The 72,089-nt window shown below is 39.5% G+C and overlaps 1 protein-coding gene across 1 annotated transcript; it reads right to left on the reverse strand.

Moving 5' to 3' along the window:
* Positions 1 to 10,215: 10,215 nt before the first annotated feature.
* LOC119902128 (gamma-aminobutyric acid receptor subunit gamma-3-like) lies at positions 10,216 to 51,849 on the reverse strand. The gene is made up of 7 exons (XM_038718076.1): positions 51,613 to 51,849; positions 51,027 to 51,158; positions 47,841 to 47,923; positions 40,763 to 40,900; positions 31,804 to 31,956; positions 17,377 to 17,573; positions 10,216 to 14,081 (listed from the first exon to the last, which is right to left on the reverse strand). Exons 1-7 carry the CDS (start codon positions 51,633 to 51,635, stop codon positions 13,800 to 13,802), a joined length of 1,008 nt encoding a protein of 335 aa, XP_038574004.1. The 5' UTR covers positions 51,636 to 51,849; the 3' UTR covers positions 10,216 to 13,799.
* Positions 51,850 to 72,089: the final 20,240 nt, after the last annotated feature.

Below are 72,089 nucleotides of genomic sequence, written 5' to 3' on the forward strand. Positions count from 1 at the left end.
CTGTAGCACACAGAGCACAGAGGCAAACAGTGTATGTTTGTGGCATTAGTGGTGGTGGTGGAGGGGGGAATGCGTGCGCACGCGTGTGTGCATGTGTGTGTGTGTGTGTGTGTGATGGAGATATAGAAAGACAGCAAAAGAGAAAGGCAGAGTGTGCATTCAGAAAAATTCCATCCGGAGTGTCTCCAGCTTGCAGGGATGAAGCCTGAATATTTTATTTGCATGCTCAAAAGAAAAAAAAAAAAAGAAGAGGCTCCAGCTTCTAAACGAGTTGGTGTGTCTAAAGGTTCTCCACTTCACATGATTGCACCCTTCACGTCTTATATATGGGTTTTATGGCGTCAGTTATGCAATCATTTGCCTGGAATTGAGGCTTTAAAAGAGCACTTCAATCAATACGGTGGGCATTTTAGCCCAAGGCCCCAATGCAGGAGTAGCGTGTCTCCAAGATCATTTACAAAATAATGATCTTATATTTATATACAGCCCTACATAACGTCTGGTGTGAGATTTTTGAGATTTTCCAGTGAACAAAAGGTGTAGCCTACAGGGTAGGTGTGCTGGATAAGTGTCTACTTACGTTAATAATAGCCTGTTTAACATCCAGTCTCTAGTTCTTGCTGTGTGGAGTTCAGTATTTTGACCCCCTGCCCATATAAAGACATCTAAGTCCAGTGTGTCTGTATTGACTGATTGTTTGCTAAACCCCTCCCCTGGACAGCGACTGTTACTAGACAGCTTGTCAGGCACTGTATTTCTCCACATGTCTAAGTGGTTTCCATTAAAGTAATGACATAGATACTTTGTATATAAAGAGCTTAGTGTGTTTTGTTGTTTTAGAATGAACAAAAACTCAAGAGCAAAATTGTAAGAAATGGATTAAATGGTGTGTTTATCTGCTCTGTGTTATCTGTCTTTATGTGAGATGCAAACGTTAGCATGTCTGGCTAACTAGTGTTCTACTTACAATATTGACCTGACATTACTTTCACGGACAAGTAGCATATCATTAGCTAACTACAATAATTTGTAGGATAACCAGTTATGTTACAGCCAAACTCTTCACCTCAGCTAATGTTAAACCTGCAGTTTACCTTGCTGGTTGGCATAATACACATCACTACCGGTGCGATCTCGGGAATGCCATCACAGACAGATTTAAAAACTCCAGTATACTGCGAATACAGAGAGATTTACCTGGTGGCGATAGGCTTAATCAGCATTGTGTGAGCTTGCTTGAGAAGGGCTTAAATATAATGGCTGTTCATCTATACGTAAAAGTCCCACACTCAGGGTGTTAGCATTAACTCATCCACTAACACTAGCTAACAGCTGATAAAATCTCCTAGGGACTCCTGTCATCCAAAAATATAGATGGTTGTTAGTGAGACATGAGAGGCCTGCTTATATTAGAGTGTTTTCGAGCGGCAAATCTGCAACCATTATTGTTGTACTCTGTGTATGTCGAGCTTGAATGGTGTAGCAACAGTAACTTGGAATTGCCAAAAGTATATATTTGGACCCCTATAGCCACGAATGAAGCTCTCTTAGCTGCCAAGCTACAACAGTAAGCTAGCTACCATTTCTCTGGTGCAATTCCTTGTTCTGTTTATTTTGTCTGTCTGCCATTGTCCCCATTGGACTGGAAAAGGGCCCCACAACCCTGAAAATGATGATCTGGCCAATTAAAATTTCACAATCTCAGATTCTCCTTCTGTCTAATTACAACCTGCAATCACATTCCAAAACCTGAAAATACATTTCTTCTAAATTAAGATACATATCATGTGCAGAGAATTTAAATATCATGTCAGAAGGGGATAATTCAGGTGCGTTTTACAAAATGCCACCATCTAGCCCAGTTGCTGCTCCTCTGAACATTGTACCTTTCTGTGCGCTGAGCGTTTTTGTCTTGGCTTCTTTTCTGGCATCTGGCCTTGTCCTCGTCCTCTCTTGAATCCAGGGAGAGCACTCTGCAAGGTAGCAGCTGCCAGAAGATTGGTGTTGTTGATTCTGCCTCAGGTTTGTTTTTTTGCCATTCACTCTTTCAAATGCAAATATAAACCTCAACGGGGCGAGAAACATCATAGTGTAGATCGGCATTCCACTTGACCAGGTACGCTAAATTTCTAAAGGCATTTATGTGAAGGCATGGCAGAGACAGGGGATGGCATGTAACAGAAGTCGGATGCAAAGACTGAAAACGTTTTGTTCTTTGCCTCACACTGTTTATCCATTAAGACACCCACATGATTAGCTTGTATGTTGTTTCTTCAAGGTCGGTGATATGATTCAGATAAAAACAACATGTGCACTTAAAATCCTTACATTCCAGTGCCATAAAGAACATGCAATGAGTGAGTAACTGGCAATCCAAACTAGGACCCTGATTGCAGCATGTGTTTTGGCTGGACTGATTTTTAATCCGCCTTGCAAGCCAATTGGGACGTCTTGTTTTAAATCCTGACTTTCTAAATAGGATTGTGTTGCTATTATCCTACAAGATGGTTGCAATCCTGCCAACTTGGGCTTGAATTTAGCAAAGGGTATCTGTGCTTTAAAGGTAAAAAGTCTAAAATTTGTCAAAAGTCTGAGGTGTTTCTTTGAACTTAGGGTGCAGACCTATATCAAAAATATCACACAAGCTAACCTCAAGAGTGTGCGTGCCCGCTGGTGACAGCTGGTGGACGGGATGAATTTGACTCAGGTTCCCCCTCACAGGATCCAAAACGGCTAACAGAGCTGTCACAGATGTTTGGACGACGGCTGCTCATTTCTCTTAATCACTCCCCAGTAATGACTGTGATGGTCAAAGGATTTCCCCTGAGCCGCAGTTGTGTGCACACAATGAAACGGGAGCTCTAACTGAGGAAATGCCAATGTGATATATAAAGTATCTGGGCATTTTTTTTATTTGGGATGTTTACCGTGTCAGTTAGTATTATGGTACAGTTAGTAATATGTTAGCATTTTTTTGTTTTCTCACATTTTATATATATATTTATATAACCGTAAGCCTGCTCCATCAGGTGGCAAATGCAATAAATGCAACTTCAATTTCACGTTTGTTTAAGTATTACATACAATTGTGTGAAAAGTTTTGAAGATTTTGCCAAACATAAATGGAATAAACATGTCCATTTTTACAGACTTTGTTTCTATATGATGTTTAAGTGTATCTATTATTGTAATAGCAGCAGTGAGTTAGCAGATTCAGATTTCTGTTTTGTTCTGAAACATGAAGAATTATCTTTACGAAACTGAGCTATTTTGCTCAGATTTCCCCTGAGCTGCTATTTGTTTCTTTAGGCACCCAGACAGAAAGGATGCATCTTTAATGAAGTTGTCAGTTGTGGGCATTGTGAGATGAAGCCCAATACTCCTGCCCCCTCTCCCTCTGCTGCTGCTAAACATTCCCGCATATGGCTGAAAGTCAGACGAACCTAGCCAACGAGCAGATTTCCCTTGAGTTGCCATTGATGAAAACCCTCAGATGAGGCTTAAATGTTTTGCGGGTTGCAAGTTGGCGGAGATATGTTTGTGCATGCGACACATGCCTTTATTCCACTATCCAATTTGCAGCTGTAATGAAACCGACATACTCAGTTTTCATTTTTAAACTCCTTGGAATATCAGATTGCTTTATTTAGACTAGCAGGGCGTGTTGATCCCTGAATCAAATACATGAGACATGTTCAACATGATGATAATATTGTACTACCACTGAGCAGCGAGGGGTTAACATAGTGTCTTTTACTTTGACTTTCACATTTACCCTCTATTAACAATTAAATATTCTCTGCCGAGTCTTTGAAGCAACAATTTTCTGCCGTCTGTAGCCCTGAGGCTGTTGCCACCCAACCACCCCGCTTTGATTGTTTTTTTAAGGACTATTTTAGCACCAGACAGCGTAGACGATTCACAATAACTAGGCCAGGTACCTGTGCCCATACAGAGAAGTGAGTTTAATAACTGACAATATTCCTGATGCTGTCATCTGAATCCTTTTAATGATGTTAACCCTACTCAACCATCTTGTGCTTCAAGTCGTTTCAGAACACTGAGATTCATTCTTGAAAAGCCATTTGTTGAATGTCAGGCCTCATATTGTTGTAAAATTGCTGTGAAGTGTCCATTAACACTGGCAGACATAAAAGAGTGTGACAACAACCATTCATGCGGCAAACTACGCAGACATGCAGCAATTATGGATATAGATGAGTATATTAAAGCGCAGATGTTTTTCAGTAACAGAAAATGCTGGAATGGTTGTTTCATTGTGTTGGAAATGTTTGGTTTTATTTGTTTACTTTCCAATCCTTTTGGCTTTCCAATCCTTTTGGCTTCGTGTGGTGAAACACATACAGTGCTTCTTCATCCCAGCAAATTGATTCCTGCACTGATATAGTATAGAATCACTCAGGAAAAATGCAGCAACATATTGCAATCGCACAAACTTATGTCAGAGGAAGCAACTTGTTGCTAATAAATAATTAAAGCTGAAGATGGATGCACCACCAGTTAAGTTATAGGAGTTTTTGGGGGGTGCAATGATTATAGGATATTTAAACCAGTATTTATTTTTATTATCATATTGCATTTTGAGTCCCAGAGTCTTGTTTCAAAGACTCCTCTTTACTAATCAGGAATTTCAGTGAATGGGGATATACTGATGCATTTTTATTTATTTATTAGCCTTAATGTAGCCAAATATAAAAATGAATGTAAATAAAATCCTGAATGTGTGGGTTAGTTTTGAAAGTTGTAGAATGTAACACCCCTCAGGTTAACAAAATCCACCTGCTAGCACCTCTAAAGCTCACTGCTTATCATGTTATATCTTGTTTGTTTAATCTGAACAAAAACCGAAGTGTAAAAATGACATGGTGACGACAAGACACGATACCTGTTGATATGTGATCTTTTTAGAGGCGTCAGTACGCCAGATTTTGCTTGTGAGCATATTGATGTTAGCATATAGCTCAAAGCAGTTTACGTTGCGAAGCTGGTTTGGGTTGTTCTGCCTGTATTTCGGGATCAGACTCGGCCCCCGAACACATACTGCTGAACAAAACCGTTTTGGATCACACTACCTTGCTTGTTAGTACCCTCCCTCCTCTGCTTCTGATTGACTAGTCGTCCTTACCTAGGCACTGCGCATGTGCAACTCCCAACAAAGATCGAATAGAAGTGAGATGCTTCACTCGGGGAAACACATGGGAATACAGGAATTTACAATTTGAACTCATTACAATTCACCTTTCAAGTACAGATGACAGACTGCCCTCTTTACTGTGTAAGTCTTATTTCTGTTCTGCTGAGCAGGTCTTTGTGCAGCCTGCACTACAGCCTTTTCCTTGTTACAGCTGATGAATGAATATCTAGCTGAATTCATTTGATACTGACACTGATCAAGAGTCAATCACAATGTGTTCTCAGTGTTGCATGACTGTAATGATTAAATCCTTCCAGAGACTGACAAAGGAGGTTGCTAACCCAGATTTGCTATTCCCTTTCCTTTGATCATAAATCATCTGGATGTTGAAACACACTGATTTATATTATTTATCATATTGGAAAGGAGCATCAGTAGCCTATTACTGACCACATGAATTTCACATACAGTTCCCTCAAATCAGTTAATAGCATCATCTGTATTAACATGAAAAAAAAACTGCTGGGGAAGTAAAATCTGATGCTTAAGAGAGAGTGAAAAACGATAATGACCCCTGCCCAATTTTTTCCATTATCATGCGGAAGCATCATATCACCCCATCATGATTTTGGGCAGCCAACATCGATTTGGTAGTGACATGCAGCAGTACTATCTCACCCAATTCTTTCTCTTATCCCAATTTTTGTACTTCCTTATCAGAAAATAATGATAAGAAACTAATGTGACTTTAATTAACATTACGAACAAAAACACAGTATTTACATTCTGACCATGCACTCTTAAAAAAAAGAGACTCAAAAAAGAGACTCAATTAAAATAATAATAAATGCATACATACTGTACAGTTTTCATTTACTTTTCAGAGAAGATTATGATTTTTGAAATATATATCACTTTGACCTCAGACAGAAAATCAGTAAAACATCAGTTTACATAATGATGAAAAGTCATTACGACTTGTGTCTGGTTCGGCAAATCTGAAAAGTAAAGTCTTTGAAAGCAAAGAATAAAAATGAAAGTAGAAAAGTCAACATCAGGCTTCTAGCAGAAGCATGGATAAATAATAGTTTAGTCATCTTAAATTAATCCTCAGATCTCCAAGCTTGAGATTCATGAAAGTCAGAAATGAGGCTTTTTGAATTGAGTGCATTGTATAGATCAAACATAAGCTGCGGTACCAGCCAAGATGTGCTGTTTTACAGGTATGATACAACTACAGTGGTTTGAATAAATCTTTTCTAATTTTGACTGCTGTGTTTACAGTAATACATCCACATAGGATATCTGTTTATGTGAACAAGACAAGTTGACTGTACCTTCTGCCTTTGTTTACATACTCTCCACTCTTGGAGTGACTTAAAAGCCGTGATTGGATTTATCAGCATGTGATTGGCTCAGAGGTATCTTATTTCATCCCTGTCTTCTAGAAATTATGTTGAGTACAACTGATTTGCCACAGCAAATATGTTTTGTGAGAAATATATTGTTGCCCGGATCAAGTTTTCTGTCAACATAATGAAGAAATGTTGTTGATTAATGCAAAGGCATAGATTTGGTTTCAGGCATACATTTAAATCAATCTAGCAAATTATAAACTGATAACAACAGTTGTGCTTTACAGTCTTATCTTTGACTAATTCGAGCAGGAATATTCACTGTAAATCATGAGACAAATCAAGAAATTTTTGTTGGTGGTACTGTTGGTGGTACTGTCTTTAAGTATTCCTTTGAGACTGCATACACACCCAATGACATTACCTTGACCAATAAGATCGGGGTGAAACCCAGGGCAAAGAAAGTCTGTAAAGAACTTACCTCTCCACAATAACGACAGTTAGAGGACATAAAAAAAGATTATGAAAATTGAGGGGAAATTGAGGGGAACATGTTCTTTCGACAGATGTGTGCTAACAAGTTAGCCATGTCAATCTTTTCATTGCTAAATATATGCTAGTCAGATGCTAAGTGACACAGCCCCAATAGCTCCTATTTGCCTCTCGTGCATCAGCACATGTTTGGCTGTACAGGTCTCTTATCTTGAATCCACATATTATCACAACAATTATATAAGATGGACAGAAAGCAGCAATTTAGCAGCTTGCTGTCGAATGTTCGGGAATCAGCTTTTCACAGACAGTATTTCCCGAGACGTGACGCTGCCTGTGGAAGCATTACTACACCTGAAAGCCCTCTATTATCAAGTGACTGTCACGCCTCAGCTGAAACAGGTACTGAATTCATACCAAGCTTAATCTCACATCTACTTGACATTGTTATGGGACAGGAACCTCCATCCAGGTTGAGAAGTCAGTTACACTCTCTGCTTTAACATGGAATAAGGGTTAGTATGCGTGGAGGCGGGTCACCGAGTCAGCTACTGACTGACAGACTTTTTTGCCTTGGGGTTTACATTTCAGGCATTATGTTGGGGCTATAAGCTGCCTGTGAGGAGGTACTCAGGGCTGAAAAACTACTGTAAGCTTTTCTTCATTTCTACAAAAAAAAATTGAAATACTGTACATTTATTTCATGAACATGTTTTATGTAGGTTTTATGTGTATAGGTAAATAACTAATAACTAAGGTAATGTATCACGGGTTTTATAAGTGTGCAAAAATATGATGACAAAATGAAGTAAAACTCATCTTGATATTTACCAACATGCCATTTAGAGTGCAACTTAACATTATGCGAGCCTCTCACATGGTTTAAAAATAAATGCTGCCTGTATGTGTACATTAGAATAGTAGGTCAAGCTGTGTGAAATTATTCCATGCTGTCCAGCACAGCATAATTTTACAGTGCCGCATCTTGCACATATTGCAACGGCACATGCAGTGATCATGCAGCTGGCTGTAGCCTAATCTTCTCTTCTACTGTCCCCTTTCAGCTACACCCTTTAATGTTCCCTACATGCAAGGAAACACTTCCATTTTTCAAATTTCACCTTGTCTTGGGGGATACACTATAACAATATCAACATATTACTCAATTATTATAGCCTCACTATTATTCAAAATACAATAACATTTTTAACTGATGTAATTAAGTTGAGAGATCCTTCATTATTCATAGGACATAGTCAGTTCTTACTGAGGACCCCCATCATGCTCATTACCTTTATGAGGTGCATAAATGCAGTAAAAGCTTGACTTTTTTTTAGCTCTGCCACAAGTTTCAGCTTAATTGTCCCCGTTTCCAAACAGGGTGTAAGGATGCAAGGAGAGATCAGGTGTTGCATCCTGCACAAAGTCAGTCTCAATTTTATTTTGTCAAAATTATCTTTTAATAAACTTAACGTTATCAAGCTTTCCCAAGACATCTCTCCTCTCAGAGAATATCTTTCTCTGAACGCCATTTCCAGCAACTCATAACAGGTTAAGACACCTCTGGAGCTCTCCTAAATGTTAGCTATGATAGGACTGACAAAGTTTCATCCGTCCATCGTCAACCCCTTATCCTGTGTACAGGGTCGCGGGGAGTGACAAAGTTAAGAAAGTTAATCAATTGCTTTTATATCTAATCCTTAAAGTAGGGAGAATTATCATCCAGTTAGGAGTGATTTCCTACTCTGCTTGATAAATACAGGCCCAGGCTTTTATTTCTATTTTTAAATTTTCTCTACACTCTTGTGTGTGACCTGGATATTGCAGCAGAAAGTCATTGTACTGTGGGAAAAGTGAGTGTATACACGCACCCACACACACTAACAAAAAGAGTCCCTTCTCTGAGCCATACATGCAGTCATGAATGAATACACACACGCACACACAGAAATGCATCGATTCCAAGGTTTTCTCACAAGGGGTGTTCATTCTTCTTGCAAGCAAAGCTGTCACTTTACCTGCATGAGCAAGTCCATGTGTTAAACACACACACACACACAAAGCTCTGCACAAGTTCTCTCCATATCCACCGTGTTCGCCTTCCATCCTGCTTTTGCGTCGCGTAGGTGGCAGGAGCTTCTTCCAGTTTTGCAATTTTGGCAGCGTTGGAGCTCCGCGCTGTAACATCCACCCTTTGACTCCACTTATTTGTCTGCCTCTTGCTTGTACTCTTGTTCATGTCGCTCGCTTCAAACTAGGTCAACAAACTCAGGGTAAAACAATGATGTGCTCATGCATCTGTCACTGGATATTAGCCATATCATTGTTATTAGTCAGGCAGACTGCCTGAGGACTATTGTAACTCATTGTATAGTATATGGAGCTTAATTTGTCAACTTGCCCATCAGAACTAATACTACTGGACTAATGAAACCAATGAATGTGCAAATTCTGAACTTGGTAGTCATTTCAAGGTTACAGACGATACCGCCTGGGGTTGTAGTAGTGAAAATGAGTCAGATAATTTAAATACTTAAGTTAGTACCAGATCTCCAACAGACATATAAGTGGAGAGATATAAGTGGCAATCATTTACTATACATGTGCACACAAAAAGAAACACTTCTCCAATTAAGGCAACGATGCAGAAAAGCTGTTAACATGGTTTTGTTAAGTGGTGTCTTTGCCATAATGCAGATAATGCAGACTTATAATGGAGGTGTCAAAAACTGACAGACCAGCGTGGGATTCTAGCAATTGCAGCATATAATACTATAGTTAGCTTGTACGTTTAGTTTCTTGTGTTATTCTCTTAATCATGTATCAATCACCAACAGTATTTGCATTTAAACAGTGGCTTTGAGAGAGAGATGTTTGTTGGGTCTTTTCTTCAGGAGTCTCAATATCAAATCCTGTTGAAATCGGTGATGATTTACAGGGATCAGAGCTAAGGAGGGACTGGCACTAAAGTTGAAAGAAAGATATTACGAAGGATATCGACTAGATACACTTGTGGACAGAAGTGTAAAACCCCAAATGATGGAATTTCACCATAGAATAATAGTGTCGCCTCACACACACGACCCAGATACTTTCACATTTACTTATTTATTTTACTTCACGCCTGTGCCTGTAAACAACATGGGCAGTAACACTCTTAGAGACCTTCATTCTCACAGAAAAAGACTTCCACAGTACCACTTGACCAAAACGTTATTTATTAATATAAGCAATGTACCACGCACTAGAAAAAAGATACCTATTTTCACTCTAGATCCTGTTTTCATAAAATATTTCCCCCTGGAGTGCTGATCCAAGATCAGAGTGGCTTTTTTTAAACAGCCCCGCCCTCCAGAGACCTCATTGACAATCAAAACAAAATTGGTTTCGCAGTAGGAGTAATACATGATTTTCTGACACGTCGGTGCGACCGATGCTCCGCTTTTCAGAGAAGCTGCGGGAAACTTTAATGGGGGTGATGAGGAGGTCTCCGGAATTGGCTCTTGAGTAAGTTCATTATGCTCGCCAGTGCTGATCCTGAGTTGGTACTCTGACTCTAAAGAGGCTTTATAAATACAGGTCCCAGTCAGTTGAAACACACAGGTGATTTTCGTTAAGATGTAGAAAATAGTGATTTTGTTTTTATTGAAGTATCTCAATGGACTAAGACACTTATAAAGTGTAGTAGAAATATCAGAGGTGAGGAGAGTTTACTGCGGTGTGGGCCAAGCTCTGTTCAATTCAGTCAGTTCATAGATAGAGAGATAGATCTAAGTTCGCAATACTAATAAAATTTCACTGTCTCATATGAGCTAATGCATCAGCAGGTAACAGCCCTTCTGCTGTTTCTCTAGCATCACTCGATCCGATTTCATTTGTTATTACAAACCTCTGGACAGGACACAAATGAATATGCAGGACCCCCTAAATATAAACTCATTTAGGCTGCTTGAACTGACTGAACTGGAACCAGATTGACTCAGGCCTCACTACTGGCCTAACTTACATTCCAAATATAACTGTATGAAAATAGAAACATTAATTAGATACATCTTACATAAAAGCTTTTCTCTGAACATACAAATACTGGGGAAAAAGTGAGTGTGTGTGTGAGTGTGTGTGTGTTGGGGGAGGAGGAGGGAAAAGAGGGTTTTGATTGTTCTACAAAGCCAAACGACTGCAAAAAACACCATAGAACAGCAAACAAAACCAAAATGTGTCTAACACCACCGGTACCGTCCATCACTGTGTTGTTCTTTTATGCACTCATGTGTCCATATGCCTCCAAATTTGGCATAAATTTTACATGTTTGAGCAGAGAATGTGAGACTCCATCAAGAGTCATGAAAAATCCTCCTGGATCATCCATTTTTCAATACCACTCTGTGTACAGTATGTGAGTGTATGGAGTCTGACAATATGTAGAACTTATTTTACAGCACCTGTGATCATTGCCAGCTAGGCACATGAAAATTTGCCTTTAGGTCCTACATACGGCAGGACATCAGAAAAATGTAAGCTTTCATCTGGACTCCAATCTCCTATACTCAAGCTCTACTTCTGAATCTAGATGGAATGACTCTAATTCAAAATAAATAGGCCATGTACAGTATGTGTTTGTATGTGCATTAGGCTTCTAGAGGCTTGTCGCCAAAGCTAATATTTCTGCAGCTCATTTTGTGCCAATATCTAATATACGGTATATATACTGAGCTGACTCTCTGTTAAAACTACTGCTGATGAAATGTCTCTGTGGTAAGTATTTTGAGAAATATGCTTACTCCTTTTCTTGGCAAGAGTTAGATGACAGTCATGATACCACTCTAATGTCTGTATGCTATAAAGTTAAAGCCAGCTAAATTAGCTTAGCACAAAGACCGGAAACAGCTAGCCTGGCACTGTGCATATGTAGCCTAATAGCATGTCTCAAGTTCACTAATTAACACATTATATTTCTTTTTTTAAATACAAAAACCTGAAGTGTTCCCTGTTTCTAGTCTTTTTACCAAGTTATGTTAGCCATGCCGATGACAGCTTCATCATAAGCATACAGACGTGAGAGTGGCATCAATCTTCTCGACTAACCCTTGGTAAGAAAGTAAATGTAGTAAATTCTCATTTAAAAGCTGGTATTCAAATAATGTCAATCTCAAATAATAGAGACTAGAGAATTAGAAAACACAGGCAAGTGAAAGCACTTATTCCATCAGTACAACAGAGTCATATTACTCACCACTCTGCTGCTCTTGAGTTTCTCTTTAACAGAAATAATGTTTTCATAGTTGTTTCTTCTTTTCTGTACTCCTGATCTTTCTTAAGTTACCGTCAATAAAGCTTCCTGATGTTTTTTTCACATCCTACAAGAGGAAGGCTGCAGTACTTTTAATGTGAAGATTCTGGAGGAAGCACTGAGTTTAATTTATGGCAGTTAAAATTGTTTAGGAATAAGGAAAAGTGGATTTTCTCACATATATCTCGCTGTACTGATGGAATTAGTGCCGTGGAAATGGACTTTATACTGACGTTATCATGTAAAAAGGTAAACATGGAAGAGGTTGTGAGTTTGCATCAACCAAGGAACAGGGGAAATAAGAAATAAAACCCTATCTTTAAAATAAGTCTACCAAATAAAGTTCTCTGCCACTCATGTAAAAAGGCTCTGGCCACTGTTTATTATATTAAATGTTGAACTTTTCCTTTAAGCCAGGGTATCCAACCAGCCCTATATCTATATAAATAAGAATGAAAGTATGTAAAATAAAATGGGAAACTGTGTTCATATAGCTGTTGTTAGGAAGAAAACAACACTGTTCAAACCCTAATCTGTTTATTCATGTACTGTAACATACATACAGTACAATATGCCCAAGGATGAGATTAACACTTTAGTATTAGTAGACTGGGATGTATTTATGCAGTTCTTATACATTTTATGTGTAAGAAAATAACCCGGTATTCATTATAAAACCCAGATCTTCTTGGCATCTACTGTAAACTGCATCACTTGGTCATAAAGCATCATGAACAAAAGCTCACTGACTTAATAAACAAGACTTTACCAGACAACCACTGCCCCTGACATTAACTCATATTCAACAATTAACTACTGATGTGTGAGCTAGTTGACTTGCTGTGAAAATCCAACAAATTCTAATAATAATAGGAATAATAATAAGAAAACATTACTATATTAGAAAAAAGAACTAATTCTAAGGTACAACTAAAACTAATGTGCTACAAAATGAGTGGGGAGTGTTAGTTTTAAACATCTCCAGTGGTGGTGTTCCAGGTTTGTCAAAGAATAAACAGCTCAGCATGCAGCGGTGTGGTGCATGAGGTAATAACGATAATGGATGGAACTCTGAAGCTGCGTATCTCGGTACTGCACCCTTTCTAAAGAAGGCACTATGGGTGCTTCACCATCTCAAAGACCAAGATTCAGCAATGCAACCCCGTCCCCAAACATCCCTCAAGTCGCAGCTGTCTGTTGTTTGGTTTCTCGGAGAGTCATAAAGGGGACCTATCCATTGAAGTTAATGCCAGCGTCTTGTTGTTCCACTGCTGAGCGTTTTATTCTCCTTTGAGTGCCACTGCTCAAAGTATCATGGCCTTTCCACTGTGCACCACTGCACACATGTATTTTTTAGTCATACCCCTCCACAGGCAGCATGTTTTCCACAATTCCCACAGAGCAGATCCTCCACGCTTAGTTTTGACCTTAAATCTCAATCCACGTTGCCAAGTGGCGGGGACTGCGGCTATCTTAGAAGGGCCCACGGATCACAGCCCGAGACCAACTAGAGGTAGAGGTAGCTGACCCAGTAGACTATGTTGAAGAGCAAGAAGGAGGTGGGGAAGAAAACCCGGGAGTAGGAATCCAGCTCGCGGATGTTGACGTGGATCCGTCCTTTCTTCCAGCCGCCTTCTTTACACTCCTCGTAGCAGCAGAAGAAGCTCTTGCAGTCTTTCCCGTCCAGGCACTCATACAGGCAGTTGTCATCGTAGTCGTGCCAGAACAGGGAGTTGCCCATGGGCATCATGGGCCGTGGAGTGTGACCCATGTTGAAAGATGAATAGGCCTGTACAGGAAAACAGAGAGAGAGAGTTATGGTTTAGGAATTGACCATTTGCTAAACCTTTCCCATGAACAGAGATTGTCCAAACATAGCTTAACAAACATCATGAGGCACAGCAGACTTTCCAAGCTGTGATGTAGAAGCAATGTGCATGGGGCTGTGGTAAGGGCGAGACTCAACATATGAAGAGTTTGGAGGGTGAGTCTTTTTTCTAAAACCAAAAACATAAGCTGAAAAGTGCAGCTGAACTGTGTGTCACACTTTAACATAAGCTGCAATTGTAGGTAGTTAGGCTAACTAGCTTACCACCTAAAATAGACAATGAGAGTTCATCATTAACTACATTGGTTTAGGATTAGGGTTTACAGGTTAGGTAAAAAATAAAACACTAACACTAGAATGCATAGTGTTTCCCCACTGTGTGGAACATGATCGCGGATGCTAGTAGAGTTTTGGCTAATGTTTACAACAGTGTCCTGTTCTTTATTGGATATGAGGAAGTTTAAACTCAAACAACCCAAGATGCTGGTATTTTGCCTGGGACATGTAGCTTTAGCTTCAGTGTTGTAACATGGTCGCATATGTGTAATGCTAATATTAGTTTAATTAGCAAGCTACAGCTGCTATAATCTGCCAGTGACAGTGACAGTCTGCGTTTGTCTTCCTCATCAAGGACTCATTGTTTCTCATTATTACTCAAGTATTTTGACGGTAAATCTGCATTTCTGATATAAAGCTTGTAGCTAACTAAGTTGGAAGGTGAATGGTCAATTATGGATGATTGCTGTGCAAAGGTTAATTCTGTTCTGGTGTGGATTTCTCAAGCAGAAGTACAATTTGTTTTAAAACAAAGCTAAAGAAAAAAGAAGCAAAAGAACATGACAAGTTCATGAAAGTTAGGGTAGGTTCATCATTGTGACTGCATGCCTTTCTCAAAATGCTTTTTGCTGTTATGGTTTATTGAAGCTGCAGTGGAGAAATTGCGCCACTTCTAGTGGATTACAGTCTGTGCGACTGATTGTTAGTGCAAAATGGCATGTGTATTTAGACAGCTCTGATATGTATTTATTGACGTTGTAGATTACTTAAAAACTCCATCAAACTCCACTTCTGATGTGCTGAATAGATCTCAAGATATCAAGTGTTGTAGGCCACCATTCTCTACATTTGTACATTTACCAGTTAGAATAAAAATAAAAAAACAGTACAAACAACAAAATGGGACCAACAATGCAAAAAGCATTTGTGAATCGATATATGCTTTTGTAACATCATAGTGATGTCTAGGGTTTTTAAAAAGTTGGTATTAACTTTTGGAAATGGAATTTTCAATTAAATGAAGTAAAATAGTCTACGTAGTCAACGTAAAACTACTGATTAAAAAAAACATAATAACAAGAATCATTGTAAGTCATTTTTTAAAATTATTTTTATATTCTCATAATGCAGCTCTAGCTTGAAAAAGACTGGAATGCCGAATAAGTACCTCCTGAGAAAATTCATTTTATGACTTCCTCCCTGATGTTTATAAAATCATGTGGGACAACCTAATTGGGGTAAAATCTTAACCCATTTTTCCAGTCCTCTATTCCAATCTTAGAGGAAGAGTGGGAGGCGAGAGAGGGAGAGAAAGAGAGTTAGATGTGTCTTGTGGAGTAAGAGAATTGACTGAGTAGGCGGCACAAAGGGGCCACACGGATGGGGGGAGGGAAATATGAGGCTTCCCCACAGACAGGCCAGGCCAAAATACAGCGGAGTGCCAGAAAGGCAGAGGAGGGGACTGAATATAACACAACTTAATTGTTCAGCCCAAGCTGACAGTCTTTTTAGCCCTGAGACACATTCAGCAGAACTCCACTACACTGGGAGGAAATAATGAAGAGGGAGGGGAATCTGGAGAAAGGGAAATGACAGCAGCGGTGGCTGACTCAGTCTTCGTAGATGAGTGCTGCTGCCATTAAAGCTTTCGCAGCAGGTGCAACCTTGAGAACGCCCACACATAGCATTAGGCACTCGCACAGGAGCATTTGCTAGAAAAGAAATGTTTTCAACTGCACACATGTGCTCAGATAGACACACATGTTAGACGCCTGCAAAGACATTGTGCACTGTACATATACTGTTTCTATATATATGGATTCAATCAATATGAGTTTCTGATTTTATTAGACTGAAAACACAGCCAGCATTCTGTGTGCATATGTTACTTTCAGTATTTGGAAAAAGTCTCTGAAGCAACACCTATATCATTGTATAACACAATCAACTTAAACCAGGCCTAAATACAGAGGAGCAGATTTGCATGAACAAATATATTATCACTCACACTTTCTACAAATTTTTGATTGGCTCATCAGGTGGTACAAGTGTGACTATACTCAGATTTTAAAGCGATATATCTTTTTTAATTCTTAGTTTTTCTTTGTCCAGAAAGCTACATCACGATCATTGGTACTGATCATGGGTGCCCATGGGAGTTGAGGGCCCCCAAGGTTGCTATGGCACCCATAAACCTAATGTCCTTAAACTAATGAGAACCACCTCAGTAACAAGATTATCATATTTTGTAAGCCTGTTTTGAATTATCATTATTAATACAGTTTTGATACACATGGATAGATTATGAGATAATGGAGCTCTGGGCTCAGACATGAACAAGGCCCCCCACCTCTCTAACATCAGAGCAAGACACCCACACTGAAAGACTACTTGTCCTTTTGCATCTCTTTGTTGATGTTTTGTGTCTCTTTCTGGTCCTTTCATATCTCTTTGCTCTTGTTTTATGTTTCTTTGTTGTCATTTTGTTTCTCATTGTAGTTGTTAAATGATGTGGTCTTTTTGTCTCCATGTGGTCATTTTGTGTCATGTTGTGGTCACTTTGTGTCATGTTGTGTCTTTTTGTTGTGATTTTGCTGGTCTTTGTAGTTGTTTTGTCTTTCTGTGGTTGTTTCATGTCTTTTAGTTGTTGTTTTGTATTTCTTTGTAGTAATTTTGTGCGTGTTTGTGGTCATTTTGTATGTTGTTGTAGTTTGATTGACTTCCCAGGTAAGTAATGTTAACAGTCACTTCATGTTGAGTAATACATCCACACTGATTGATTACTGAAAGCATTATATGAATGATACTAATTACAGATGCACACTGTACAGCCCAGTGTGTGACGCACGCACTGGACTGTTTCATGGATCTTTACTCTAAGAAGAACATTTGCTGCAGTGGAGGTGGACATAAAAAAAAGGCAACTGCAGTGCTGATATACAGTATCAGCCTATTACGCACACATTCACCACAGGCTTACCATTCTCTGTGTCTTGGCAGGAGGTCTGCGTACAATGTAGGAGTAGTAGTTGAGCATGGCATACTCGATCATGGCAGCGAAGACGAATAGGAAGCAGACTGTGACAAACAGGTCCATGGCCGTCACATAAGACACTCTAGGTAGCGAGTTCCTGGCGACTGTGCTCAGGGTGGTCATAGTCAGCACTGTGGTGATACCTGGGAAGGGAATGCATGTATGAGGAATTCAGGAGCAATACTTTGTAAAAAGAATTCTCTGTGACTGCATGATGAATAGCTGGTCAGCTCTGGGGTGACCCATGCAGAAATCAGTGATTATATAACATGTGAGCAGAGATTTATTAATCACCATTAATAATGCATATGGGGTATTCTGGGTAAGTGCCCCCATTCTTGCATCAATCCTGTCTTCTATTAAACAGCTGCGGTGGGGATTTCTTTTGAGTGTGGTGAAGCAGAATTGTTAAAATGATCAAAAAAATCTAATATTTCGAGATTCTTTTTCCTCTGTTTGTCTTTTCCCCATGGTCTAAAATGGATGGGTTAAGAACCTCCATTATACAGGGGAGCCATATCAGAATTATGAGGGAAATCCTGACACTTTCTCATGACTGAGACATAACTTGTCTCTGAAGTGGTTCAAGCAGTACAGCCATAATTCAACAGTCATGCTGTAAAAAGCTGGCTCTGGATTCCTGTAATAATAATCTCAACCACAGTGGAAACTTCCAGACATCCCATTGCATAGAAATGAGACTTTTTGAAATTACATGGTAAGCTGTAAGCATTTACTACATAGGCTGCCAGAGGCAAAATCCCCCAAAGATGGCAGCTTTGATCATTTTAAAATTTGAACAAAATATTGTCATCAGGGACTCATGAGCAAAATTGAGGGCAGCCATTTCTCTTAACCTTGGTATTATCATAGCATTTCGTACTATTTCACAAATTAAAAGTTATATTACGGTACTGTAACTGTAATTTTACTTTTCACAACCTGAATGACTTTAACTGTTGTTTTAGATCTTGGATACAGATCATTTATGCATAAAAACTGACACCAGTCATGCTCAAGTAGCTGGTGTCTTGAACATTAGACCCAGATGAGATGTTGCAGCCTTTAATGGTTCCACCCACAAACAAATGCAATGGAAAAAGTATTTTGGTGGTGGACGATCAAGACGATCTCATCACTACAAAGTCTGCTGCTTACCTACCACCTCAACTCGTTTTCTTTCTGTGTTTTTATGAGTGACAGAGACTAACAGCACACCCATAATCATAGTAATCATCATTCTCACTCCTGCTTGTGTGCGCACGGTACAAGAGGAGAGGGTGAGCCAATGACTGAAATTACTCTGAGCAGCATGCAGGGAAATAAATTAGCCTACAACATAATAGACTTATGTACATTTCTCGCTTTCCTACCGATGGTTGGAATAACTCACTTGATTTGTTGCTAGTTGCTTTTTATAAATGATATTGGTATTGGTCTGAAAAAGGTAGAGAGCAGACCAAACTACTGTGAGGCATATGAGGGGGGAAGACACCATTTTTTAAAAACACATTCGACTCATAGTAGAGAATAAGAGCAGGTCACACGTTTGTGTCTCTTAGCATTACTAGCCTTATCACCCTGGATTTATTTATCTCTGTATTTTCATTGAAAATATCTAAACAGTGTCAGAACAATTATACAGATGTAATTCTACAATGAAATTATGTTAAATTTAACATGACTTTGAAATAAGAGCATTTTTATTCCATGGCAATATTCAGGTTTCTTTTTTAAAAATATTGTCTGGAACTCAAACAGAGCATATGATTCCCTATTAAAACTCCACCATTAACAGGCTACAAGCTGAGAGATGGCACAGTCAAGTTAAGTACAACTAATGTTTCAACAAGATATCATCTAAAAAATGGTAGAGAAGACCATTATGTTATCAGTACAGTAACAGTTTTTCACTCATTATAGGAAATGTACCAAGAGCAAATCTTAACAGCACATGACATCTAATGAACCCCTCATATATTTTAAATGTAAAATCTTATTCTGGAAAATTACTAGCAACTAGTCATTTAATGCAAGTTTGTAGTGGAATCAAAACATCTACGTGTTCTTCTGAAATTTAGTGGACATTAATCATGAAGTCTCAAATTTATATTTTATTAAGTATTTGTGTTTTATTTAAGTACTTCTCTTAAATAAAATACAAATACTTTAGCTTAAAATGTACTAACGTGCAGTGGTGGACTAAATTTAGCTTGTTTCTCACACCTCTGGCAACAACAAAAGTCGGCAGAAAGAAAAAAAGTGCTTGCGGGAAAAAAACCTATGAGAAAATGTTAGAAATCAATTATTTGAAATGAGTTATACTAAAAGACATTTAGCATGATCTGAGTAGAGCTGTTTTAATGTGCCCCAAAAAATAAATAAATAAATACTTGTTGATTTATTTATTGGTTTGTTGGTTGAAAATATCCAGAATCAAGTCAAGAGACATGTTCTGCAGTCCTTCTTGTGAATAACCTGACCAGCCAACATCTATTCTTCTTTCTGGACTTTTTGTCTCTCTTGCTTTAACACAGACTCAAGTTCATCCAGCCTGGTTTCCGTGCTGGTCCAGTCCTCTTGTTTCTTCTTTAGAGTGTGCTGTGCAGTGAAGATTTTAGTTTTCTTGGCCTTCTCCTCCAGGTCCATGGCCTTCACCTGTTTTTTTTCTTGAAGGGCTTCATTGGTGCAGAGTTTGGCTCTAAGCTCCTCCATTTCACAGCGAAGTGTCTCTTGGTCCTTCTTCGTGTTTAGCAGCTTGTTACCTCCAGGTCTTTCTGAGCCTTTAGGAGCTGTTGCTGGAACTTCTCTGCCAGGTCTGTCTGGGAGGCCTTTGTGCTCTGGGCTGGAGCCTCCTCATACCGTTCTGCAGCAGGGTTGCTGTTTTTCTGTTGCAGTTTCTTGTTGGCCTCTTCCAGTTTGCGATTCTGGCTTGCCATGATCTTATCTGCAAGAATCAGTCTGTTAGCAGCATTGACTCTTTCAATGCCAGCCTCACTCAGCTCAAATTTCAGCTTTTGAATCACCTCCAGACAAGACCTGGTCTCATTGCTGCGGGACTGTTCCAGCTGGTCTTTGAGCTCTTTAATCGCTCGCTCAGCTTCTGCAGTAAAGTAGTTAAAACTTATTGCGAACCTCTTCCAGCTGGATCTTTAAATCCAGGGCCTTTCGCTCCGCTGCTGCAAATCTGCAGTGGAACAGGTGCTGTTGGAACTGGGAGTCTTCCAGTTGGGCTTTGAGAGCAGCGTTCTCCTCCAGCAGATCATGTCTGACTCTGTCCTTCTTGGGTTTAAAATGGGACTTGCTCTTGAAATGCCAATTCCCCGCAAAGTTTCTGGTGTTTCTTCTAGAGTCTTCCAGCTCTGCATGATGCTGATTCTCCAGGTTTCTTCTTTTCAGTTTGACAACTCTCTGGTTTTGTGTTGCTTCCATTGTGGCTGAAAAATATCGAGTGAAGAAATCCAACTTTCCATCTCCAGCTTGCTGTCTCAACATTCATCAAGGAATGTGATGTCATAAAGCATTAGGGCTTCCATTGGCTAATTCTGCTCTATTCTAGTTTTTGTTTTCAAATTGCCAAACAAAACCTAATGTAAAAAAATGGTCAGCTGCACCAAAAATCCAGTTGCAAAAGCAGCTTTGAAATCAATATTCCAAAGTATTTCCTCATGTGTAACACATTCAACCTAGTTTGTGCCTAACTGTTTAACATTTGAAACTTCTTCATCAATCCTTAAATTAGATCATATTATAATCTCTCTAATAAAGGCAGGAATCTCTGAGCGTGTGTGTGTGTGTGTGTGTGTGTGTGTGTGTGTGTGTATGTTTGTATTTCGATTATGTCGAGAACCGTTCATCCAATCGACCTCATGGGTCCGCAGGGTGTGTTGCTGTGGACCCAACGGAGTACAGTGTCGCGACACGTTCAGAATGAATACACTTTGAATAAAGTACAGTGCAGCACAAGCCGCTCCGATCTGCAACAGTGAGGGTGGCGTATGCTTGTGGGGGCGGGGCTTATACGCCCCGATGTGGTAATGAATTGCTGAAACAGAGTTATCGTCATTACGCAAGTTTGATATGAGCTAGAAACGAATGTGTTGAAAAGGAGTTTTAGGTTCTGAGGAAGCACTGAATATTTTACAGTATCTCCGCCATTGTCCTGTTGTTTCAGTGCTGTAGGTGAAACCAATGTGAGGCACACTTTTTTAACAAGCCCTGCTTTATCTACAAAGCGCAGGAAGTCATCACATCGGCCCCTGTAAACAGGTACGGCACGAGTAAAATAGATGCAGCCATCAATGGCAAAATATTAGCTCTTCTTTCCTCTTCATTTGAAGTGTAGTTGTGTACTTTCAACAATCTGCATAGGTTTATCTCCATTAAATACATTTTGTCTGGCTTTGCATTTTTCAGTAGTCATGAAAATAGTCAAATATGATCATATAAAGATGAGGGCTGGGGGCTTCTGCCCAGATTGTGTGCATAAGTTTGACATAATAAAATCAAACCAAACTAAATTTATTTAAAAACAAGTAATAAAAATAGGTGTTCAGTTTTGCAGGATATGTACTATAAATATACCAATAAGAAGGCAGACAGATAACTGCACAAAAATGTTACAAAAGCAGCTGGGAAATCAATAATCTGAGCACCAAAACCTTTCCTCTTGACAAAGATATTAAAACATCTATTGGTCTAACCAAGGAAAAGAACATTTATGGAGAAAGAAATGTCAAGTACCAGAGGCTGGACAGATTCTAAGTCTTGTTAACTTCTTCTGATACTTCCTCCTTCATTTAGACGAGGTATTTATTTAACAGTAATGTAATGAGCAGTTTGGTGTATTTTGTCAAATTAAGTTTCTAGTTTATGGAAGCCAATTTCTGCCCCCCCAAAATCTAATTTTTACTTTGAGATTCTAAGTCAAATCTATAAGGTACTCAGTAAAAACTGAGATACTAAATCATAATTTAGTAGTAGTATTTATTTTGATCATGCATAACCTTTACTCTGCTTCTCCTTCGTTCTTTTTTTCTTGGCCTCCATACTTATAGCGACACAAGACATTTAGACAATTCACAGCAGAGATTTGTTTTGGACTTCTCAGATGATGCTGACAGTTATGTCCTGAGCGACCTACAGACCGTGGTCATTAGTCAGCCTCTGGAGAGGTAAAGCGGTCCACTTGTCTTTTAATAACAGGGATGAGTGATGGAAATGAGGCTTGACCACTATAGAGAAAACTCTCAGTGAATTGAAAATGCGTAATAGCCAAGTTGGGAAAGTACCTGGTCAGCGCGACTGATGTGTGGGAGGTGAGTAGCCTTTTTCGAAAAGAGTTGTCACATTGTAAAAGGAGCTGTTATGAGTATCAATAATTGCCTGTCACGCTGGTAAACAACTATCCTGACTGGAGATAACTTCTAATTGTGTCTCATTGTGTCATCAGTGACATTGTTTGAGAAATGACTCCCTGCGGTGTCTTAAAGGAGAATACTGTGTTCGCTTGGTGAAATGAAATCAATTCTTTTCGGAGAGACGAAACCAGTGACATTAATGCCCACTGGGGGCATCGATATCTACTGCTGTGACACACACATTATTCTGGTGAGCTTGCCGCCGTTCCCTCTCATCCTCTCCTCTTTCTCTTCCTGCCGCGTCTCACCCCGCCTCTCCCTCTCCATCCCTCTCTCTCTCTCTCTCTCTCTCTCTCTCTCCTCTGTCTCTTTCATCCTCATCTCCCACATGTCTTTCATGGCAGAGTGTGCCACTGTTTTCGCCTGTGGTTTCCATAGAGACGAGTTGCTCCCGTCTATTTCAAGCTACCTCCTCTGGTCTAGTGCTCGTCTAGACTTTCTCTTTCCCCCTGCTCATTAGATTTAAGCGCCAAACTAGGTAAATGAACAACTATCTGCTTCTAATACCTTATTATCTGTTCAAATCCCAGTGTACTGTAGACTGTGTGATCTCAATGAAGCGCACTGACACCACTGATTTTTTATTTGTTTTTCTTTTCCTTTGTTTTTTTTTATATCACAAGCTACCTACCGGCTGCTCACAGTATGGGCTGCTATTTCAAATCAAGGTCATGAGTCTTCTTAGTACAGTTTAATTCATTCTGTGGGAATTGTCGCTACAGGATGCCATAGCAACCGGGTGATTCCTGTCTGCGCAGGCGATCTGAGCAACACAAAGTCTCACATCTACAGAAAACCGAGGGCCGTCACAGAGAAGTGAGAAAAGCTCCAGTACATATGCCTGCACAAAGCAAATATGCTACAGACATTCTGTGATAAATAATTTGATGGCGTGATCACAGCAACATGAAACCTCATTCTGTTTTTTTTTTACATGCAAGTAAATTTACAAAACAAGATTTGAATAAGACATAAAATAAAATAGCGTAGTGTTGATGGAGTATTGCCACAATATGTTTACAAAAATCCGACGCTGACCTTTGTTATCTGTGCAGGGGTAAACCAGGTGGAACAGACCACAGTTTGTCCACAAGGAGCATCTATAAATAGTACGGAGGAGTACCAGTGAAGGATCAGTGGCCAGGTCGCGAGACAGACTTAATCCTTCCTGAGACCAAGGTTTTTAAATTTTACATTGAATTGGACATTGAATTTTGTGTTTGTCCGTGTTAAACCTAAACTATCCGTATGATTGTACAACAAAATTGGCTAGCATTCAGTGTTTATGAAGATGTTTTTACCAGTTTCAGTCCTCTGAATTGACAAACATCGTCTCTGATTTATTCAGTTATTCATTAAAAGTCTGGAGTCATGCCCACTGAGGAGTGTTAACCTCCAGGTGACCAATCAGAGTTTCCTCTACGAGATTAAGAATGGGGATGTCATCTTCCTACATTTATAACTAGCTACCCAGCTAGATTAATCCATTACCATTTGGTTAATTAATCTATAACTATTTTTATAATTGATTAATCCATCCATCCATCGTCAACCGCTTATCCTGCATACAGGGTTGCGGGAGGGCTGGAGCCAATCCCAGCGGACATCGGGCGAAAGGCGGGGTACACTCTGGACAGGTCGCCAGTCCATCGCAGGGCCACACATAGACAAACAACCAGTCACACTCACACACCTAATGACAATTTAGGGTCACCAATCAACCTAGTCCGCATGTCTTTGGACGGTGGGAGGAAGCCGGAGCACCCGGAAGAGAACCCACGCAGACACGGGGAGAACATGCAAACTCCACACAGACAGACCGGGACGACTGGGGTTCAAACCCACTACCTTCTTGCTGTGAGGCAACAGTGCTAACCACTGAACCACCGCTCCGCCCACTAATTGATTAATCATCAAATTAATTTTGCAAATGCCCAAAAATTCGGTGGCTCCAGCTCCTCAAATGAGAATATTTGCGGGTTATCTTAGTCTTCTATCAGCTTTGTGTTAGGGTTAAAGTTATTTTTGGACTGTTGGTCGAACAAAACAAGAGGGAGAAACACTTCTTGTAAACAAAATTTTTCTGTTTACAAAAAAACTCAAAAAAAACAACCTGCTCCTGCAGCATTTGTGAGGACTGAAAATGATGTTGGCCACATGGTGTATACATCACTCGCTTGTTTTTACGCAATGAACCGGCTGTTGAATGACCAGGTGTCAACTGCACACGTGTTAAGCAACAACTAAATAGAGTCTGTAACCACAGAATATGCATCATTTGAACACACAAATGAGTTTGTGTTTGAATGCACAAACACCAAGCATGTTGTTACAAAAAATGTTTTCCTATAAACCCATTTCCTCCCTGTCATAAAAAGGGTGCCACTATTGTCTGTTTGTATCAGTGAATCAGTATGTTTGTTTTGAAGAGCAAGAATACAGATTAGAGATCACAGCAGCACCAAATAACAGTGAATATACATGACCTGACAAAGTAGGCTAATGTGAAGTTGAAATGATGCAGTTAGAAGAGTTGAAGTGGAATAAAAGTGCGTATTATTTACAAAAGTGAAGGCGTTCCCATTTTAAGCTGTGGAGCACTCCAGCAGGTTTCCCACCACATAAACGCAAAGGAAAAACCCAGTGTACATAGGAGCTGACTGTCTCCTCGGCGAGAGCCTTGTTTGTTTGTGGTAATTATGCTGATGTTTTCAAATTAATGTGCTAGTGATTGAGGTTAAAATGCTACATGTGGTAACTTTAATCTAATCTGATTAAAGGTGTTTCACACTCACGGTAGAGGGCTTGACTTGAAGGCACATCTCGCACACATGTAATCAGTCAGATGGTCCTACATGAGTCCCCTCTGACCAAGGAGACTAAACAGCCTACAGCGAGTCTACTCGCTATAATTACTCTGCCGTGTGTTTTCTGATGGTCGGATGGTTTGATCTATGGAGCATGATATATGAGGCGACTTTAAGGGCAGATAACTTCCTTGTATTGATGCTTTAATTGCAGCATATTAACAGCTTGTTGGTGTGAAAACAGCTTTACACAATAATGACCTTATTAATGATTATTATAAACGGCCTTCCTATTTTACTCTTTTTATGCTTTGTAAAGCACTTTGTGACTTTTTTCTGGGAAATGTGCTATTTTAAATAAACTTTACTTACTTACTAACTTAATTAATTGTGGCTCACTTGTTTTGTTAGAAGTATTAAGTACTACCATAAGACCATATCACTTGTCAAAAAGAAACAGCTCAGAGACAGAAACAAAGCCGAACATATAACGAGTTTCTCTCTGTGGTGAGCAGAGCATCCGATTTAGATCCCCAGATCTCTTCACAGTGCAGTCTGAGGGACTGATGTCTCTGTACTACCACCTATCTTTAACTCCCTCCCTCCTTGGTAGAGTTCTCACGAGGAACCTTGTCAGCTCTTATATCCAAGCTGACACTTTTGACAAGCATTTGTGAGAATGACAGCTCTCGCAGGGAAACCTTGGGTTTTTAAATGCTATCTCCTTTTTCCCCCTACCACACCCATATCATGAGAAATAAGCTTCTTTTGTTGCCACTGCTTGCTCTTAGCCGTGGCCCAACATTTAAAATGACTACATACAAATCAAACAGGGTGTTTTATGTATTTTGTTCAAATTAGAGCCAAAGAGTCAGCTTAGGGAGGAGGTTGGGGAGGTTGGATAGGTTCAGAGCCACTAACATTAAGCAGAGGTGAGAAGTGAGCTACAGAGATCTGCTCACTTCTTTCTAATTCAACACCCCTAGATTTCATTTGATTTCTAACATGTAGTCTTCAGACTGAATCTATGCTGAAGTGACATCACATCAAGTGACATCCCTTGTGCTGACGTAGCTCCCTCTGGAACCGCGAAAGGCTTTGTGTGATTTTTTAACATATGTAGTAGTACCTGTCAACAGACTTTGATGTGTAAAATCGGTGGAGTTCCCCTATGTTGCTGTTGAGATGGTCATTTCTGATTATTTCAAGAGCAGAACTAGGGATGCTGGGTGATGGCAGAAATCTCACAGATGGACATCTCAAAACACGGGCACATGATACCAAAAATACCAGCATTACTAGATTTTGGGGAAAATATGTTCTCTTGCAGCAGCTAGCCTGTCAAGAGATTTCAGAGGGAGAATTGTCCTTGAGCGAGACTTCTGTTTCTGGGTGTCATGGGGAGTCACTCGTAGGGATCCTTTCCACGATGTTGTCAGACTCCTGATATAACAGTCTAAACCTCCTAGTTGCAAAAAGAAGCACTTTTTGTGGATGTGATTTTGACGGCCGCAAATGCCTTGAAGGAATACGTCGGTTCACAGCTGCCGGCCGAAGCCATCTACTGCACGGATTCCAAAACTTTTTGTACCTACTAATCATTTCAACAATATGTGAAAATGAGGCCCACTTTTAAAATACTTAAATTATCCTTTACATGAACTTCTGTGACACTGTGAAATTCTGTTTCACCCTGGACAACTCTGTGTGGCATGATGATGGATGTTACTGCCCTGTTCAATTAACTCCAGTGCCACAGTTCTCTTTTACCCTCTTGAGCTGTACATTCTCAACTTGTGCCTTGGGATGGGTGTAATATCCCATCAACAACCGCCCCCTATCTCTGCCAAGATCCATCTGAGCTGCAGAGATTGAGGTCTAATGGGAATCAACCTGATCTCAGCTCTTTTACTTCCCGCCTGCTGCTATCCAAACGCCCTGCCTCTGAAGGAATAGCAGGTGAGTGACAGCTCTTTGGAAAAACCACCTGGAACATGTTAGCAGCTTGTCAAGGCACACTGCCTTGAGGAGTGGGGTTGGGGCATCACCTGCCTTTTTCTTGGGCTTCAACCTCTCTGTGGTGCGCTTGATCCTTCTCCCTCCTTGTGACATTTCTCACTGCCATTAGGTGCCAGAGGCCTTCACTTTGCTCTACACTCTTGTTTTGTTCCTCTCTTGCGCCCAGCTTTTCTGCCTCTTATCTCTCCTTTCCTCTTAGCCTCGGGAACACGTCTCAGGCTAACCTGAACACAGGGGCGATGTACTAGGGAAGAAAGGCTAAATGACTTTCTGTTGTTGAGCTGAATGTGGATGTTTATCAGGAATGAGACAGCTTGCAACCTGTTGTCTAAGGGAGATCACAAGCCTTTCACTGCCTTTGGTCATGTATCATACCACCACCCACGCACTGTGAGCCTTGACTGCCTTGGGTAGTTTTCTACGTCAGGCAGACAGACGGGTTGAGTGAATGATGGAGAGACAGACGGGCACATACACATTAAGAGAGTATTGAGGTAAATGCTGAAAGGAACAGCTGTAGCTATGACTGCGATGCAGTGACCGTACATTTTTCCTGCACTGGTAAAAAATAGAGTGGGCACGGCCTAGAAAAAATTAATATGAAGTAAAACCTCTCCAGTATATCTTTATTTAGCTATGAGACTTTTGGTAGCTGGGAAAAAAAATCACATGAATCAGCTTTTGGTAAAAAGCAAAAAAGCCATAGTATTTCAGCACATATCTGCAGCTTCTACAAACACATTTCTGAGCACATTCTGAAAATAAACTGTGTTGTTGTCTCTCTTGATCTCAATGGCTTCCCACTGTTTTGATGTTCAGCTGTCACCGTGTCAACTTTCATCAGCCTAACTGTGTAGTAACAAGTGTAGTATCTCTTATTGCAATCAGCTTTCATTACCAGCACAAAAGGAAAGGCTCCATTTGACCCAGCGCACATGTGACTAATAACACTAGCTTATTATTGAATTTCGATACAACATGAGACGACTTTATTGTGCAACTATCAGGGAAGTTTTTTCTCTGGACTTGGTAACGAATAGGGACGGACAGAACTCCAATATGACTTCTTTATTACTACAGAGCCATTCCAGATGACCTTCTGTGATATTGGCTGACTGGCAGGCTAATGAAGAGCAGGAGGGACTGAGTGGAATTAAAGTACTTCAGAGGTGTGTGTGCTGCCTCGATGCAAGTGACATCGGGGGTGAAGGGGGGCCAGAGGTTGGCGAAGTCAGCGTGGGAGGAGTTCTTGGGTCAAGTGAGAAAGTTTGGGTGGTGGAGGTTAAAGAGTTAGAGTCTAACCTCATTCAACAAGTAATGCCAAAGTGCCAGAGAGCTGCTGTGGTGGAGTTAACAGTACCACTCAATTATTCAGGGCCTTCCTGGGCTACATGTGAGGTTTTGTCTGTTTGTGAAACCTGGGGGGAGTTTTAATTTGTACTCCAATTTACGTTCTTACTTCGCAACCTCAGGGAGCGAATAAGGAACCACTCCCAAAAATGGTAGTCCTGCATTGACCTGACCTGTTGACATATAACATGTATTCTGCTGAATCTTTATAGAACAAAACGAGAAAGGAAATCAGTGAGAGCAGGATGCTGCTGAACACACTAAAACAATATATCATGCAGGTTGGCAGTGCATCTACAATGGTTAAGTTGTTAAAATGCTGAATTAATGGACATAAATCAGTCTTTACCGTTATGGTTTGGGTTTTTTTTATGTTGTTTGGTCCTGTTTTATCCTTGTTTATGCCCTCCCTCTTGTGTTTGTCACACTCTGTCTCTGTGTTGCTGTCCTTTGGCTGTGGTTATGTTTGGTTTTGTCAGCTGTACATTTGTTTTGTCATCACGCGTCTGTGCTTGCCTTCCTGTGTTATTTTGTAGTGTTCTGTCTCTTGTCTTGTCTACCTGCACTTCCTGTCCCTGTGTGATTGTCTGATGTGTTTCACCTGCTTGCCATTCGGTTCATCCTTCCTGGTGTGTTTACTTGGGCTGTTCTTTTCATTCCTTGCATGTTCAGTGTGGCTACCTCGTGTCTCGTGTCCCACCAGTATTCCTTGTGCCTTCACAGTATTTTGGACTTTCTCTGTCTTTTTGGATTCATGGTTATTCTGCTGTTCGTCTTTGGTTTCATCATGTTTTGTTTTTTGGACTGTCCTCACCTCCACTAATTTTTCCTGCCTGTGTGGATTATTGTTTGTCCACTGCCAACCTCATCTGTAAGTTGCACCTGTTTCTTCAGTAAAACCCTCACTAAATATCCCTCTGTCTCTAAGTGTCAGCATCTGGGCCCCAAATCCCTGTTTTCTGTGTTGGCATTATGGCTGAAAACAACAGTTAAATTTATTGCCATTACATTCTATCAAATAAATAAACCTATGCTATGGAATGATTAGTCATTAACCGTAATTAGGATTATAGCAAATGATCAAATGGCGTAGTGGGAGGCTTAGCCATGGAACATGAAGGTATCATTTATTGTTGTGGAGGTTATCAGAAAAGAAAATTAGCAATTAGACAGAGGTCAGGCTGCTTTTGTGAGAAATGTGTGTTATTATAATCTTTTGTCATGTTTGCAAGCTTTTGTTTTACTGCTGTTTGAATCTATTTTTAGGTAGAGGTATGGCTCAAGGGATGGTAGTGCCAGTCTGTTGGTTATTCAGTTTGGTGGATGGATGAATTGCCATAAAACTTGGTACAGATATTCATGTCACTTTTCATCTAGCAGCATCATTGGATCCAAATTTTTCTTTTGATTTATGACCAAATTCCTGCAAAACGGATGACATCCGTGACATCAGCCTCTGCTGTACTTTGTGTTTAGAGTTAATATCAGTCAGCTCAGTGATGATGAACCAAGGTGGTATTTTTTGGCTTCAGCCCCTTTTCATCTTCAATATTATTCCCATAACAGTTTAATCTTTAAAAATCCTTTTAATATCCTTTAATACCCCTGAAGTATTGAACATATTCTATTGAATATATAATACTTAAGTATTTATTAAAGTGATATGATGTTTACAGGAAGTGATATATTCAGGTTGGATTTTTAGCTTATTCTCCCTAAATCCAGACAATTATTTTTTTTTAATTCTGCAATATCCACTGAAATGTAAAATAAGGTTCTGTGGGTATAAACAGTGTTTGAACAATATTAAATCATTAGTTGCAAACTGGATAGTCTGCCTAAGGTAATATTTTAATTTGCATATTGGATAAATGCAGTATATATATTCACTCTATACAAATCATTATGGACATGAACTTGTCAGACACTTACCTTGAATTCCACCTTAAATACCGACCATCAGCACAATATCATCATCCACAGGGAAGCAAATTAACTTAATGGTAGGCATGCAGTGGGGGAGGAAAACAATTCAAAATAATGGTCAACACATGCAAAAAAAGTAAGATTAACACCACAATAAAGGATGATAAAGAATCAAACAACACTGATGGGACATACATTTCAAAGATGGCTGTATGCACAGCTTAAGTACTGTGAAACATGCATTTGTGAATGGCTGATAAAGAATAACACAAGCGCACACACAGAGTTAAAAGATATCTTGTTCTTCATTTGTTGTCTTCTCTAACTCAACAACAATGTTGAGCGATGTGCAAATGTTCCAGTAACATGATTGCTTTTGCCGGTAATAACTACAGCAACAAAGACTGAGTAATGATATTGCAGTTACCAATCAAAAAAAGAGATTATTGCTTTTGCTGTCAAGCTGTCCAAATGTCAGATTGAACAGGAATGATCAAAAAAGGTCTAAATCCTGCCACAAACTCCTGATTCATTTCCCTCATATTAGACTCACACAGCTACAGCCTGAATGAGCAGTGGCAGGGAGCAGTATATTATCTGGTGAAAGTCCCATCACTTCAATTAAAGCAAATAGATGTCAAAACACTGGACATCACTATTCCCATGCTGATCATTCAAAGGCAAGAAAGGAATTATCTGCATATTTGGTGGGTGTTAACAAAAAGCAATATAATGAAAAATCATACTGCAACAAATTACTGCTCCCAAGGAGGTTTAAGTTATACAGGTCTTTATGAAAGGAAGTAATGTTCCCCACAGTTGCCCATGCAGTCACACTGGCAGTTGTGTACCTAGGGCCGTCCTTGCAGGCGTGGCATCGCTCTTGATCCAGAAGGAGACCCAGGAGAGGACCACAGTCAGGATACAGGGGATGTAGGTCTGGATGGTGAAGTATCCCATCCTTCTGCTGAGGTCAAAGTACACTGTCATCAACACATAGTCACCTGTTGAGAGAGAGAGAGAGAAAATGGAGTATAAAAACTGCAATAAAGAGATAACCGTATAATAAATACAGCATCATTGCTCCTGGGATGCCGATCTGTTGATTCAGCACTTTGGTCCAGTCTGAAGTATCTCAACAACTACTGGACGGATTGCCATTAATTTTATCCCAGCATTCACAGCCCTATTCTACTATAGTATATTATTATACTACAGTTGAGACTATAGTATAATAGTATACTTAGTATACTAATACTAATAAAAACTAAACTGAAACTAAGCATTTTCAAAAATTAAAAACTAAACTGAACAAGCCAAATCCGTAAAGTAAACTGAAATTGAAAACAAAATAAAAACAAAATAAAAAGAAATGTAAAATGCAAACTATAATAACCTTGCTTTGTACATTCAGATTTCCTTCAGGATGAATGAATATCCTTTAACGTCACTAACTAGCATTTAGCACCGCCATTATCAGGTCTGCAAAATGGATGACACTCCCATCAGCCTCAGCTGTGTTAAGTGCTAATTTTGTTTTTAATTTTCTTCATCTTTTTTCCATTTAAAGAACATAATCTCTGGTTCTGATGAGTGCTACATAGACAAACTCTATTTTATTATTATTTATTCAGCAAATATGACCATGCTAACACACTAAACTAAGATGATGAACATGGTCAATATTGTAGCTGCTAAACATCACCACATTAACATTGTCACAGTGAGCATGTTACCATGCTGACATTAGCATTTAGCTCACAGGGCTGCTTGTGTGACTGCAGAGTCTGTTGTATTAAGTTACATCATACTTCAAGGTCAGGCTGCTATTTTGTAAGTTACACTTAGACATTAGACATCAACCCATAAACTACAGACCACCATCCCTGAGGATCTGAAGCAGCACACTGGCTCACGAGTAATTAAAAGGTCTGCTATGTAGCTGGAGGCTACATTGTGCCGTGCTTTTAACTTGGTCATCAAAACAGAGGCCAGAACCATTATCCTGCATTTTATCAGAGAAGCAGATCAGTAGATTTTATGAGAGGATAGATCTGTGTATTATGTTTGGGAAGAGAATCTAGGTGTAGCACCCAGCCGGGGAATGACCCCTGGAGAATATCCCACACACAAAGAACCATTTTCTGTTAGAGTTTAACTGAAACCATTTCAGAGAGACGTCTGTCCAGTTTTCTAATGAGATTGTCAGAAGTGTCTAACGCTGTACTAAGATCAAACTTCTTAAGTATCTTTAACTAAGACCGTTTCTGTTCACCAAAGAGCCGATAAACTCCACTGAAATGTGTCAAAGTTGTTATTATTGGTCATACAAGGCATCAGAAAAGTGTTCAGTTCCTCCTCTGATAGTTTGAAATTAGGTCTATAATTGCTTAAAGTGAGATAATCTGGATCAAACGGGAAGGCAGGCAGGCAGACAGAGGGGACAAAGACAAGGAGACAGGAAAGAGAGGAGATAGCTGGAAAAGAAATGAGGTGAATAAGATTTAAAGAGAGCAGAGGACAGTAAGAGAGAAAAAAGGGGAGAGAAACCTTAATGGAGCCCAGACTACAGAGGAAGAAACTTCTCTCTAACTTGAGCAACTGTACAATGGCACTGTCGGTGTGAGGGGAAGAAACACGAGGAGAGTGACAGAATGTATTCGGCTGCCTCTTTAATGGTCCGACTACAGTAGGATGCTTGTTATTGCGAGCGTTAATTGACAGCAGCAGGGAGATACTGAGCTACAACACTTGGCGAACAAAAGCCATTGTTCTGTAACCTTGACAAAGTTCTACGCATCCGACAAGCATTACTTTAAATATTACTGAAGAATGTCTTTTGATAATCTGCTGCCACTCAGACATTTCCATGAAAAGGAAGCCGGTTTGAATAAAACATATGCAGAGGAAGACCTTTGCCCTCTGCTCAGATGCCGAATCTCACTTCATGCTCTACATAGAATTGAAATAATTTTAATCGCCAGGTGCACCAGCGTCATTGTCACAGTGTTTATCACTTACACAATTGCAAATGTGTATCAGTGCAGTACATGTAATGGTTATCTGCACAGTTCCTCCAGTTTTTTGTTGTTGATTTAGGGCCATCATGTGCCACCAGCTGGAGGGCTGCCAAAAAAGAAGATTTTATTAGTAATATTAATTAATTTCAGGCCCTCTTTCTATTTTTAAAACTCTGTCAAACTCACACAATGCAGCCTTTTATTGTTAAATAAACCCACCTCTGACACTACACTCAGCACCTGATGCTGAGAGCAGTCTGCAGGTAGACTCTGTAGAGGGACACTCTATTGGGAGAAGACACTCGTCATTTTATTCATTGAAACTGCAGGCTACTGCTTATTTTGCTCATCATGCGAGTCACATATGCAGTGAAATGCATAACCAGCTTACTTGTGTTCTATATTAACATCATATTATAACATGATCATAACCGGAGTACTAAGAATGTTGGTGCATCCTCAACTTAAAGGATCATTTTGGTATTAAAGGATATATCTAGGCCCTATTTTCACGTATTTCGGCGGATGTACATAGGATCACTATGAGTGACTCTCGGTGACACCCTTTGTTTTTAACAGGAAACGGAAGTAGCTCAAAGACAATTCTCGCTCTGAAATCTCGCAAGATTGTTGTTGCAGGAAGATGCCCGTGGAAACGTGAGTCAAAGTTGGAGAGAGGGGTTTGTTGCATTGGAGAAACACATGTCTTGCTAGCAGTTCTTCGGCGTTTCCTGTAACAACTCGCAAGATTACAGAGTGAGAATTGTTCTAGAGCGAGACTTCTGATTCCTGTTAAAAAACAAAAGTCTGGAGTCAGTCGGTGGCAAAAAGAAGCACTTTTTGTAGACGTAATTTTGATGGCCGCAATTTCCCTGAAGGAATAAGCTGCTGCCACTGCAGTCAGTTCTTGGCTGCAGGCTGAAGTCGTCTACTACAAGGATTTCAAAACTTTTTGACTCAAGCATTAGTTAATTAGTTGAACAAAAGATCTAAACACTGAATTTAAAATATAAACACAAATTTCCCAAGGTGCTCATGTTCAAGATTGCCACATTGAGGTATGTGAAATCGATAATGCACAGTAGGCTAAGTTTGTATAATTTAGAAAAAATCTGAATTATTTAATATGGTCAGGTCATCCACAAGTGAAAGCCTGACATTGATGATAACTGCGCCTCAGTACATGAGTCATGGACAATCAGGAACCTGCATGATGTTAAAATCATATCCTGAACATGATTGAAACCAGGGTGAGACTGAGAGTGCATGTAAAGGTGCTAATTGAAAGACTATTTGTTGATGTTGATTATAATTGAGTTCTGATAATAATTATGAAATATTAGAGTGAAACAATCACCCAGAGTGGATGTCTCGCATAGGGCACCAAAATGTCTGCTGCTCATGGTCATTCACCAAAATGCCAGAATAATTTTTCTTAATTTTTTTGCTGCCCAGTGGCAAGGGTTTGGAAGAATCAGGTGACAGGTGAGCAAATTGGGGAATAACGATGTAGTGAGTGGATGTGGAAAGCTGAGATAAGATGTGTGGTGCGTTTAATTACTTTTTATTCATATAGAGTCAATTCTGTAAATCCTTGTAAATCCATACAGAAATGCTCTAAAGAAAGGAATTGTATAAATATGGCCCATTAAGGCAGAAACCATGTAATCACATATTAGTTGACTGTACTGTATAAGACTAATGCAAATTACCTGGTTAATAATCTCCAAAGCAATGTAACAACAAAGGAAATCTTAATCACAACACAGTAGCACAGAATCAAATCAGAGTACTTTGCTACTTAACAAAATAAAACTGTCCAGTTTTATGTACCCATTTATGTAGATAAAGTGTGTGTGCTTCTAAAGCAATCCAAAGCGTGTTAGAATTGGAACATAGTGGTGAGATAAAAAAACAACTTAATTTATATACCAATAGGGGTAAATAAAATAACAATTAATTGGAGCTTGAATGATTCTTCTCCTTCTCCCTCTAAATGCAAGACAGAAGCAGACCAAGATAGACATAGTTCACATCCACTCTTCTGCTGACAGAATGTTTCCTTTGACAATTTAATGCACAGAAGATAAGCATCATTATGCACAGTTTTATTTTGCAAATGTTGCAGTATTATACCAGTATTATACTGTTTCGCTTGCATTAATTACTGTATGGGGGCTGAAAAAAATGAACAATCTCAGATGGACTATCTGTGGCTGTGTGCATACACACAGCAGCGTGGTGACTTCTGTGCTCATACCGTGCATCATAGCAAACAACCCCTCTGTTTACATTCTGTTTGGAGAGTAACAACCCCTCTGTTTACACGCCCCTGCAGAATACTTATTAGTCCGAGTTGCCCGCTCTACACTTGTCGACAGACTCTGTCATGCCATACAGTCAGGTCTACTTTCTGTTTGGAAGTTGCAAAGATTTTTCTTGGGAAAACTGTTTTATTAATGAGCTCATGGCAATTCAGCTAAAATGTTGTTGCTGCTTCCTTCTTCATCTTTCTCCAACAAGAGCAAGTTATCCTCTATTACACACTCTATCTCCTAAATAATTGGTCTTCCAACCCCCAACATTTCAGACATCGATAATTAAACACAGCCATCACTCGCATGGCACTCACCATAGCACATAAACCTTGCAACCTGATCTCACAGAAATGACCACGACCTCTACCCCTCAACCTATTTTTTCACACTACTCCTATGTGAACGCAGATACAGAAAAAACCCCAACAATGTGTCAGTACAAGGTTTTGTGCATGTCTTTGTTTGCGTGTACAGGTTGTAATGATCCAATGAAGTTGGGGTCAAGGGCACCTGGACTTGGTTGAAGAAAAAAATAGAAGGTGTTTCGTCCCTCATCCAAGAGACTTCTTCAGTTCTGACTGACTGGTAGGGAAACTCAGCTATTTAACCTCTGTGGGATCGTTAGCTAGGATCGTTGATACCGCTGGTTCCTTAGTGCTCCTGACTGTTGTAACGACAGTCGTCATGGTTCGTGTTCTTGGGTTTGACGAAAATCCTCCTGAGTTTCTCTGATACTCCAGACACGTATGGAATCACAATGTTGTTGCGTTTGACCTTCTTCTCCTCATCCCCGGTAGTGTTGGTCTTCTTCCTGGATTTTGTGGCTTTTTTCTCAAAGGTCCATTTAGGGTATCCACAGGCTGTAAGTGCCCTCTTAGGGTGGTTCTGTTCCTTCTGTCTGGCTTCTGCACTTGTTGTTATGTGGTCTGCTCTGTGTGCAGGGTTCTGATGACTCATAGCTTGTGTTCCAGTGGGTGGTGGGAATCAAAAAGTAAGAATTGGTAAGTTGTGTGTGGGTTTCCTGTAAACCCCAATTTGCAGGCTCCTGTCCTCTTCAATGTGTACAGCACAGTCCAGGAAAGCTAAACTGTTGTTGTGGACATCTGCTCTTGTGAACTTGATGTTACTGTCCATGGAGTTGATGTGTTCGGTGAAGGCTTACACTTTTAATTTTGACCCAAGTGTCATCCACATACCTGTACCAGTGGCTCTGTGCTGTTCCTCTGAAGGAGTTGAGGGCTTTTCCCTCCACTTCTTCCATGTAGATGTTTGCCACAATGGGTGACACTGCTGAGCCCATTGCACAGCCATGCTTTTGTCTGTAGAATCCTCAGTTGTACTGGAAATAGGTGGTTTAGACAGAGGTAGAGTCATTTACAGATCTGGTCAGGGTGAGGCTGGTTCTGTTGTCCAGGGTGTTGTCTTTTAGTAGCCATTTCCTTACGGATTCTACTGCCTCCATGGTGGGGATGCAGGTGAACAAAGAGGTCACATCATAGGACACCATGGTTTCATCTGGGTCCAGTTTCAGTCCTTGAACTTTGTTTACAAAATCAATGTTTTGGATGTGGTGTGGCGTGTTACCCACCAAGGGAGCTAAGATGGTAGAAATGTGTTTGGCAATGTTGTAGGTGACCGAGGTGATGCTGCTGATAATCGACCTATTTGTTTGTACTGCAAATACTGCAAATAAATAACTTTCATAATAAATCTAGGTCACTCTACATGCACAGCAAACTAACCATTATAACCTAATATCATATTACAAATGACATGGTAGGAAAAAATGTATATGAAATACGTGATTTCGCACCATTCATCATACCTTTCTAACCATCAACCATGTTGTCCGCCATGTTTCTATGTATGACGTCAACAACTTGTGTACCAAAATTTTCTCAGACTTTCTGAACTTCAGGGGGCATTCACGTGAATTTTGAACGAATAATCTTTCCAATAATTCCGACACCACATGAATGCACAGTAAGTATGGCAAGGCGAAATATAAGACTGAGGATTTACCTATATGTTTGGTAAATGTAATGCTACAGCCGCTAACATAAGCTAATACTCTGATAGCATCTGCTTCTATACAAATTTTATTACACAGTTTTTGTGTAAGCCAAGAAAAGTTTTTTTTTTTAACATAACCTAGGATGCTACTTGGCCTTGGAAGTAACACTCTGTTACTACTGTAGGTAAGCTAGTTAACCCAACATGCTTACAATTGCCTTGAGCAGATAAACACAATGTTTAATTCCCTTCCTTACAATTTTGCTCTTGTGTGTTTGGTTCTGGAAAGGCTTAAAAGCCTTCAAACTCTTTAAATGCTTAGTAGTTATTAGAGCCCCATGTGCACCGCTTCAACTTCTGAAGAAATCCAAAGCTAGACAGGCATGCTGTCTAGTTATAAATGCTAAACTATGATTGGATAATAGCTGCTCTAGGGTGAGGTTAATTGAATGGTGAATTGATGCATTTCTTTTTAGTTAACTGCATACCTGGTCATGTCTGCATGCAGTAATACTTTCATCAGTTTCATGTGATCTGTGGTCAGCAGGTTATTGACTGCAGTGAAAGGAAGTAGGATTTCATTCATTGAGTAGAGAAGGAACATCAAATGGAATATCAGTATTGTGATCTGTGATCCAATCAGAGAACAAGGCATGGAAATGCAATTTTGCTACAGATTCTTCATTTCCAGGGTGGACATGTGAAGGGAGAAAATAGGACGAGCATCAGCATTTATGCAACGTAACTGCAGAAAAAGGCATAATGGAAGCTTTTGGGGAATTTGCGATGGGATGGTAGAACAAAGCAGTGAAGTGTTTGGGATTTCGCATTGGGGCCTTTTGAAGAGGACTCCGCTGAATTGATAACGACGGCGGATTTGCGGCGGGGTCCCCAGTGGCGCTGTGGCCTGGGATCTGTCCACTCTGTCCTCATTAAAACAGCCCCATACCTCATGTGTTTATAAGGGATGAAGGATAAAAAGAGGAGAGAGGGAGACACATACAGAGAGGGAAATAGGAGAGAGAGAGAGAGAGAGAGAAAGGAAGAGAAACAGAAACACAGCACTTTCGAAGTTTGTCATGATGTAAATTAATGATAGGTATTTTTAGCTTGGGATCTAATCATCATGCGTGTGGAGATGGAGCTCCGGCAAGTGAAACAGGAAAAAGAAAGGGGTAATAAATGAGAAAACGGCTAATTTTCTTGAACAGCATGAGGTAGATGTGTAGGTTTGCCGTTGCCTTTGAGCATCTCAGCAGAAAATTAGTTTGGCTGTGTTTTGACGATGCAGCGGGAGTCCAGGAAAACATTTAATTTATAAGGCCATCAATGTGTCTCTGGATGAGTGTGCTCATCAGTCAGCTTTTTTTGTATGATCAGGAACAAAGATACAATGGCAGTTTCTCTTTAGATTTAAACAGGATGCCTGATCAGTATTCCCAACGGGTGATGCAGTTAAACAGACAACAGAATTTGTTCATGCTGTTAGTTACAAAGAATAATATATTTGATTTTAGCTATGTCACATTTGAGTGCTGGAACAAACACGCCCATGCTTTCACATTTTGCAAAATGAAGCTGTACAACTAATTTCCACTGAGCGCCTTAATAATTTGATGCCACTCCTTGTTATCCCTCTCCTAATCATCCCAAGTACTCCTGTCCCTTGAATATTCATGAACGGAGGTTCAACTCTTAGAAATCTGAATGAGGTCACATTATGCAGATCTGAGCATGTCTCTCCACAGACAAAAGACTGTATGGTACGAATATGCAACTCATAAACAAGGTTAAGAGGGGTTAACAATTGCTGCGTCATGCTCTTTCTCTATCTCCCTCATTTATGATGATTAACTTATTGAGCCATTAAAATCTGTCTTTGTCTTCGAGGGTCACGTGAAAGCATTAAAAATGTATTAGCAACTTGTCCACCCCATGCCAGTTGTCGGTATAATTACTGGCACCTGTTGGAGCAACATTATAACACTGCCTCCCAAACAAGAAACTTAAATTAAATAATCAAAGAAGACAAGGCATAAGAACTGCACTGAAAGCACTGGAAGAAGGAAAATGAGTGAATAATTAAACTTTCTTTTTAATCTTTAATCTTGGTGATTAATGTCAGTGGAAAAACCTATTTGCCCTTACACCCGAGGGGAATACTTATGAGCTTTGAGCTTATAGTTATATGATTACATTTATGGGCATGGCTCTAATGTGAACCTGTGCAAACCTTGGGGCAGAGAGTTTTATTTTGAACCCAGCATGCAAGACTCCTGCCAGTTCCAGCTGCTAGTCTGCAGCCGAAACTGACCTTTGACCTCTACGGAGGGTAGTGTGGAAGTGGAAAAAAATTCATAAGTCACAACGCTTTGAAATTCAACCGCTCAGCATGCTTTTTTTGACTCAACTGCCAGAGTTGTGACCTTTCCTCGACCTCTTGTTGACGCCATTCTTACCTGCTGTTGTCGAGAGCACATCTGTGGTGTTTCTGAGCCCCATGAAATCAAACTGGTAAAGCCTCCAGTATTTCTGGTCCGACGTCTCCACTGAGTTTCGCTTCCACTTGTACACAATCTCATCTCGGGGGTAGCCATCTAGAAATCACACAGAGAGTGTGTGAAAGAGAGAGAGACAGAATGCAGTTTAAGGCAAAGAATACAGGAACGATTAACACAGCAATGCAGTTTTTATTCTATGCATGATTTAATACTGATTTGTGCATGATTTATACAAATTTGTGCAGTGAGTTTTCATTGGCAATTCAGTGGACTGCAGACCGAGTGAGCACTTACTGTTAACTTGTTTGCTTGGAATCCACTGGTGAACGAATACCCACTCTCTCATGTAATTCAATGTCTTATTTTGTCTTAAAATCTTAATTTCAGTGGAATAATTCCACCTGTTTCTACAAGCAGGCTACAATTCAATTGGTCTTAAGGATCCTCTTCAATCATATTATATTAGTCTGCTTTATTGCAAGATACTGTGATCATGGGTGGGAAAAGGAAAGGCTACTTTAAAGAAAAACTTCATGAAACGGCTTGATGTTGTTTTTATATAAATGGATATTTTTTCAAGTGTACGATTATAGTGTTTGCATCTTCCATATACTTCTGTGACAAGCCTATTGTTAGACTTCAGTGACGAGTGAAAGCACTTTTCCATGGAGGAGCCGAGGAGAATGACCTGCTTGAAAGCCACTTGGTAGTGTACTGATCCTGGGCGTGACTGCAGGATTTCACATGCAGTTCCTCGCTGGGTGCAGCAGTTAAACACAAGCACAAAATGTGGAATTTCTGTGAAAGCTAATACATCACCAATGTCTCTGTGTAATAATGAAGCTGAGCTCATTTAACAAGTTGAAGCAATTTTTAAAATGAGTGGCAGCAATAATGAGCGAGTGGAAAGCCTTGTTGTGCCCTGTAGTGGAAACCAAACTAATTATGTAAATAGTCTCATTTAGAGGATAGCCGTCTATAACCAAGAAGAGCAATCACCATGATGCAATAGAGGTGTTTTTTCAAGCACTAATATAGATGGCAAACATTATTGCCATCATATTTCTGTTGGTGTGTATGCACAATTATCTTAACTGCAAACAGTATTACCATTGTGTTACCGGTGTATCTTCATAGCTACAAAATGTTTGTCACATTTTATGCATTTAAAATCCCCCCGAAGCAGCATGTTCTCACACAGTGTTAGACATTACACTCTTCTGTGGCCTTGGCTCTGATATTCTCCCTGTCTACCCTCCAAGCAAAGACGTCAAGGGATGTCAGTTTCTGCCATATTGCTGTAATCTAAGTCCGGTGAGGACATCTGCCAGTGGAAACAATATAATGTCAGTAGAGACTTGTGGGATTTAAAGTGAAACTGAAATTTCCTCACTTTTTGTGTAAGCATATTTTTCATATTATGAACATTGATCATCAATCATAGATGCGTCTAAGAAATGGCTACGTCGGCCAACAGTGTTGCCACCCAGCTGGTTCACTGCCTGTGTGGGCGTTAGAATTGAAGCAATATTACACAGTCTGCTCACAAATACATTGCACCAATCAAATTACCAGAATCGACAATGTCAGTCGGAACCAAAGATTCACACCCCGCGGCACTAATGTAGGATAACAAGTGAAATTGTCTCTTTTTTTCTTGATAACAATTTACCATATCTGGATAATCCTAATTTGAATAGTTTTATGTGGTTTTCCAAACTCTCTACAGCTCATTTCATTGTCTTAAGTATGGCAACCATGCTTATCTACAGTATGCATGTGGGTATATGTACGTATGTGTGTATGTATATATGTAAGAGGACTTCTGTTAAAATGTAGAGTTGTTCCCCTTGTCCGAAAGTGTTTGTACAGTGTTTTTAGTAAAGATAACTTATCATAAAGTGAGGGGGAAAAAAACAGCTGACTCTAAGCACAATTTTTTCCCACCTATCCTAGCGACTCTTTTCAACAGCCAAACCTGTGTAGAAGGTCACTAACAGTTTATTTCCAGCGTCAACGGCTTTGGGAATATGTTTAAACTGTAAGCATTCAGCATGCTTTCTGCACTGAAACCCAAAAAGTTTAACAAAAGTCCATTTTTAGCTGAGGTTTTCAAAATGAAAATAACAAAGCTGTGAAGAACACAAATATTTGAGTGACAACTTCTTGTGATTGACCATTCAAAAACCCCTGCAGTGGCGTTTCAAATAATGCAACAACTGTGGCGGTCCTGATGGAGGTCCTGATCTTTTTTGAACTGCTGATTACATTTTTAAATGTATGACTCACCTGTTTCAACAGCACTGATATTTGGTGCATTCTGCATTTTTTTTACTTTGAAGGGATCACTTTGCAACTGGTATAACTGAGCCATTTTGTGTTTGATAGTAGGTAGCAAAAAGTAGTATCAGGTCTGCTAAAATGATAGACCTCTAGTGATATCTAGACATCTAGTGCACAGTAGTTGAAGCCAACTTGAAAAGGTGCTAGATGTTGTTTGATAACGTAGCTGTGACATCATTACATAACAATTTACATTCAAGTCTACCTTAACTTCATTGACTCTTGTTAGCGTCACATTAAGCTATTACTACTTTTCAAGCTGCTAATATCAGTGTGCATCTAAATCTAACTTTAATTCTAAAAACTTAAAAATATTTTTGCAGTTTCTTCCACACAGCCAATAACCTGCTGGCCTGCAATGATAGCCAGCATTTATCTGACACAAATACTATTGTTCATATGTGATGGTATGTGCAGTAAAAATGCATATATCATACAAAATAGCACCACATGGGTAGTTATTTAGAAAGAGATTGCGGCTAGGCCTGTGAGGTGGGTAACTGCATGAGTCCAAAGTGCTTGTAATCATAGTCAAGGCTTTTCATGGCTTTTATACTGATCTCATGTTGTGGTTATAGGTTTTTTCTTGTGTTTTGGTATTGATGTAAAGTGTTTTCCAGTATTATTCTAGCTCAAGTTCTTCCTCTGTGTGTTTTAGTTTATTATTTATCCCTCCCTGTCTTTGTGTTCTCATTCGTTAGTTCCATGTTCTCTGTTTTGTTCTGTTGATTTGGTGTTTTATGTGAGTTTTACTTAATGGTTTACTCTTAAGTTGCCTGTGTCTGGTGTTCATTGTCCCACTTTGTTTCCTGATTGCGTCTCCCCATTGATTAGCTGATGTGTTTCACCTGTTCACTCCCTCCCTGCTCATGTATGTTTTGTAATTAATTCTGTGTTACTGAGTGGTCCCCTGACGTTTGGACCTCAGTTTAGTTTTGGATTCTTCCCTGTGTTTGGACTTTTGCTGTTTTTTTCCGCCTCGGTGGAACTTCAGCAACTATTGTGGATTTACCTATTACTGGACTTCTGCACACAACTGCACATGTAAGCCAATTTTTCTGTTTGATTTTAATAAATTAATTGAATATTCGTTTTGTAGTGTCCTACGTTTGGGTCCAACCTCAGTAATTAATGTCAGCACTCAGCCAGATATCACCCCTCACTAGTTCTCAGAAATGTTATTTTGTTTTTACATATTATGCAGTGAAAAAACTGTAAAGAAAGATACAGCAGCTTACAAGCTCCTCTGTCACGAATATGTCTGCTATCAAAAAAGATTCCTAATGAATAAGTAAGATTAGTGAGGCCATCAATGCCTTTTATCATGTTTATAGTGTTCTATCTCAATAAATGAAATTGATTGCAGCCATAATGGGGAGGCTTCTAATTTGCTTCATGATGAAGAGATGGAACATTTTAAAAGCCTTGTACATTAAGCTGCTACAGTATCATAATACATTAACAGACACACGCCTTGAGTGGCAAGAGAGGTTGATAACAGTGGATGTTCCAGTGTATGAGAAAGGATTATGTGTTTGGACGCTGGAAAAAAGTGAGCACCAAATGCGGCTTCATTATCAGATGTCATCCTGATGTACCCTGACTGAGAAAGGACTACAAGTCACCTCTGGTCTGCATTGTCTCCCTCTCTCCTCCTCCTACAGCGAAACCAAACCATCTGCCACAGAATGTGTCGATTGTAGGCTATGTTGTAAAACGAAGCGTGATGGAAAGAGTTTCTTTAGAGCTTCTAAATGGATGAATAGCTCATCAGGGTCGTATGGAAATCTGGAGAGCAGCTTTACATTTTCCAAAAGAGTTGACTCATATGTGCAGATATGGATGTCTGTGCTGCTGTCTCCAGAGATATGACATGTTCATATATACAAAGTAAAATGCTGTGGACGTTTTTAAACGGGCAGATGTTATGAAAGTTTTTGTTATTTTTATCAAGAAGCTTGTGTCCCGCTCTGAGAGGTAATTAAACCTCTTAAAGTTGCTTTTAGTTTACTTGAATATCCGTTGTTCCTTAATTATCAAGGGATCTTGCTCTGATCTTAAAATTCTGGTGGTCAAGAAGTGTCAAAAAAAAGTTATTACTGCAAATCATTTCACTGAGAGCAGATATATGATGGAAGCACATTTGGGGTCAATAGCTCTTTCACAACGCACAGTGCTATGACCTCTCGTCCCATCACACTATGAACAAATTGTGTATTTACTCGTAAGTAGTTAATTGATTATCCGAACTCAATGTGGAGAGGAGGTTTAATAATGGCCTGAGACGAATAATGCCATCTGTAGTCACATCAGGTAATGATTATTACCCAAATTAAATCATATCCAGCAGTGGAAGATGTCTGGTCCAACAGAATGACCTACAAATGGCCTACAAACTCCAATGTGATTTTAGTGCTTTTTAGGTGGTGGGTAACTTAATAAGGCACTGGTTAATGGAACAGTAAACGCTTTGAGGACTCTCATTTCATACCAGCATAAAGCCATTGGCAGTGCTAATGCAGTCATCATGCCATTCATTCCTCCAACCCCTTAAATGTGCAAGAACATAGGGATAGCTGATACAATGTAGTCATTATTTTCCAGCACATAAAAGCTTGAATAATCTATTTTTATTTTTATATATTTGTATCTCCTGGGATATGCTGCCAATTTTGGTACTCTGATGACATATTTTAGACTTAAGACTTTCTTAACCCTTCATGTAAACTTTCTTTTAGACAGTAGAACAGTTAAACCATCAAAATATGACAGAATTTCCTATTTTATGTGACTACACGTCCGTGACGGAATGCTAATGTTGATAAAACTCATTTATGCATGTGCCTGCCTCGTCTTTGGTTCCATTTCTTTATCTGTTGAATTTTCAGTCTGAACATAGTGCCTGGTCAAAAGTAACACCTGATTCCAGACCAGTGTGGGAAGTGTTTGTTTTGTTTTTTCAGCATAGCAATATTGCTATTATTTACGTTGTTATTACATTTATCACCCTGACTCCTGTTCAGATTCAGAATCCAGGTCAAGATTCTTGTGATCACTTACAAAGCTATGCATGGTCAGGCACCTGCTCACTGCTGCCCTACTTTATGTCACCAGCAGGTCCACTGATCAGGGTTTGTTGCCTGTTTCTTGCTCCAGACGCAAAAGTATAGGAGACTGTGCCTTTGAAGTTATGGTCCCCAAACTTTGGAACTGTCTCCTGTGGACACCTTTTACTTACTTACCAAAAAACCATTTTAACTAAACCGTCTGTGTGGCCATTACTCTAAGCTCTCATCATTAGAGTCATTAGTGGCTCATTGCATTAAGTTCATCCTCTCCATGATCTCTCATCTGAGTGTGATGAGCCGTGTGGAGGCAGAACTATAATCTGAACCCTTCTTTTCCTTCTACCACAGAAGATGTTGACACAACAGATTCCCAGAAAAGATTCAGGTGCTGATAACCTACTGTTCAATTATTTGTAATTTAACTTAAACTTAAGATTTAATTAAATGTATCATTTACGAGAACTACAAGTAAATTAATATTTCAATGTTACCTTCTGTCGATTTCTTGGCCAAATACCGACGCTTTGAGAAAGCGTGACAAAGCATCGGTATTTGCCACACAAGGTATCCTTCAGTGTCTGCATGAGACGCCCTGGGCTTTTAACACCAATGTTACCCATCTGCCGTCACATAGTTACGTAACGTACTTATTGCAACCCAAAACACAATATTTTCCTAAACCTACCAAGTAGTTTTGGTGCCTGAACCTATTCAAAACCATTATCTTTTCCTAAACCTTACCAAGTACTTTTTCGTGGCCTATACCTAACCAAACTGCATATACATCACATATTAAAAAGGAATCTCATAGGACACTGAAGGGTACCTTTTGCGTCAAATACCGACACTTTGTCACGCTTTCTCAAAGCATCGGTATTTAACTTCCTGAGATGAGAATGTGTTGGAGCTGCAGCCCTGCTAATGGGCTTAACAGCCAAACCATATACTATAGCCATACTATACTTATTTCCTAAAGGACCAAAGCAAAGTTGTGCTCGAGTAAAATGGAAGAAAAGCGTTACAGCTGAAAATAGTTAGGCATAGGCTCATGCGCTATGTATTTTAAGGCGTTCCTGTTCAAAATATGGGAGGAGAGAAAGGGAATGTATGCAAAACAGCCGCTGCTGCAACTGATTTATTTATCACAGACTGATCATTAAATTCAATTGCATCTGAATTTTAATGTCGTGGGAAATGCAGGTGTAAATCTGCCGCACTGTTTTATCAGCCACACATGGAGGTTGAGAGACTATTGATGGAAAGAGACAGAAACACAAATTAAAAAGACGTGTTAAAAGTTACAACTAGTGGAGCTCTCAGTTAAGCACCACAGCACAAGACAAGAGAGCAGCAAGTGTCTGCAACCAATATTTAAAGCTCCAGCATCATGCCTCATATAACGGTACTTTATGCAAATCATGGCTCCCCCTATATATGTAGTTGATACCCAATCTCCTAATCAATGATTCCCACTGAAACTGGGATACTTCAATTTAGGGCCCCCTAACAACCTTTGAAATGCTGTAGACTTGACTTTACCAGGTAATACATGTATAGGCATCACTATGCATGAATATATGCACATTAGTCTGTGTGTGTGTGTGCATGCTATTGCCAATATTCACAGCTGGAGAAGACGAGAGGACAGGAGTGTTCGTCCATTGGGAAATTATGAAGCTGCAGCTGGCATTCTGCGTTGATGGTCATCCTGGAGAAGGGGGGGGGGGAGAGAGAGGTGGAGGGAGAGAAAAACTTACACAAAGACATTCAAGGTACCATAAATCCTTCGGGTCGTCCTATGAAGCACGTGGTGCTGAATGCACGGTATTCATTATTCCTTATATCACATAATGCACTCTTTTTAAGCTACAGTATATGAAGCGCTGGCTTCAAACCAGATGGCGCAGGATCACACTCGGTTGCTCAGTTGATGTGTGAAATCCCTCAAAATGGCAGAACTGTTTAAGCATCAGCATCAGACATGTTTTTGCTGAAGACGGCATTAACTTATAGGTCGGGGCCCGAAGGCATGCAAGCTTCTGAAAACAGGAGTACTTAGCTATGATGACTGGACAAGTCAATATGCCAGATGTTTTGGGAAAGCAACAGTGATCACAAAGACACAGGGGATTAGTTTTACATGCAAAATATAAACTTGAATCGAACTTGGTATTCTCTGCGTGTTACTTCAATATATCATCCTAAAATTAATTTTCACGGGATATGATAAAAGCTGTAAAAATAAAACTGTCATGAAAATGGACATTTCTTTCACTTGTTCTGTGTTGTTGCGTCTTTGTCCCCGGTACAGTTTCTCATTAGCTGACTGACTTAGAGCACAAAAGAAGAGCCTCATTCGTAGCAGGAAGAGTGTTTCCTCACTCATCTTGTTTGTAGGCGAACAAAGTGCCTATGATGTACATTGCCAATTTGCATACATGCTCACCTCTACCTCTGTCGGCAGCCAGGAAGATAAATTTGGGCAAGAGCGTCGAGCTGAGGTGAGCTTGAGCAAATGGCAAAAGAATACTGCGATGAGATGTGAGTGTAAGATGTTATCAGTCAATGCAAATACGCCCCCAAACATACGCCTCTTTAAGACTTAATATCCTTTTAATGAAACAATCATTTTCAACTTCACGCATTAGCAGAAGTGAAAGTAGCTATTAAAAGCCAAACATTTTGTGGAAAGTTTAGGGGATGAGAAGAGGAATTTCTTGAGAGAATATGTTAAAGCTGGCTGTCCATCGAGCCGCACCGCTCCCTTCTGACTATTTGCACACAATGAGAGGCGTCACAACAGAGAACTAATCGAAGGCAGTAATAGCAAATACAATGAATGCTAAAGTGTCGGAGGAGGATCTTTTCATCTCATTGGATTGATTCGACTCTTTATGGCTTTACTCCTGATGCAGGAACTGTACATCCAGTCCTCCAAGGGCTTGAAAACAAACACTCATGGTGGTGTTTGCTATTTGACCAAGGTCTAGTTTGAAATCCTGGATTCACAGGTAAAATTGGATCCTCAAGACAGAAAAAGCTCATGTCAGAGCTTGAGGGTTCATAAACCCAGATGTCACTCAAATTTATAAAGAACCTGTCCACTCGAATCCTGAGGTTATTTGTTTGTTTTTTTTTGTAAACTCAGACACTGTGAGGGTGATTTTGTCATAAGGCTACACACGCGCAGGCGCGCACAAACACACGCACGCACCCACAGACCCACGCACACTGCCAACCCACCCTCCCTCCCTGTGTATTATTTCTTTACTGCTGACAGAAAGAACAGCAAAAGGATGAGAAAGACATGACATGTTGTAAGAGAAGTTTTTATCCTTCTGTGCTGGAGGTGAAGGAAGGCTTTGGAGCAAAGATACAAAAAAAGACATTCAAATTTCAATACTGAAATGCAGGGGAAAAAATATAAAATGAATTGTAAGTAGAAGCTAAAATAAGCCACCAGAACATGAGTAGTTAGAATTTTCTTGACGGCAGAGTGGTTAGGAGGCATACAACCTAATGCTGGCACACTAGAGGATTATTGGGCCGATTTTGGGTCTGATTCGCCCCTCCCGACAATTGCCGATTACCGATTATCAGTCCAAATGATTCTATAGTGTGAGGGATGTATTGACATAATCTTGTGCCTGGATCGGAAGCACCCCCAATTTTTTAAGATTCGAAATCAGGGAGCCTCCAATACCGCAACAGCCAATGAGAGCGAGCTGACAGGGAAGTGTCACCAACGTGCATTTGCTTTGCCATAAAATCTTTAAACTATGCTGATTGCATCTTCTAAGACGGGTTCATCACTTCATCCACAGTTTTATTCTCTATTCATTTGTTTTTCTGTCCAAAACATAGCACACACAAGTGCAACCAGCTGACAACGACAGTCAGCCTTCGTGTTTGTTTATGTCTGAAGTCACAGTCACGTTGAAGTCCCCACAATCGCCACTCTGAAATCGTTTTGTATAAACGCCAAGTGTGTGGTCCTGCATCTTGACCAAATAGTCTGGTGTGTGTGTGTGTGTGTGTGTGTGTTTAAAATATACACTTATAGTTAGTTCTGTGGTAATACACGTTTTTAAAATTGGTTAAGATTTGAAAATCCTTGAGTGTGCATCAAGCATAACCTCAGCGCCCCTGGTTTGAGTCCAGCTCTGGCTCTTTGTTATGTCCTGTGCAAAAACCTCAGCCAAAGGTAACATGAGGTGCAGGTTTACTACTGGTGTTTTGCAGCTACAGTAACAGGATGTATCCCTCCACCAAGGAAACACCGCCCAGGGACACACACAGAATGATTTTTGTACTAAAAAGTACAAAAATCATAATTTTGGACTATATCTACAATGATTTTTGAGCAGGGAAAAAAAACGTGTTTTACACACCCGTATTAACATCATATGCCAGCTAAAATATGTGATTATGTGTACAGCTCAAAAACAAAAAATATGTGAAAATGACACATTATCAGAAACCACTGTAACAGACATGCTATGAAGCTGACTGCCGCTTGAATTCATCTGCAAAATGCACCAATAATTGCTTATTAATGAGTTTGTACATTGTTGCTTGCAGGACTCAGGCTCCCTTCCTTGTGCCCAAATTTGGAATGTATGCTTTCAGTTACTGCCAAGAAGACAACAAGCTATAAAGTGAAATAACAAGATAAACCCTTAGTTAGGTGCTAATAGAGCTCCCTGCCATTGATTCATTGTGTATGCAGCTTTGTTGGATCTCTACACAAGTCTTTAGTTTCTTTTCATCGTACTCTACTGTGTTTTTTCAGTTTCTCTGAAGGTTTTTACCTCAGTGTATAAAGTATTTTTCCATTGTTGAAGATCCTGAGCAGCTGATTGGGCGTCGTTATCCAGTGAGAGTCTGCGTTCTTGGAATTCCTAAAGATGGTGTCGGGCAGCCAGATCAAGCCGACCATATTGCTGGTTGAATAAGAGGCAGACAAAGAGAAGAGACACAGCGAGCGAGAGAGAGAGAAGGGGGCAGAAGGTAAGAAATGATTGCTGTTGAACTCCTTCAGATTTCTCTGAAATGCATGAAGCAGCTCCACTTCCCAATAAGAGGATAATAAAATACCCGGGCGACACGAGGAAAACAAAGCACATCAATCAATTTGTTCCATTAATTACAGGCCTCTTCCCGAGAGAGGGAAGAATATTGTTCTCAAATGAGATATTCACAGTATGAAAATGTTGAAACACAATAGTGGAAAGAAAGACTCACAGCAGTGTCATGGAGTTACAGTTAATTTAAAAAAAATATTTATACTGTTTTATTAATAGATAGGTATCCATGCTATAGCCTCAAAGCTGACATATTGGGCAATTTGAAATAAAGCTGTATATTTACAGTACATCCTCACTAAATATAGTATACCTGTTGAGGGTTAGGATCTTCATGCTGCTGCTGTTATACTGCAGACGGGTGTCCACCCAGGTCTGGGCGAAGATAATATCGATCTGGTACTCCTAGTGAGAGAAAAGTAGAGTCAATATACTGATCTGACAATCCTTTTTAAAGCAGTAGAGAGGCAGAAAGATGTGCCGGGTGAGGGGTGTGTGTGCTGAGCAGTCTCTGTCTAGTCCTTCTGGAGGAGCTGATAATGTGTTTGTTTGAACACAAATGTGTCCACATCAAAGGAAATACTAAAGCAGCCCAACACTCACTGGAAACACTCAAATACACATTATGCTTTTGATATGGAAATTAAATTATACCATCTCACAAACTGTTTACTTCAGCACTTTTTTTTCTCCACCTCATCAATGACCCCTCTTTTAATTGTGAGAATTTTAAGCATGGGAACGTAGAATTAGGGTAGAGAGAATTAGGGTAAAATAAGTCAAAGCGTTTGTCCAGTTGGCATTGTTATGGTAAGAACCTTTGTGTGTCTAGAGGTTTCTTTTCCTTACACAATTAGTTAAATCCTTGAAAAAGTGGTTTGGAATGCACTTTTTCTTAATCCACCAAGCTTAGCAGATAGGTGAAAATATATGGAAAGCAATAAAACAGGAAAAGGCTAAATGTTGTGGAGAGGAAGCTTTCTTTGCATGGAGGTGTGTATCTGGTTACACTGCAGTTGGCTGGTGAGTTGCAACCACCCATCTCAGAGACTGGACATTTGTGCTGAAACTTCAATCGCCTTCATATTACTCTCTTAGAAAACTTGCATCCAAATAATTGCTAAATATAACCTGACAAAATAGCTACACAAAGAGTGCCATTCATTGATCTTTACCATCTTTGAGTCTTTTAATTAAACGCATTCCTCTTCACTTTAGATAGATGTGGGTTCTGCTGACAGCCGGCTACACAGCTGTCTTCACTCACCCAGATCTTGGCAAATACTCCAAAAAGCACAGTGCCGTTGCTGTATTAGTAAAATGATATTTTGTGCTTAATATGCAAGTAATGTGCTTGCAGTTGCCTCTTAAAAAATGGCTACTGTAAATATATGACTGGCTTAGACATGTCCTCAAAAGCTGGTGTATATCCATCATGTAATATTTCAAACAGAGGCGCAGTGGAACACGCTTTTATTTTGAAAACTGCAAATATTAATTACAATTCCATTTAGTGGTATGAGTTTCTTTGTAAAAGGGGAGAAATGAGTGGCGTTGGTCGGCTCACTCAGTTGTCCTTAAACCAGCCGCCTGGGTTCAAATTCTACCCCAAACTCTTTTGCTGCATGTCTCTCTCTCTCTCTCTCAACCCCTCCCTCCCTCCCTCCCGCATTTCCTGTCTATCTTCAGCTGTACTATCCTCAAAGGCAAAAAATCGGCCCCAAAAAAAGAGTTGATTTATAAAAGTGGTGAAATGATTGGGTAGGTAAGACTACAAATAAACAACTTTATTTTACACAATTCAAGTGACATTTCTGAAAAGATAACTTCACACTGTCAGTAACCTCAAGACAATCTTGACAAACAGAACCTTGTCTTGTTGCAGTGATCTACATGGTTTCCACAACTTTGTCACTTTGGGATGCCTGGAATACTGCTCTCATTTAACACTGAGTTTGCAGTTTATACCTGCACAGAATGCCCGGACTTCAGGTCAAGATAAGACTGTGCCATTTTGGGGGGGCAACAGTGAGTGTCTTAGTGCGTTCGTATGGGGAGACGGTGAACACTCCGCTCTGGGTTAACTGAGCTGTGTACTGAGCTGACACATTGACCTGAAAGGGTACGGGTCCACCCAGATTTCTTGTGACCCTCACCATTACCAATCTGCCACAGAGTAAAAGGAATCTACAGATGTGGCAGCTTTGCCCCAGTTAGTTACCATGACATAAGAAACACTTTTGTCACTAGCAAGCTAACAAGCTAAGTAGTTAATTTTGCAAAGCTATTTAGGACAGTCAGTTCATGTAAGCTGCTACGCTCACTAGCATAGTGTAGTGAACAACGGTGTGGATTTGTGCATTTTACATTGAATAAATTTGGAGCTACCCTAAATTCCTTTCTCCTCCCCAGAGAAGAAGGGGAGGGGTCAAAGTTGCTTTCTCTAAGTGCTATCCCGACCATAAAACTGGCACCTTTTTGATTCCGAAGCTGATAACGCGGGGCCTGACTGTTAAACTGACAAAGGGACATGAACCAGCCATTGGCATCTCCCTGAACAGCCTATCAAAACTGGCCCCCCACACACGTTTCCGTGGCAACTGACCTTATTCTTTGTTTTATTACCACATCAAAGGGATACTCCTTGTCTCACCTAGGTGTGACACGATCCAGGACAGCTGAACTTTCAATGTAAAAGGGACTGCAGTCTCCAAAGACTCAAAGCATTTAATTAAATCTTTAGTTACCTGATTACGTTTGCCTCTATTTGAGTAGTTATGTTAACTGTTGTTGCTATCTGTTGTTGATATTAGTGCTGAAAAGAAGTTACTTGTGCAGTGTTTTTATTTTCAGCAAGACACTCCTTCATCTAATGTAATCAATGCTTGTTCATAATACTTTCTTACAAAATTCCTTTAGAAATGATGACAAAGAAATGTTTTACTATACTCTTAATCGCCAGCTTGAATTTAAGGATGAATCAACAATATTCCCAGTTCCTAAGGAGAGACGATTTTTGATTTAATCCAAGCTTTCCTCATATAAACTGATCTCCCCCAAGTGGACGAAATAAGTATTACATGCCCTCGTTGGAAATGCGTTAAATGTATAAATATCCTGACCAATAATGTGACAATTGTTTCCTGTTACCAAATGCCTAGAACAGTACAACCGTTCAACCATTGAGGTTCGATTGTGGAAAATATTTGATTATAATACGTGGAAATAGATTTCTTTTTAGACATTAAGTTTATCAAGGCAGTCCCTTGGGAAACCTGAGACGCCCCCTGGGGAACCACGGCCCAGGCAACAAAAGAGCGACACGCGACCTCGCGCGCTCTCTTCTCTTCGCTGTTGGCTCTCTTCCACTCTGCTCTGCTCGCTGGACGCTTCGGCACATGTCGGCGTGCCTCGCCAGGCAACGCCCTCAGTCGGCCAGCGAAACAGGCCTTTTGTTCGCCTGAAGCTACACACCTGAAGTGCCGCGACATCGATCTGCCCTTCAGTTTGTTTTATTTTCTTTATTTCTTTTGTTTTTTAAAGTTATCAGTCTGTTAAGCTACACTGGACTAATTCAGGAACGACCAAGTTCCATTTTAAGCCTTTTTTCGTCGAGCCAACTTCACCGAGGTCAGACCAAGCCACGTGATCTCGCCAACGGCAACGAAGGAAACCTGAAAACAGCCGAAATTGCCAGACGGAGGAGGCGTTTCCAATTAGACACGGAGAACCCCGGAGAATCCCTAGCAAAAAGCCAGGATCGGGCAGCTAGCGTGGGACCAGCAACAGGCCAAAGCAGGCTGTCGACAAGCAGTAAGACTTAACACACGTTCTGTGATCAGATATTCCCCTCTTAACTCCTAAAATCACAGCATTAGTTTACTTTCAGTAGCTCTTCTATGCCGTATGAGTCAAATGCTTCTCACAGTCGAACCTCCAGGCTCATTGTTCAGCAAATGTTTATGTTCCCTGTATCCAACCATCTTTTTATCACCTTAGTTAGAAAATAAATTCACTGTAATATAATCAAGAGCTGTGTGTTGCCTATTTCTAGTTCCTGCCAAGAGAATTGACCCTTTAGATATGAGACTGACTGACTGATTTAAGATAATTGAGCGATTATTAACTAACTGATCACTAGTAATAATTGTATAATTATTCAAAGCTACCTAGAGGTCCGGAGACTCTAGGATTATAACAACTCCGGTGGTGCCCTTAACGAGGAAAATTTTGATTTTATGAATCTTCAATTATGAATTCATAATTGGGTATCAATTCTCATAAATTTATTAAAATGCATAACTAAAATGTTTAGGTCTGCTACATAGTCTCACTGCAGTGATAACGTAGTGATCTTGACTCCACATTGTTTACTTTGACCGCAGCTCCACTTGAGAAAACACAGGTTGTTATTCCTAAAATCATAATTTTACAATCTGGGGCTAGTTATATTAGTGAAGGACACATTTTAAAAGCAGATAAGACAAGACAAGATGCTAACATATACATGAGAGAGAAGAGGGATGGAGGACTGCTTTAGGAAGAGGTGTTGATGCTGAATGCAGCCAAAAGCATTAATGTCTTACCAAAAGACAGAGCAGTGCAAATGGGCCAGTAGTAATTTTACAATACAATCATCTGTATGTATATATAGCCAACGCACCCTTTTCATGATGGCGAGCCACTGGTGCTCTGCTCACTCTTTTGCTGCCATGTGTGTTGCCACACCGCTCATCTGAAAGCTATGCCGCCGCCCATTATTGGTCACCTTTCATAAGCCCCCACCTCCACTCCAGCACCCACCTATTAGCCCCTGAGTCTACATTCCCCTAAGAAGAAGTTATCCCTCCCATTCCCTGTCCTAACCTTGTGGGTAATGACAGAGTGGGGAGATAAGACCCTAGATTCTCTCCTGACTGTCTCTCCCACAGTGTAGAGAGGAGTGATGAGGTCATACATTAGACGCCAAATATGAATGCTGTACATATTCTACATTCACTTAATATATCATAGCAATCCATTTCACGCCAGTTGGCTGACTGAACTAATGTTAATGTTTTTGTAACAATATAATGTATCATTAACTTATTGTGTGGTTGTACATTTTCATCATTTTGTTTTTATATTTGCAAACCATGCAGCTTACTTCAATTTGCCCCCTAGGGCAAACATATTTTGGATTGACAAATGATGATTTATTTATTTTTTCTTTCTGGGTATGAAAACTACAGGCGAAAGCTGATACTTTACGGTTACCATATGAAACACCACATTAAATTGCTGAATCTATATAACATTTATTTATTTATTTAGTTAAGTAAATTCATAAAAAGTACAGAAACATTATTTCAGGTTTCCATTTGAATATGGTCCTCCTCAAATAAATAAAATGAAATAAAAATAAAGATAATGTTTGAAGATAAAACTGATTGTATAGTAAATTATGTATGATCAATCTAAAACAGCCCAGGGATTAAACATGTGTTTAATACCCTTGAGTCGGACAGTTGAGAAACATGAAAAGCAATTTACAGCTTCCCGTTCCTCAGAAGCTGAGGACCTCCAACATTACTGGCAGAAGGTCAGCACATCAGCTGGGAGTCCTCTGTGGAATGTAAACAGAGCGGACTGAGGCATCAATGATAAGGTCAGACAGTGAGAACTCCTTGGAAACCATTCACAGTCCTTTGCTGAAATGAAACGTAGAAAAGGGAAATATTGGCATTCCAGAGTCTATTATGTGAGACCGCCTCAGAGTGATCCTGTTAGGCAAAAAGCTGATCTAGATTTAAGGGGAAAGTATGCGATTATACAAACAGGATTTTCTCCAGAGAACAGGTTTTCATTTTTTAAATTTTCTCAGGTGTCCCATCAAAAGATACATCACAGGTTGTTATCCTGTGCTTTTTCATTACTGCAGACACATGTTCGAAGTAGAGTAAAGGGAAGTACACATGCACAAACTCACCCCCAAATATCACGATTTCATACATTTTCTGACTTTTCTGATGTTGTTGGAATTGACCTGACCTTCCTTATACATCTGCCACCAAAATCCCCCTTGTTACTGTCTGCCTGCGCGACCTTTGGAGGATAATGATAGGGAGACACACTGACAATGACAAGCAATCCACAAAGTGTAACATGTTACGCCTGGTGCAGATGAACTCTCACTGCAATCCCTGAATGGGATTTTCAGCTTCTGCCGGGTCCTTTTGGGGACTACACCTGGAAGACAAGCCGCTGTAGCGGGTCCATTAGTCATGGACATTATGCAAAACAATGAAGCCGAGTGTTGGGAGATATCTGACTGAAATTAACTACAGAGGCTTGCATTATTCCCCTGGGGATCCATTTCAAAGTCAGAAAACGAAGGCATTAAGGAGGGAGTCCATTACTCACGGCTACTGACAAAAAAAAAAACAATGAAGCAAAGACCTGTAGGTGAGATAATCAAGGGTGACTTGCGCTGCATATTCTCTGCTGGGAAAATCCAACATAAAAAGAGAAGAAGAAAACGAGTTGCAAGTTCATTATTTAGTGTATAAATTTTTTAGTTTTGGTCTTAAAATATTCAGAATGGGATAAACTATTTCCCTCCTGCCCCAGCTAAGTTTTTTTTACACAGCAGGCAAATAGGTAGGGGAAGTGCTAGGAAGCCCTCACATGAATAAAAAGTAATCGCATCTCATGTGTGTTGTGAATCTGATTCAGTATCATGAAAAAAGGCAAAGGTGCGGAGGACAATATTTCATGCATATGATGGAAAACTTTTGCAGAATATTATGGTAGCACTTTCTATGAAGGTCATCGCTATAATGACTTATGCATATATTTATAATACGATATAAAGACATTATAACAGTTGTTATAATCACAGGCATTAGGCGCTATAGCAAAGCCTGACTAATAGTAATCAATGTGCGGCAAGAATCTCCGACCATGTTCCATAGTACATTATAACCATCAACTCTACCTCTTTATAAATACACTTTAGATATAAAATGGAATAATAGCTTATAATAATGTTTAATGTTATATAGCATGTCTTTGTTTGCTTTAAGTAAAGTATCTATCACTGTATAATATATTACAGGCGGACATAATACCATATGAACTAATTATAAGACCTTATAACACGTCATTGTTTGCTTTAAGTAAAGTGACACACATTTTGTGCAGGAAAACCAACTTTTATTTATGTTTCTTCACTTTATGAACAATATTTATGAATTTTGAACATTTTGAATTTTGAGATTCTTGCCGCACATTGATATAAACTGGTATTAAAAGTTCATAATACATTATGAACTTTGCTATAGCGCCTAATGCATGTTTGTAGGTGATTATAACAACTGTTATAATGTCTTATGGACGCATTATATCGTGTTGTAAATATATGCATAAATCATTATAGCGATATTGTGATATATGCCATATCGATAGCAACCCTCCCTAAAAGATGTAATTTTCCTTCAGCACACACTGGATATAAACAAATTTACTTTTACAAAGGTGGGTAAAAATCACCAACTCTGGCTTTGCTCTTTTGGGGAAAGCAAATACCCCTCAGAGTTTGATAATGTGAAATCCAATATTAAAGCCCAAGGATGTTGGCATCAAAGCACGTCTGACTGAAATGAATTAGCTTGACTTGAACAGCATCAGAACAAATAGCTCCCTCCTTATCCAGCCTCATCATTTTTGCATGGAGGCAGATTGCTCCTCACCAATTACAAACGCTGCTTAGCCACATTTTCCACATCCACACACCAAAACATGTTTTCTAAGAGGGCGTACTATCTTTATAACTTTGTTTTGAGTGGGAGTGAGATTGAAATCTTTATGCTTACTGAACCAGAAATGTTTCCATTGCCTGAATGTTTAGATTGCGCACTTTCAATCAAAAAGTGTCTTACTGTTTCCTGGTATCAACATTTTCAAATCAGTAATCAAGATAAGTAATCTGTTGTTAACCACAGAGTCCTCCATTGATTATGTATTATAAAAATATAATGCACATTGCCCAAGGCCAAAAATGTGTTATTGGGCCCCTATTTCCCTCTCTTTCATTATGTCAGACTGACACCCAGAAGCAAACCAGTAACCCTTTACTGGAATACTACCTGGCCCGCAGTTTTTTGTGTGTCAATTTTGACAAATTTTGATTGAACACAACTCTGTATAGAAGTATGCACCGCAGGGAGCACAATGTAAACAACAACAATGTAAGTCTTCAGATAAGATTTTTACAGAGGAGGCTCCTCTTAAAGATGAATATTTAATTTTAAAATTAGTTGTACCTTGATTAACTACAATACTACAATATTAAAAGATAGGCTATTTTCCTTCAGTAATTATTTCCAATCACTTCCATTTCACACCAGAAAGAGCTAAATGAATCTGTGTGTGATAAACTACTGTAGCTGGCGAGCTAACCACTAACACATTGCTAGCACTAATAAGTCACAACAGTTCCCTGAGATTCTTTCTATTTTCTCTCTACTCTGCAGTTAACTTCCACTTTGCCATTTTTGCTGATCATCATTTATTTAAGACTGCAAACACTTCTCAGAACTGCTTGCATCTGTTAGTTGCTGTAACTGTAAGTTATCAGGCTCGTTAGCTTGTTCGCTAATGGGACTCTATTCAAAAGATGCATTTGTACCATCACTTTTATAAATCTCAGTAAAGTATTCCTCGTAAAACTGCTAACAAGCTACGCTAGATTCCTCCATTTTGGACTCTCCTTCAAATGTCAGCAATGTCAAGATCGTTTGCTATCAGCCAATGGCGTGCACTAGTAGGTTAAAGTTCGCCAAAGTTGAACTCAACACTAAGTGCATCCACAAGTCGCAGCAATTCCAGTGGAATGAAGTGACTATGCGTCAAAATGTTGTCATTTTAAATGCTGGTGGCCTAAAAGCTACCATGAGTCTCTTCCTGCACAGATGTTTCACAGTAAAAGCCTTCAAGACTCACATTACATTTAATAAACCCCCCCCCCAGATTTCACATCAGTGTACTTTCTATTGGCACATTGCAACTAAAATATGCTCCTTATGTATAAATGCATCAGTAATAATTATTCAACAATATATTGAATACTTCTAACTTCTACTTTGAATACTTTAAATCCATGTTGTTGATAAAACTCTTGAATGAAAGACTTTTGCTTGTTAGTGAGTGTTTTTACACTGTTAAGGATCTGTGTTCTTCTTTCCTCACTGGTATTACACTCTCTTCTCTTATGCTGGTTTTCTTAATGAATTTTAACAAAAATATTTCACCATTACAGCTCACTCATAATGGACTACTCTGCTTCATTACTGATCAAGTAGAATCCAGTGAGCTCTGAAATACTGTCTTGCACTTTGTTATATTATGCTTTGCAGTGAAGGGAATCTCAAACTTAAGCACAGATCACTGACTAATGTATTTCTTCAGGCAAAACCGATGCCGCATAGTTGGTATAAATATTTATAAGTGAAATATTTATATCTCCCAGACCTTGGGAAAGTGGTCGCTGGACTACATTTTCAATCCCTCAAGAAGAAGAAGAAAGAAACATGAAGAGTGTTCGATTTCTCCAAGTCATATATCCATTTCTGTGCTAGTTCTTGTAGTACTTCATCATCGGGAGCGATATTTAAATGTGCAGTTTTATTCTCTGAGCCCTCTCATCCGCACCGCCACTCCTCCCCTCCCCAAATAAACACATTCACCCAGAATGCATCGCTGTTGCTTTGTCCCGCAGGCAGCCTCACGGTGATGCTCCTTGTGTGTGGTGGGCAGAAATAACGGTAAACACGGCCATTCAACCACCGCTTAGGGGCGATGATGAACTTCTGTCACATGTGTAATAAACAAAACTGTGTGGTACCTGCAGATATGAGTGGCATTTTAAAGAAATGTGTGTGTGTTCGTGCGTGTGTGTCTGTGTGTGTTTGGAGCTAATTTCATAAACATGCTTTTGTCTTGTTCATCCCTAAGAATCAATTAGAAAGACCTTTTTGAAAGAAACAAAGGGAATGATTTGCATACCTGACTGTTCACTTGAAGTCTGTTTGTGAGGAAGGAAGAAACACAAAATGAAAAACGATGCTAACTGTCAGCTGTGCTTCACTGAGCATCTGGCTTGAGGTACAATCAACACCTGTGTTTCTTTGTCTAACTCTAAGACAAATTATTTACTTTTGTTTGCACTGGTAGCAGAGGTAGCAGTGCTGGACATGGAAGAGGCAGCAGTGGTGTTCATTTATCTGCAAGTAGTGACACAGCAGGAGTAGCACGAGAAGTAGTACTAGCTAGCTGCACTGGTTGAAGATAAATGTATGGAGGTGAATTTAAAGCAGATGGCATTTATACTTGAAATGATGATGACATGACACAATTAAAAATGATCACTAGATGTTATTAACATCAGTTGTTTGATTTTTATATTTAAATTTGAGACATTAGCTTAATTGTGGTCATTGCTCAGTTTAATGTAGGCCACTGTAAATCCACTTTATTATTGTGATCCAAGAAAGGTTAAAATAAAGGGCTACTAGATTGGTTGAAGACGCTCCTCTTCAAGAGGCTTCAAGATGTTTGAATTCGCCTCACAGGCTTCAAGAAGAAGACTTGATGTTTCGCCCCTCACATCAAGTGAAGTTGTCCTTGATTTTAAACTTCCTTTGATTACAGTTCAGCTTTTCTGGAAGGTAGTTAGTTCTAAGGTAGGCTCTCTAAGGTAGATAGTTCAAGCATTATACCATGCTTGCCCATGGTGGGAATTGTTGGGTCTCTGTAAATAATATCACAAAGAGTATGGTCTAGATCCGCCCTATATGAAAAGTGCAATGAGAAATCTTTTGTTCTGAATTGGTGCTATGTAAATAAAATTGTATTAAACATGAGAATGTTAGCATTATCACTGTCAGCATGTTGGCTTGCTAACGTTTGCAGCAGAACAGAGAAGATCCTACTAGTTATTTGTTTGTGACATTTGCTTTGAACATATTTATCACATTGAACATTTCAGTCTCAGATTGATAAAATAACATGCATTATTAAAACCGAACCTACACCCTTGAATAGAAGTAAATCTGAAGCAGTGATAATACTGGTATCAGCTGCAGTAGAGGGATTTTAAAGACCTTTGCTTTAATGCACAACATGCGCCTTTTCTTGTTTATCTCAAACAAGCAGCATACCCTTAAACATATCTTTATACCTCAAGCTTTATTTCAGTGTGTTTGAACAGGTGATCTTTTCCCCTCAGGCTTTAGGAATTGTCAATCAAACACACACTGCTCATAATTATTTTATATGCCGAGTGTCACTACAAACACTACATTTCTGTATACATTGATTCTGAGGGAAAAGGACTGCCAGGAATTAGTAGAAGGTGGCTGAGTCTAATAAGGGCAGAGAAAGTGATAAGGGACTATGTGATAATTGAAAGATTTAAGAGGACGCTGGAGAGGGAAGTACAAACAACATTTAGTGATTCTGCACTTGCTATGTCATCTAATCAGTATCAGCTGATTCTTACAATCATATTCAGACAAGTCGCCAGTCACATTTAATCGAGACAGAAAGGCAGTGCCATGTTTACACACCGCTGGAGCTGCTGGATGTGCTTTGTTCCACCTGCTACATGCTGCATACTGGCTTGGATGATTGATATGTGCCTCAAACACCCAGCTCCACCTGTTCTGCTTACTTATTTCCTTTCCCGGTAATGACATCTCTTGTGTTGTTGCGTTTTGCGTCGCTTTATCTGTTCTGTACAGCCCTGCATTGTTTCATTGCTTTCACAGCTCACCTGCTTGGATTCACTGGGGAGCCTGCTTAAGAGTACACCCACTCCACAGCTGTATCAGCAGACAAGTACTTTTATTTTGGACAATTCTAGACAGTTCTGGCAGCTGGTGAATAAACCAAGAGCTGTGAACCGGAAGTCATTTTGACTGAGAGGAAACTCATTGATTGGACAGTTTTGACGACTGTTACTGGCGGTAGGGTTAATCACTTCACTGGGGTTATCAGGTGGACACCCACCTTTCACTGGTGTTTCATTAATAGGCCAATGACACCTCCAGAGGGCTCAACAGCAACCACTGGCGTCCCAGGTGCACCCCCTCCACTTTTACCCCTTCCTATAGGTTGGTGGTCACCTTACAGCCCAGATCAGGTCCGCTCTCTTCAGCCATAGCCAGTTGCTGCTACACCCATTAGATTGGCACTTCGGCTGCTGTCCGTGGTGCTGATCAAAGGCTGGAGGTTTGCAATTGCATGGAGTCATTGTGTGTCTGTAGTCCCGTGTGTAAACCAACATGCTTTTTTGGTGCGGGGGCCACAAGAAAAATATTTTCACCAGGGACAGTCACAATTATGTTATGCTGCTGATCCTTCCAGGTGAGCTTCTGGTGCACCAGGTTTTCCCATGTTGTCCACTGGCCCTGTTGGAAACATCTAATTTTCCTGATTTGATGGGGATCTACCAAAATACACGGAGTGGGACTCAAATACAACTCACTGCTGTTATAATTCCTGTTCAGTGTATGTCTGATCAGCTCCCACATGGTTATGTTTATACCATACAATGCAGATCTGTTTTTTTTCTATATTTAAATTGCATTTCATGTTTTCTTATTGTGCCAAAAAACTTTCTAATGGCACTTTCATTTGTTATTTAACATTTCTTTGTGCAAACAATTTTTCATTACACTTTTAACACATGCTTTCAGAAAGTGGTGGGGACTTGCCCCATTGTAAATGACACCTATGCTTGATCTGATTGTTTGGTCCACACCAAGTTCCATTGACAGCTTTCACACCATCCTAAATGAACCAAACAAGATGGGCAAAAGCACCAGAGTTTGTTTGAGCCGAGCCAGATAAGGTGTGAATTCTCCCTAAAACGTTGGTGAATGTAAAATGCCGGTCTGTGACAAGATGATGTAACAGATCTGACTAGATCTGACTCCCAGTCACCTCCCTGACCTCCATCACCGTACTTCCTCGCTACATAAATGGCACTACTTTCTGCATTGGTACTGATTGCAAATTGTGAGGTGAAGTCCAATCTGAACACAATTGCTAGGAAAGTGAGGCTGCTTTTTTGTCCCATCATAACTTCTATGATAAAACTGATGCAAAAACGTATTAGTGGATCCACTTTGAGAAGACTCATTACTTAAGGCTTCAATGGTGAAATACATTTTTAAATCAATAACTTAAAGCTGTTTAACAGATGGATGAAGTTTTGCAAGTACAAAAAATAAGTGTAACAAGTGGAGCAATATTGGTGGAGGTTCTAGTCTTGTGTCACCAGGTGTCACCTTTTCAAAAAGGTCACATATGGCAGCTATGTAAGGAAAAATCATTATTCATTTTATTACTAGTGTTGCTAGGCCACAGAGATCTCTCACCCACCTCAGAGAATGCAATTAAGCACAGTGGAAGCCATTTCATTTTTCTGAATTAACTTATGAGTCTTAATGCTGTATTGGTGCAAGGGGGGTTCTGCACTGCAATCAGGTAACCTTTTCGTCTGAGTTTTTTCAGCCTCACTCTCCCAGCACCTAAATGAGTCACATTATTTAAGGTCAGGCATGGAAAAGCTACAAAAAACACAAACCGGCGCACGCACAAACACACATGTGCGCTTTCACCTGCACACATGCAAAACTAAAACTACATTAAAGGCACTTAAAGTGACGTTTGACATCTGGTACAAGCACAAATTCTCTGCAATACAAGAGTGCAATGAATTCTCAGCCTGAGTAATCATATCACGCTTAGCGCTGCTCACACTTTTAAATCCAGTCAAAATGAATGGAGACAACATCGGAGCCATTGTGTTTGATGGTGAGACAGGTGAGATCCAAAAATAATGCAGAGCAAAATAATTAAAGGACCCTCGCATGGACTGTATTCAATGAACAAGTGAGCTCCAAGTGTATTATAGTTCTTGAGGGTGTGGAGTAAACACCAACATTTCACTCATCTTGAATCTCGTGACGTGTTTTGTGTCCTGAAATGATTCACACTCTCAGTGATGTTAAAATGATGATAAGGCTGACTAAGTAACAAACTGTCTGTGCTTTGTTTAACTTGTTCAGAGCTGGCCCTAATTGTCGTGATGTTTCCATGTCAACCTGAATTAACCCCCCCCCCCTCTGCAATCAGTGCACATTGCATTAAGCATATGCAGAGCATACTGCACCGGTTTTTAATTCATTAATCTTATATAGCCAGACCTCATAAACTTCAATGAGTTCTCAAGTTTATCTAAAAAAACTACCACGAAAGGCTGTTTGTTGTTGCTATAGCAAGGTTTTGTGTGTAATTTTATAGATTTGGAGTTTAATACAGGCCACTATATCAGCACACATTTGTTCTTGGATTTCTCCAGCTCTCGGTGAGCTTGACGAGATGAAGGTCTATATATGAGATTACTTCTACACAAATCTTAAGTTGGTAGAGCAAACTTGTTAGCAAACAGTTGCAAACATTTTTACACATCCAACAGACACACAGCAACATTAAAATGCATTTGGAGTCGTGTTTCTCGCCACCTGATGCAAGTCCAAAAATTACTTTCTTTTAGCTCTGTTTTGGTCTCCTTCCACTCCTGAGGGAAATATCTGACTCTTTAGCTGCTTAATACTAATACTACTCAAGGTTCACAAGCTAGATGCAAACTTTGCATGCCTGCATTGGTTCTGGGAAGGTGCACAAATGCTAACGATAGAGGTGAATGTAAACAATAACAGTAAAGTGCAAAGAGGAATCAAACGGAATCTTTAACATTAACACACTGCCAAGTAACCTTTACCACATTAACAAACATTATCAACAGTGCATAAAGCAAAAATGAGCAGCGAATATCAAACAAAAAATGAAAGGAGAAGCAGAGGGAGGGAAACACAATGTTCCCTTTTAAGTCTAAGTGTCTCTTCTGAAGAGGGCCGGCGCCTTTGATGTATGTTCCCACCGTGTGTGTATTTACAAATCACAGATAGAGATAGATAGAGTCGTGCAAGTATGGTGTTTGTATCTATGTTAGCGAGTCCACATGTGTTCTTGTATGTGTTACTTGTAAGTAAGTGTCCCCACCACAAAAATAGCTTCATCTGTCTTTTCAGAGTGGAGGTTCAGAAGAATTCAATCTCTGTGGACTCAATTATTCAGTGAGTCTGTCCCCTGTTGCTGTTGTACCGAGGGTGCACACTTTCTTTCACTCTGTCGAGGTTTAAGTGCATGCACAGGTTGAGCCCGGTTTGTTGGGAAACCAAATATACAGAGGATGAATAAAACAAGGATAAACATGAGAATCCCTGAGTCAAGGGTCCAGCATGTACTTCTTTTTTCTCCTTCCTGTTCTCAGTCATTCCCATTCATATTTATACACATGACAGTTTGCATGCATTGAAATTCTATTAGTTAGTTAAAAGTTAAATTTAAAGCAGCATTAAGCAAGCTATTTTGTGAATACACTCTAAATCACCCTAAATCACATAGGTGGAGCATCCCATTACTACTCACACTCGAGCAACGGCACATTATGCTGGAAACAACAACTTCGCACACACAATAATCACTTAGGTTGAACTATATCACGAACTGTATTGCACCAAACAACCGGTTCATTCATTGACACAGCAAGAGTCCTGTGTACATGAATAAGTGGTTTATTTTTTCTTATAATTTCTTTATTTTTGGTATAAAAAACATTATATATCTGTAGGGCTGTCCCAGACTAAGGATTTACATAGTCGAATCAGAATCGTCAAGTCCTGCCTATAGTCGAATCGTGTGTGTGTGTGTGTGTGTGGTGGTGGTGGGGGGGGGGGTTACACATGGTAGCTCCGCTTTAATCTTGAGAAGCTGCAGAGCTACAGTCTCTAGTCATTCAACTTACACTGTAAATTTCCAGCTAAACTGAGGCTTTTTGAAGACCCTTTTTTTTCTCTCTCTCTCTCTCTCTCTCTCAAAATTCAAATTCGCTTTATTGGCATGAATGTGTAACAACAATATTGCCAAAGCATCATATATACAACACAAGATCAACCCCATACATTTCATTAAACAAGTAATTAAAGCGTGAAGTAATCAAAGCATATGTGTGTTTGTGTTAAAAAAAAAGGAGAAATTAAAAATTTAAATATAATAAATAAATAAAACAGTAAGCGTGTGTGTGTCTCTCGCCTGTCAATCACCGGTCTTGTGTGAGTTTTGTGTGCATGCTACATGCACGTTGCGGTTCCTCGCGGGTCTATTTCAAGTAGCCAACACATGTAATCACAGTTGAAAGGAAAAACGTCATTACCTACTTTGAATCTAAAAATAAGAACTTATGTACCATTGTGAATCTCTTTATTTTGTTAAAGGAAGTTTCATATTCACAAAGCTAAGTGCTCCAAGTCTACCCCATGTTTTAACGTATTCCTAATTGAAATTGATATGTACTTTGAGTCTCTTAAACTTGTATCAAACAAGAAAAGCATTTCAATAAGTAATATCTACTCAGAACTATTCACCTAAAGAATATCTTATGTCATCACCTGTTAAGATAGTCTGTCACCTACTCACTTACTCATCTCTCTTAGTTTGTCTTGTTTTGTATTTCCTTTATTTTCTGTTAATGTTTTTGTTATTTAAGTTTATTATTAATTTTATATATTTTGTACTATTATGTTATATTAAGACTTATATTGTGTTTATAAGCTGGAATGTCTTAATGTTTGTAAACTGATTTCCAATAAAATATAAAAAAAATTTTTTTTTAAACGATAAAATATTCTTTCGTCCCGCGAGGTGCACAACACCAGCTAAGCCGGGGCTGGGTCCGAAAAGTCTGTTTTGCTTAGGAAGGTTCCTAAATGAGTGAAGTGCCAGCTATAATAAGAGCTGGGAGAATTCAATAAAAGCAACATTTAAAGTGACGCACGTTGACAAATTCAAATGATAAAATCCACTGACCACATTTAGCAAAATCCTTCCAATACAGACCCACATTATGATACTTTAATTCAATTTCAGTCCCTTTTGGTTTGTTTTCTTTTGCCTTTGCTGTAATCTGATGCTGTTTCAACACAGTTTTATGTTTCGGATTGTTGAAATAAGCTATAAAGTGTTGTATTAGAATTTTCTACAATAAAAAAAAAGAAATCACTGACCATGTCGGATAAAGGATGTTGATCAAGTTATTATTGGCTATTAAGCCTTATGTTTCTCATGCCATAACTTGCTAATATGCATATGTCTTAAACTGTCAACAGTAACTGAGACCCATGCCGTGTGTGTTACTATTCTTGTAAAATGATCCAAGTGAGGATAATGTTGCAGCCTGTAGGCTCACGTTATGTATTGCAGCCTTCAGCAATCTCATTAATTCATTTTACTTCAGTCACAGATGTTGACACCCTTAAGGCCTTTAATAAAGGCAATGATCAAGCTGGATGACCTCTACAGTAAATATAATGTATTATTTCAGTGTTTCCCACACACTGATTTATTTATTTTTTATTATTTAAAATGGGTAAAATCATATTTGATCACAGAGCTGCGAGCAGCGCATATATTCGCTCAGCACCTCCTCTCACTTTGGTGCTTGGTCGCTCCCTCTCTCTCTCACCACAGTTACGCTGTCATTCTGTGGGAAACACTGTGTTTACATACAATAATTGGGATTCATGTTGATAATATAGGGGCAGGAGGGTGAGTGTGAGCAAGCATTCTCAATGTTACAACCCTTTCTGATATTTGGTGACTGTTACCCTATCTGTCTTTTTTCTATCTTGGTTATGAAGTAATATTTTCCACCGTGTTGTCCACCTTTAGATGGCCTTTTGTAGTCCCTCTTCAGAACATTGTAGTTTAATCACGGCAGGCCACATCAGTAACAACCGCCGTCGCATATTTACATTAAGCATATTTCCCCTAAGTCCTTATGAATTCTAATTCACATCTTTCCTTGACCTCATGACGTTTTCCATCGAGGTCAAAGAAAGGTGTTTAGGAAAGGAGATTTTTTTGACTTTTCGACCGCAGTCTGGGTCTCAGTCTCTTCAGCAAGTGTTCCTCTTCAGCCACCACACACACGCTACACATGTGTACTGACGACCCAGGGTTAGGGTTACAATTTTGGATTTATTCACACAATTTAAAAACATTTATTGGAAGTTTTATTCTTTTTACATGTTTATTTACAGCATTAAATGTTGAAATGTATATTACATTACATTATAGGTTGTATATCAACTTATTTGGGAGAGAACAATGTAAAATCAGACGTTGAGCACCCCCATATCGCCAAAATGGCATGATCCTTGTTTCACTGCGAAGCTTTGACTGTGACAGTCGAATCAGGCTCCGCCCATCGAAACATCGAATCTTCGACTATTGGGGGTAAGCCCTATATATCTGTTTGTTTATTAATTGGTTCACATGAAAAAACAAACTAGAAAAACATGGACCCACTTTACGCTGTGATACATTTTTGCTTTAACAGGCAGAGAGAAGAAAAGCTTAGCTTTGCAACACATTAGAAAGATTAAAAATGAATAGCAAGACTAAGAGTCCACCATTATGCTAGCAGCTCTGTGAGGCTGTACGGAGGTACTTAGCTTTGAGCTGAACGCTAAAAATTTGACTCTACGTCTGTATGCCGTTTCTACTCAGCATATGGATGACAATGGCTAACATGCTGATGCAGAGCAAGTATGATGTTTACCATGTTTAGCGTGTTAGCATGCCAATATTTGCAAATTAACATTAATGCACAGCTGAATCTGATGGGAACCTACTTGTTTTGCAGTTATGTGGTCATAAACCAAAGTTTGACCTTATGGTAGCTCAAGATGAAGATGATCAATCCAATAATTGTTGAGATATTTCAATCTAGACCAACTGACAGAATGGAATTGCAATGGCTAAAGAAAGACAATATTTTAAGATTTCTGCTTAATTATGCAGCAATATTAAGATATTATTTTAATAAAAAGATAAAAATGTATTAAAAACAAAGGCTGCTTTTGACTCACCGCAATAGCAACAAAAGAGACTGAAAATCATTATAGTGTTGATTGCTCACTCACCATTTGAAGAAAACTATGAACAAAGTAAAAATATGCTGTGAATTGATAGCACTTGATCGCAGCAAATTAAAAGTACTGCTGTGCTGTATTGCCCTGACCACCTTCACATTTTGGGACAGTAATAACATCTTTGAATTGTGCATGCTGACTAACAGACACAGGATCTCTGTGCCAAGCAGAGTGAGGGCTGTGCTATATTGATGGCGCGTGCCAATGAGAATAATAATCTTTCCTCTCCATCTCTAAGTCACTGTCCCTGGCTTTGTCTTTCATTTTTCCTTTACTATGTAATGATGAATGTGTTCATTGTCGACATGCCTGGGACTCAAGTGTCTAATTTGGTTGGCTTGTCTTTGCGAATGACCTCACACCTGGATGATAAGGACTAGTGGAAAAATTTGTCTTCACCAGCCGAGGCTCCACCAGCAGGACAAAATACAAGTAGAACCAAAAATAAATAAAGGACCTCAATGAGCAGACGTGATCAAAGATGAAGGAAAAGAAGCAGAAAGAAGTGTCTTTCTGCTTAAAATGTAAAACTTCAGTGGATTTCACACACACATTCTTTTGGCTGTGTTTGACATCTCTTTTTAAGAATATTCATGTAAACACATTTTTCTGGACTAATGTAGCTGGCTCTCTGTACTGGATGTATCAATCCTTTTCCATTCATCAGCAATGAGTTCAGATTGACATGTTAGGAGAGGTACAAACAAGTGCTTTTGACAGAGCCAGAAATATGGTACAAATAATAGCATGACTTTGGGTGAGTATTTTAGAAAGTATTTAAAAAAATTGAAATTCATAAGTAAAACAACATGGGTGATCTGCTTTGTATAAAGGGATAACTGTCTTGCGGTACAAAAGACTTAACAACGTAATTTATTTCTTGAGGAGCAAACACAGACATTGAAGAGTAATTACCACAACTAAAATCAAGAGGATCTTCATTTGATGGAAGAATTCTGTGCCAATATATACAAAACGGATTAGCAATATGTAAATGTTCTGTATATGTATAGCGCCATTCTAATCTTTTCGACCACTAAAAAGCACTTTTACACTACATCTGCATTCACCAGTCATACACATTCATACACTGAGCCTAAGTGCTCAAACAGAAACTAACATTCACACACATTCATACACTGGCGGAACAGCCGCCAGGGGCAATTCGGGGTTCAGTATCTTGCCCAAGGACACTTTGACAAGCAACCGGGGGGGATGGGGATTGAACCTTCCGATTAACAGCTAACCCGCTCTAGCTCCTGAGCCACAGCCGCCCCAATATAAGCCCACCACTGAAAGAGACTGAAGACCAGAAATGCATAGTGGACGTCTGCTGTTGGATTATTGTTTTGTGACTAAACAAGCATTGTGATGGTGTCACTTTGGGCTCTGGGTTATTGTAATGGCATTTCTCGCCATGTTCTGAATTTTTACTAACCAAACAATCACTCAATCAATGGAGAAAATTATCAGTAGTTGTAGTTTGATGTAAAATAGTTCAAAGTGAGCTCCACCTTAACCAACTACAGCAGTACAATTCTGCTTTCACATGAATGCGTGAGTAGTAATAATCTAATATATAATAGTACCAGGGGACATTTTTCTGCATTGAGTACTTTTACTTTTAATACTTTAAGTGCATTTTGCTGTTTATACCTACATACTTAACTAAACATAAGTGTTACTT

Source organism: Micropterus salmoides, unplaced genomic scaffold, assembly GCF_014851395.1.
Source record: "Micropterus salmoides isolate LMB-PRFRI ecotype aquatic unplaced genomic scaffold, ASM1485139v1 Ms_hic_scaffold_1, whole genome shotgun sequence".
NCBI classification, from domain to species: Eukaryota; Metazoa; Chordata; class Actinopteri; order Centrarchiformes; family Centrarchidae; genus Micropterus; species Micropterus salmoides.

What these genes read in the sequence shown, in the direction of transcription:
- LOC119902128 (XM_038718076.1), bottom strand. Translation starts at nt 51,635, where the DNA reads ATGAAGATCCTAACCCTCAACAG. An exon ending in AAGATCCTAACCCTCAACAG is followed by an intron (nt 51,159 to 51,612) that starts GTATACTATATT and finishes TTATTCAACCAG; the next exon opens with CAATATGGTCGGCTTGATCT. An exon ending in TCCTCTCGTCTTCTCCAGCT is followed by an intron (nt 40,901 to 47,840) that starts GTGAATATTGGC and finishes TGTGATTTCTAG; the next exon opens with ATGGCTACCCCCGAGATGAG.